This window comes from Amblyomma mixtum, chromosome 10 (genome assembly GCF_055824585.1).
Source record: "Amblyomma mixtum isolate Tamu chromosome 10, ASM5582458v1, whole genome shotgun sequence".
Lineage (NCBI taxonomy): Eukaryota > Metazoa > Arthropoda > Arachnida > Ixodida > Ixodidae > Amblyomma > Amblyomma mixtum.
Genome location: NC_143021.1, coordinates 186,735,979 through 186,808,067, shown reverse-complemented (window position 1 = coordinate 186,808,067; position 72,089 = coordinate 186,735,979). Strand labels below are relative to the sequence as shown.

The window sequence follows — 72,089 nt, the reverse complement described above, 5'->3', positions numbered from 1 at the left end:
GTGCTTTATTGTTACCACTTCTATTTTTCTGCTAATATTAACCTGCAGTCGAACCCGGATATACGTCGAACCCGCATATTTCGAATTATTGGCTATATCGAAGACAAAGATTATCCTCTTGAAAATACTACGTAAAAGTATTGGAGAGTTCCGTAGTATATCGAACTCCAGTTTCGCTGGCCATTCGATATTTCGAACGCCACACCGGGCCCCTGGAAGGTGTGCTTTCCCCCAAAGACAATCGCATCTTCAGTCGCACAACGTTCAGCACAGAGACGAGCGACGACGTTTGCAAGCCATGCCTCCTCAGGGAAGAGAGAAAACCGGTCAAACTGCTCATAAGTGAGGGCAGCGCCTCCTTACTGGTGAGGCAGATAAGAAAACTGGAAAGAGCCAGGCAGTATTTGCAACCGCAGCACCCCACGACTGTCTCAACTACCACTAACGGTGCATTTCCACTGAGTTTTCTCTCTCTCTCTCTCTCTCTCTCTTTTATTTCCTTTTGGTTCTTTGTCGTTCCTTCGCTGACTACTACTACTCCTTGACTCCACCGATGCCAGTCGACTACATCGGCCAGTGAGAAGCTGTCGCATTTTTCTTGTGCGTGTCCTTGTTTTCAATACGGCAGTTGTAGCGTGCTTGACTGCTGTCATCTAGTTAGCTTACAGAAATAAAAAAGAGAAAGAATCTGGACTTCGCTACAAGGCTTGACATAACCTGATGCATCGAGAATGCTGAAAAAGTGGTCCGTGGCACATGCAGTTGGCATTCAGCGGAGCACTCTAAGCACGCTGTTGAAAACAGCGTACAGATTTCAATACAGAAATACAATTACAGATTTCGAAATACAGATTTCAGCTTCTGTATTGGAGTTACTGTATTCCAAGCTTGGAATCCAATGTGAATGTATTGAACGCTTTCACAGGCTTGGCACGCAAAGAACTGAAAAGACGAGACCTGTAATCTTTAAACTGCTAGGCTTTAGAACCAAGCTTTCCATCCTTAAAAACGCTAGAAAACAAAGGATCTGATACGCACATTAGTGAAGACTTTTCTGCGCGTGCACGGCACATTCGAAAGGCTGTCTGGGACAACTCGGTTGATATCCGCAAAGAAGCAGATAAGTATAGGTTGCAATACGATTCCTTGATAGTCGACAGTGTTCGTTACACTTGGCATGATGTTTCCAAAAGGCTTGTAAAAGCTGCGCGTGCTGCAGTGCCTAGGGACACAGAGTGACTCGTTGATAAGCAGAAAGGTAGAAATGAGCACAAAGAAAAGCAGAAACTGACTCTTTTGAACTTAAATGCTAGAAGCTTGCTTAATAAGATTGAAGATTTCAATTGGCTTGTAGAGTGTTACACTCCGTCAGTTACTTGCGGAACAGAAACATGGTTGGACAACTCTATATCAGATGTAGAATTTTTGCCTCCAGATTACTCGGTTACCAGAAACGACAGGAAGTTTGCTAGAGGAGGGGGCGTAGCTCTGTTCATTAGAAAAGGCATTGAAATTACAGGCAGGCATTACAGGTGATTTCAATGCTCCTTTTATCAATTGGACGTTGTTAATTTCCACAGGTCGTGAGAAGGCTGTTTGTGAATCCCTAATTAATATGGCTATATCATTTGATTTAACACAAGTCGTTGAATGTCCAACTCGAGTAAACTCTGTTCTTGACCTTGTTTTTCTTAATGAACAGTTGCTACAGTACGGATTTCAGTGTGATGTAGTCGACGGACTGTCACATCACAAGTGTGTTTTCATGCAATTCGATGATGTGGTTTGTGAGCCCCATAAGCCGAATTTCAATATTGTTAAAGATTTTACCCGTGCTAACGACCATGCTATTACTGCACTGCTAGCGTCGTCTTTCGGAGATTTCGTGACAGGCAGTGAAACGTGTGGTGTTGATGCTTTGTTAGAGCAGTTTTATAATTTAGTACATAGCTGTGTGCTTCATTTCGTCCCCACAAAATGTGTGAAACATAACCCGAAGCATCCGTGGTACTCAAGAGACATAATTCATCTCATAAGACGCATCAAGCGCTTGCGAAAGCGTAGCCGGTCAAGAAACGAAAGCCGCGATTCACTACTACTTTCACTCAAGTCGGAGCTAAAGACAAAAATGACACAAGCTAAACACTTTTACTTCAACACAACACTGTCAACCTTCATGAAAAAGAACCGATCGAAATTTTGGAAAACAATATTACCCTCTTCCCATGACTCTGTATCCTTCATTATCAACGAGCAGCATTGCACTGATCCCGCAACCATTTCTGAAGCCTTCAATCGCTACTTTCACTCTGTCTTTCATCTTGATGATGGTACCAATCCTCCTATCGTTCATAGCTCGGAACCCCAGTTACCCAACCTCAAAGTAAGTTTTGCTGGGGTTCACAATATGTTAGTAAAAATTGACACAACTAAAAGTGCGGGACCAGACGCCATACCTAACATATTTTTAAAGAGGTACTCGGAATGGAGTGCCCGTTACCTTATAGTGATTTTCAACAAATCACTGGACACATCCTCCGTTCCGCAGGCTTGGAAAATTGCCAATGTCATCCCGGTGTTTAAATCTGGCGATAAACAACAAATTAGTAATTACCGACCAATCTCCCTAATTTCAACTTGCTGCAAGCTTCTTGAGCACATTATTCACAAGCACTTTGTTCAGTTCTTAACTTGTCATAATCTACTGTCACACTGTCAGCACGGTTTTCGATCTGGTTTTTCCACTGTCACTCAGCTCATTGAATGTACTCATGACATCGCTTCCGCTTTAAATAACCGTGATCAAATCGATGCAATATTTATAGATTACTCCAAAGCATTTGACATGGTCTCCCATGATCAGCTCCTTCGTAAACTACGCACCATGTTTAACGGCAATAAGTTACTGGACTGGATAACCGACTACTTATACTTAAGATCCCAGTTCGTCACTTTCAACCATGCACAGTCATCGTCAGCCTCTGTAACTTCAGGTGTGCCCCAAGGATCGGTGCTTGGGCCTCTACTCTTTATAATTTTTATTAATGATGTAGCTAATGTTACTAATGACACCGCAGTGAAGGTACGCTTATATGCCTATGACTGTGTGCTTTACCGCAACGTTGCTAACGCCGATGATCAGCAGGAACTAAACAAAGTGTTTTCATTGTTTTGTGCATGGAGTAATGCATGGAAAATGAAAATTAATTTCACTAAAGCAGTTGCAATGAAATTTGGTAACAAAAAGAATCCGCTGCATTTCCCTTACAGTAATAACGGTAACTGCTTGACCCATGTCAACGAGTTCAGATACCTGGGCGTTATATTTTCCCATAACTTAAAATGAAATGCTCACATAAATAACATATCTGAGAAAGCACTTCGCAAACTTGGCTATCTCAAACGAACTTTAAAAAATGCCACGAAGGAATGTAAATCAACTGCATACAAATCACTAGCTCGACCCATCCTGGAGTACGCCTAACTTGTCTGGTCCCCTCATTACGCGCGCGACATTGACCCTTTAGAATAAGTTAAAAAAAAACAATACGATTCATCTTTGGCCGGTACGATCACAGGTTTTCACCTTCTTCCCACATGCACAGCTTATCTTTACAAATTTTGGAACATACGCGCACACGTGAACGCATCATTATGCTGCACAAGATCGTTCACACGTCATCTGGCATTCAGGCACCCTTCACATTAGTGTCCTCAAGCGCACGTGCGACCCGACCGCACCACCCATTAAACATTGTTCCCTTCAAACGACATATAGATTGTTTTAAATTTTCTTTTTTCACTCTAACTGTTGAAATTTGTAATGGATTGGAGGGCTCAATTCGTTTATTGCCAATTGAAGAGTTTGTTGTTCAGTTGCTTGACAACTGACCTGTTGATCTGTTTTTTAATACTTCTGTGTTATCGATTTCTATGCTACCCATATTATTTGTTTTTACTAATGTGTCTACCCACTCCTGCTATGTCTCTCCTCAGAGACAGCACTATTTGTAAATAAATAAATAAATAAAAACAAGCAGGACATCACGCTCAAAGTAGGTTAGCAAAGTCGCTTGGGAGCATGTCGTTTACACCCTGCTTCTTTAGACAAAGTTAAGGATCCATGATTCTCGAAGTCCGAGTGAAAAACATCCCCGTGGATGGCCCCATGTTAATACAATACAATAAAATACAATTTATTCAGCACTTTTTCGTACACGTAAGTCTGCTGGTCAGCCTAAGCACAAAGCGCTTGTTGGCTGACCTGGCAGTAGGTGGATACATCTTCAGTAAATTTTCTATCCAAAGAAGTGATTAGATAGCAGGATTCTGTCCCACTCGTCACAAAAAAAGAGAAAAATTAAAACAAAAAGAAAATGCCAGCATTACATGATCAGTACATATATATGAGGGCCAGACACATGAGGTATGCAGATAGGAACGACTCACACCTGCAAAGCCATAAAAAATATTATTCTTGCATTGTTGCTAAGCACCACTTTCTAATGCTTTTCACCATTGTTTTCCTTTGTTCAATATTGTACAGGTCGTTGTTAAGTGCGTTAAATAGCGCAGGGACATAATATTTTCTAGTTTTTTTTCGTAGTTTGTGAAAACTCTTGGCTTAATGTATCTTTCTGTTTTCCTAAGAGTGACTTCTTTGTGTACAGGAACTTTGAAATCACTTGCGAAATAGTGCCCCGTATGTACCGAAAACCGAAACATGTCGCTTACCTTGAGTATGCCTAGTTTGGAGTACTTCTCTTTTGTGGAGGCCGTGTGTAAGTCTGTGCCGTAACTAATACTATTTACTATTCTTTTTATTAGTGTATCGATCTTCTGCGTTTTGTATTCTGAGCATGTTCCATATAAAGTGACTCCATAGCGTAATACAGACTCCACTAATGCTTCATATATTGTAATTCTTAAATTAAGAGGACATTTACCCCGCAGGTTGTAAATTAAAGCCGCCGTATTTCGTAACTTTTTTCTCAAGTGCTCAATATGGTTATTCCAAGTCAAGTGTTCGTCCAAAAAAGGGTCTAAATATTTAACCTCTGACTCGGGTTTTAGTGGCACACATTTACAACAGTTACAAGTGCCACAAGTAGAAGAGCGCAGGTATAAAGGTCGACTGATGGTAACCAGCTTATGTAGATTTCTGAAACACAAAAATTTTGTTTTCTGAGGGTTGACGAAAATACAATTTTTACCAAACCAGTCCATGATTTTATGTATGTCTTCTTTCGAGGCTGATTGGCGAGGCTGATTGTGTAATCATTTTTCATTCAAATAAGTTTTTGCATTATTTCCTGTATCTCACTTTCTGCTCTTTACTGATGCCAACATCTTTATAATTTTTGCATCTGCTGCCCAATACTTATTTTTACAGTTGTTCTCACAGGAGGTCCCGTCCACAGTCTCTGACTTTGGGACCTCCTTCTGTATTCCAGTGTTTTTTTCTTCTTGTACCATAAACATGCAATAAACAAACCTTGAAACCTTAAAAAAAAACCTTAAAAAAACGAAAAGATCCTTTCTAGAAATTCATTGTATCAAGAATTATCGCGGTATCATCTGCATATTGATAAATTTTTGAAGTCAGTGGTAAACTGCCCAGGTCAGTAACATATGTGTTAAAAGTTATTGGTCCCAAGGTGCTCCCTTGCGGTACATCGCATCTTATTATTTTTTTTTTGCTATTATACTCATTGTCAATTAGAACATACTGTAATCGATTGGAAAATTAATTGATAAAAAACCTGTTGAATTGACCTCGAAAATGTAAGGTATTTAGCTTGCTTATCATAAGGGCATGATCTACGGTATCAAATGCTTTGGTGAGATCCATGAAGGGACCTAAAGCGACACGATTCTTTTCGACCACAGCATGAGCATAATCTGAAAATTCTTCCAGGAGTACTGTAGTGCTTTTGCTTTTTGTGAAACCAAACTGGGCTGGGTTATGCAGAGGAAATCTTTCACAAAAGGACTGCATCATACAAGCGATATGTTTTTCCATTATTTGTGCTAAACAGCGCAAAACTCCCATCGGTCTGTAGTTCGTGTAGTCGTCTTTTTTACCGCTTTTGTAAACAGGCCTTATGATCGATATCAATCAGGTGATAGAGAAATGCGCAGAATATAACCAACCCTTATATATAGCCTTCATTGATAACGAGAAAGCATTTGACTCGGTGGAAACCTCAGCTGTCATGCAGGCATTGCGGAATCAGGGTGTAGAAGAGTGTTATGTGAAAATATTGGAAGATATTTATAACGACTGCACAGCTACTATAGTTCTCCATAAAGTCAGCAATAAAATTCCAATACGGAAAGGGGTCAGGCAGGGAGACACGATCTCGCCAATGCTCTTCACTGCCTGCTTACAGGAGGTATTCCGGGGACTGGAATGGGAACAGTTGGGGATAAGAGTTAATGGAGAATACCTGAGTAATTTGCGATTCGCTGATGACATTGCCTTGCTAAGCCACTCAGGACAAGAACTGCAAAGCATGATCAATCAGTTAGACAGGCAGAGCAGAACGGTGGGGCTAAGAATTAACATGCAGAAAACCAAAGTAATGTTCAACAGCCTAGCAAGGGAACAGCAGTTCGCAATTGGTAGCGAGGTGCTAGAAGTAGTAAGAGAATATGTCTACTTCGGGCAGGTAGTGACCGCAGATCCGGATCATGAGAGGGAAATAACTAGAAGAATAAGAATGGGGTGGAGCGCATATGGTATGTTCTCTCAGATCATGAATGGTAGCTTACCAATATCCCTGAAGAGAAAAGTATACAACAGCTGTATCCTACCGGTACTCACCTATGGGGCAGAAACGTGGAGGCTAACAAAGAGGGTTCAGCTTAAGTTAAGAACAACGCAGCGAGCTATGGAAAGGAAAATGATAGGTGTAACGTTAAGAGATCGGAAGAGGGCGGAGTGGGTGAGGGAACAAACGCGGGTTAATGACATCTTAGTTGAAATCAAGAGGAAGAAATGGGCTTGGGCAGGGCATGTAATGCGAAGGCAAGATAACCGCTGGTCCTTAAGGGTAACCGAGTGGATTCCAAGAGAAAGCAAACGTAGCAGGGGACGGCAGAAAGTTAGGTGGGCGGATGAGATTAAGAAGTTTGCAGGGATACAGTGGCGGCAAGTGACAAAGGACAGGGTTAATTGGAGAGACATGGGAGAGGCCTTTGCCCTGCAGTGGGTGTAGTCAGGCTGATGATGATGATGATGATCGATATTTTCAGCTCTTGGGGTTTGAGGCCGATTTCAAATATGCCGTTTAATATCTTTCGCATCAAATCTTTCAGCTTATTGAAATGGAAATATAAGTCACGAAATCGTACTTGATCTATCCCCGGTGGTTTTCTAAGCTTCATCTGCCTCATGATTTTTTCAAAGATCTGTTTCATATATTGGCGGTAGAAAGGCTGTGTGTGCGCATGCGCGTACTGCGTTGTATTCGTCAGAGTTGCGACCATTTCGTTCTCTTAGCTTTTCCGCGGCTCGTACGCACGTATCGTTGAGCTTTTCACACATCACCTGCGTGCTTTGGTTGGGAAAGTTCTTTTTGCTTGTATCCCCAATGCTTACCTGTTTTTTTCGTACCATTAGCTCATTTGCTGTGTTCCATGTCTTCCTCCCGTCGTGCTTGCAAACTGCGAATTGATGTAAGAAGTACTGCCTTCTAGCCTGTCGTATTTTTGCTGTGACAAGATTTCGTAATATACGAAACTCTCGCCTTTTATCAACATCTTCTGGTTGTTTTCTGCATCTTTGCCAAGCCTGGTCTTTTAAGTAGCAGAGATTCATTATTTCATAAGTCATCCATTTATGGTGCGGCTTTCTTTGCCGCAGGGTGACAGAAATAGACGCACGATGATAAATACCTTGAAATATGTCAACTAGCTGCTTGAAGGCTTTTAAATGGTCAAGATCTAACAGAGATCTAAAATTAGTATTCTTGATTATTTCATCAACTTTTTTATTAACTAAAAGAGTCTGTTTGCGCGGCTTCCCACACCATCGTTATTTTTTTCTGAGAATATCACGGCTGCTATGATCTAATGGTCAGCTACATGTGGTGGGCACTCTTCCGGAAGGAAGTCTGAAACAGTCTCGGGCTTCCTGATGAGGAATGGGTCGTCCACCTCCAGGTGAGAAAGGCACTTCTGCAAGACGGCACTTCTGCAGCAGCCCATCGATAAATCTACTATCAAAGGAACTTGCGTATCTTAATCAGTGACGTGCCTTTTTTTAGTCAAGTTGTGTGGTTGTGCGGCATCTTTCTCTCATGCTTATTTTGTGTTTTTACTCGTGCCATTTCATTTATATGCTGCCTCACCTGTAGCAATAAACCATTTGGTTGTTAGTCAGCGCTGGTGTTTTGTCCTTCTCTTGTGCCTCGTCTTTGATTGCGCTGTTTTTCCAATTCGTACAACTGAAAATTCTCTACTTGGTGGATCGCCAACATCAGAACAGGGCGCACATGCGCGAGAGCACCACAAACGCTATCAAAACAGCAAACACAAAATTGATTAAGCGAGCGAAGATTGCATGTGGCAACCTATGTCCCATTCATGAAACTGCACTTTTTTGCCGTGAACCTAACAGAGCTGTCGCTGATGCATTCAGTTCCTAACTGCTTGATTTTAAAAGCTTCTAAGATTTCACGTTCTATCTGTGTTTTGCCGCGGCCGATGATTTTGACATTATGGAATAGAGGGGTGCTGTCTTTGCAGTGGTTGCAATGTCTTGGCAGATTTGCTGTGTTGTCTGGCTGCAGCCAAGTGCGGTGCTGCCTCATACGGTCGTTGACGAATTGACCTGTTTGAATTGAAATTTTTTTTCACATAGCTAGATGTTTGCAGCATGAAATTCCATTCTGAAAGGTGAAATCCAGTTGGTGAGTACCTTGGTGCTGTGCTTCTGCTTAGATAGATAGATAGATAGATAGATAGATAGATAGATAGATAGATAGATAGATAGATAGATAGATAGATAGATAGATAGATAGATAGATAGATAGATAGATAGATAGATAGATAGATAGATAGATAGATAGATAGATAGATAGATAGATAGATAGATAGATAGATAGATAGATAGATAGATAGATAGATAGATAGATAGATAGATAGATAGATAGATAGATAGATAGATAGATAGATAGATAGATAGATAGATAGATAGATAGATAGATAGATAGATAGATAGATAGATAGATAGATAGATAGATAGATAGATAGATAGATAGATAGATAGATAGATAGATAGATAGATAGATAGATAGATAGATAGATAGATAGATAGATAGATAGATAGATAGATAGATAGATAGATAGATAGATAGATAGATAGATAGATAGATAGATAGATAGATAGATAGATAGATAGATAGATAGATAGATAGATAGATAGATAGATAGATAGATAGATAGATAGATAGATAGATAGATAGATAGATAGATAGATAGATAGATAGATAGATAGATAGATAGATAGATAGATAGATAGATAGATAGATAGATAGATAGATAGATAGATAGATAGATAGATAGATAGATAGATAGATAGATAGATAGATAGATAGATAGATAGATAGATAGATAGATAGATAGATAGATAGATAGATAGATAGATAGATAGATAGATAGATAGATAGATAGATAGATAGATAGATAGATAGATAGATAGATAGATAGATAGATAGATAGATAGATAGATAGATAGATAGATAGATAGATAGATAGATAGATAGATAGATAGATAGATAGATAGATAGATAGATAGATAGATAGATAGATAGATAGATAGATAGATAGATAGATAGATAGATAGATAGATAGATAGATAGATAGATAGATAGATAGATAGATAGATAGATAGATAGATAGATAGATAGATAGATAGATAGATAGATAGATAGATAGATAGATAGATAGATAGATAGATAGATAGATAGATAGATAGATAGATAGATAGATAGATAGATAGATAGATAGATAGATAGATAGATAGATAGATAGATAGATAGATAGATAGATAGATAGATAGATAGATAGATAGATAGATAGATAGATAGATAGATAGATAGATAGATAGATAGATAGATAGATAGATAGATAGATAGATAGATAGATAGATAGATAGATAGATAGATAGATAGATAGATAGATAGATAGATAGATAGATAGATAGATAGATAGATAGATAGATAGATAGATAGATAGATAGATAGATAGATAGATAGATAGATAGATAGATAGATAGATAGATAGATAGATAGATAGATAGATAGATAGATAGATAGATAGATAGATAGATAGATAGATAGATAGATAGATAGATAGATAGATAGATAGATAGATAGATAGATAGATAGATAGATAGATAGATAGATAGATAGATAGATAGATAGATAGATAGATAGATAGATAGATAGATAGATAGATAGATAGATAGATAGATAGATAGATAGATAGATAGATAGATAGATAGATAGATAGATAGATAGATAGATAGATAGATAGATAGATAGATAGATAGATAGATAGATAGATAGATAGATAGATAGATAGATAGATAGATAGATAGATAGATAGATAGATAGATAGATAGATAGATAGATAGATAGATAGATAGATAGATAGATAGATAGATAGATAGATAGATAGATTTTATTTTAAATGTGCCTCCACAGCCAATTGGCCTAAACGAGTGTACACTAAGTCAATACAAACACCATGACGTGAACAGACATAATACAGAAAAAGGATCACAAATACGATGATATAATAGTAGAGAAAAACAAGCATAATGAAATGAACAATGAAAACAGCAAATTAGGCAAATATTTACATGTCATAAAAAGTTGAATTCTGTTATTTGCAAACGAGTCATTGGTGAAATAGCATGCATGTCAGGATTAAATCTATTACAGCATATGGTGGTTTTTCCCTGAGGTAAACCAAATTGCACTGACATCAATAACTGTTCACAGTCAAGAGAGCCGAGCACAACTTCATGTAGAAAATGCATGGCACGCGTGAGTCACCTGTCATAAAGAGCAGACATACCAAGGTCTGCTAGAAGGAAGTCGTAGTCGTATAAACGACGGCGCTCAATATATCTATCACAAAGAATGCGTACAATCGTCTGCTGAACATTTTCAATTTCATTGCTAGAGGTAACAGAGACACTATTCCAAGCTACTGATGCAAACTCGACACATGGTCTCACGAGAGCACAGTAGCCAAATTATGTTTTTGATCGGAATAAGAGTGTGTATCTGAAAATTTGAGCAAAAATTGAGTAGCATTTCGGTATTCTTGCACGAAATACCGCTGTTAAAATTGGTTATTAATGATGTGTCTGACTAGTACACTTCTCTGCTGAATGTAGTAAGCATGGCTTGCGACCTGAGTGCCTCCGATGTATTAAAAAAATGGCCAGGTTACTGCATGACGCGTGGAGCAACTCAGGGTAGCACATTCAGGCTTCATGGAGTGGTGAATGAAGGCAGTAATTACTTTAAGAATAGAAAACACAGGACCAGGAAGCTGACAGAACACACTGACACTCTGTGCATGAGGGTCATTATGGAGTTGCCTGTCATGTCGTGCAAGACGGAGGTCGCACAGACAGATGTTAAACATGAGTCGATGCAGATACCTTCTCTCATTACGTAGTACTCACTGCAGAACTCAACAAGCAAGAAGCAAAGGTAACAGCTGAGCATGGCCAGACTCTAGTGCTTTGCTCCGCAGGCAATCTGGAAGCGCACTTCTTAGAAATCTTTTATGCTTTCCCTCGACATATTCATCATCGCTGCATGTGTCGAGGAAAAGTACATACCCTTGATGTCAAGTGACAGTGCACTCACAGGGCCCAGAAACAGCTCACTGAGGTATTCTGATACATCTACAGGGCACATTATGAGAAATTCTTAGGCTTCAGAACACTCAGACCTTGCAGAAATTGATTTAAAGTTTGTTGCCACATGGACCTCTTCGTAATGATAACCCTAAAAGGCGAGCCTTCATTTACTGTCACAAAAAAGGCCTAGGATATGGGTCCTTTTTGCTCCTTCATTAGTACCAAAATGCTTGCGAGCGAGATCTTTCGCAGATATGGAATGATTTCACGAAATGGAAAAGAGAAGACTGAAGATGTGCGATGCAATGCAGTAACAGCGCCGTCGCGGTGGCTTAGTGCTTACGCCGCTCGGCTGCTGACCCGAAAGACGGTGGTTCGATCGGCGGCCGAATTTCGATGTAGGCGAAATTCTAGAGGCCCGTGTGCTGTGCGATATCAGTGCACGTTAAAGAACCCCAGGTGGTCGAAATTTCCGGAGCCCTTCACTGCGGTGTCCCTCATAGCCTGAGTTGCTTTGGGACGTTAAACCCCAATAACCAGACCAAGCCAAGCAATACCAGTAACAAACGCATCACGTCTGTGGAAGAAGCTGAAATATTCTTGCCTTCATCCGTTTTCTACATCAGACACATGAGGACACTTCGTCTTTCTGAGCCATCATTTTGAAAAGGTTAACATGCCAGCGGCCTTCGGTTAAATTTCTGCCCTTTCTGGAAACTTGCGCATCTCTTCGTCGTGAGGCACACTGCAGAGATATTTGAATACCTTAGTAAGCTGCAACCGGCACCTGTGACTGCATTTTCACTGACATCACAGATTAGTACATTTTCTTGCACATGCTGAGATCATGGAAACTGTGACTGAAAGCATAAGGTTTGGGGGAAGTATGCTTCCTGATTGCTTGTGGGTAGTGCCGGGTAACCACCAATCCAATGGGTACAAGCCTTCCCCTCGCCTGGTGCTCGTCTAGTTTAGGGTGAAATGCCCGCCAAATGATTCGTTGGCCCCACCTTGAGATGAAGAAAATACCTTTTGCCACGGTGCTTTTGGCCTCAGATGCCCTCGCAGCATAAGAAGTCAGAATCATCATCATGCTTGTGGGCAAGTGTCCGGCCTTTTTCAGATGTTACCAATGTTCCTTGCTCGTTAAGTTGTGCATTGAGTACTATGTAATGAAAGGCATCTGCATCGAATTATATTTGGCACCCACCCTTAGCTACTTTCTATTTGCACAAAATGGTAGACAACCGCAGACTTTCATGCACACAGTGGTGTCCGAGTAAGCGCATTTTGTCTGCTTCTTCCTAGCCCTGTGGTTTATACTGTTCACTATTATGAGAAATGAATTTTAGGCAATGATTCATATTGGTTTTGTTCTCAGTAAATGGCTTTTGCAAGCTTCTACGAAAGCAGATTGTTCAATAGCGGATGGTTCAAATGTATTTGTGAAATTTATAATTGGTGTTGTGAGGCTACTAAATGAGGATTTTTTTATGCTTTTCAGATGAATCCGACAGCAACGTTTAGAGGAACAATGTGTGCAGTTTGTCATGAAAATAAAACGTATATACTTGTACCTACCCAAACACTTCCCACTCTTTCATTCTAAGCTGCATTCTTTGTACGCATGTAATACGTAATATGCATGAAAGTCTTGTACATAATACTTAGTTCCTCGGCCTCTGGACTGCGATATCTGCAGTGAACGTTCTGGGCAGAAGCTATACAGAGACGCATGTGCATGTACTACTGAAAGTACTATCGAGAGCAAAAATAACAGACCCCTGCCAGCGCGTGCCGATCCGCGCCAAACTGTATGCGAGCGCCGCCTGCCGAAGCACTCCAGATGCTGAGACGAGCCCAGTGGCACGCAATGCGTAGCGCTCCTCGAGATGGGCGCGCGCCACTGTGCTGGTCTCGGAACTAGGAGCACTTAGTCAGGGGGCGCTCGCATACAGTTTGGCGCGGATCGGCATGCGCTGGCAGGGGTTTGTTATCTTTGCTCTCGATAGTACATAATTACAATGCAGATTATTTCCGTTCTAGATCAGATGACTTCCAAGTGAACGGAGGAAGTATGCATACACATTACGGGACGGAATAAGAACACAACACAAACATTCGTTGCGAAAAAACGATTTCGTTCTCGTGCATAGCATAGCGTAACTTTCCATCACCAAGAATGTGACAGTCGTCAGACGGAGTCGCTGTAGCTGATGTTGCGGAAAACCCTCCGGCAACGCATTACCAGCGGGTTTCTCTGTACTGTACAGCATTTTTTTTACAGTGCAGAAAAGGAACCTCCTTTTGCTGCAGGCTGACCGACGGTGATGCGGCACGCGCGTCTCCTACTTTTTTAATCAAGTAAGCTGCTATCATCTCCCGGTATACCATGTCACTGTGCCTGAACAAGAGACTTGTCCTATCTAGGTGAGGAAACCAGTCTGCAACCCCTGCAATGCAAGCAGAGGTTGGAGCACACAGAACCTTTCAATGATCTACGATGTTCCGCCAGACGCTCATTGATACAACGACCGGTCTGGCCGATGTAATTCTTGCCATATGAAAGTGGAACGCCATATACAACCATTTGGCAGCCGGGGTTGCGGCAGTGAACAAGCCCTGACCATTCTGTACTCCTCACGCAGGTCCGTTTCACCTTTCAAGAAGCCGTCCACTGCAGCACTCACGTGTGACGATCACAGTGACACAGCATCAAGAAAAAACATCTTTCACCGATAACCAAATCAGCCGACAGCGCCACCGACGTTCAACGTGCCCTCCCGCCCCCCAGAACGACTACTACATAAGGATCGACACCGCACAAGATCGACCATTTGGCAGCCGGGGTTGCGGCAGTGAACAAGCCCTGACCATTCTGTACTCCTCACGCAGGTCCGTTTCACCTTTCAAGAAGCCGTCCACTGCAGCACTCACGTGTGACGATCACAGTGACACAGCATCAAGAAAAAACATCTTTCACCGATAACCAAATCAGCCGACAGCGCCACCGACGTTCAACGTGCCCTCCCGCCCCCCAGAACGACTACTACATAAGGATCGACACCGCACAAGATCGACCATTTGGCAGCCGGGGTTGCGGCAGTGAACAAGCCCTGACCATTCTGTACTCCTCACGCAGGTTAGTTAGTTTCATTGATTTCCACGTGTACTTTTTTTGCCGCAACCACTGCTGCCCATACCAGTCCTTTCTCTGTCACAATGCCCACCAATGCAGAATTGGCAAAAGATGTTGAAGAGCTGAAAAAAGAAGTGTCCGAATTGCGAGACAGCCTTGCTATGTTCAATGAACTCTACGAGGCAATGAAAATCAAGCAAGCTGACTTGACAAAAGAGAATAAGGAACTTGCTCGTTGCAATAAGCAGTTATCACAGCGATTGTCTGAACAGGAGCAATATTCCAGGATAAATAACGTTGAGGTTAAGGGAGTTCCTTCGACTCAGGGTGAGAGCTGCGTCGCAATTCTGGAAGAAATTGGCTCGAAAATAGGTTGTTCAGTTTCTAGCACTGACATTGAAGTTGCGCATCGAGTTCCTGCGAAAACCGACACCAACATCATAGCACGATTTTTTTCCCGCGTCAAGAAGGCAGAATTTATTTCCAAAGCAAGAAAAGCACGCATCTCCATGAGCTCCATCGGATTTAAGGTCCATGCTGACAATGACAAGCCCATCTACGTGAACGATCACCTAACCCCAGAGAACAAACGTCTTCTTGGCAAAGCACTGGCTCTGAAAAAAGAAAAAAACTGGGAGTTTGTGTGGGTAGACAATGGCCGTATCAAGGCAAGGGAGACCAAGGATAGCGACGTCTACCGTATCTCTGGAGTTGATGATCTTTCAGTCTTCACGTAAAAGGAGCACCACATATCAATAATCATCATGCACTTCTCACTAGACCACTTTAAAAGCCTCCTCCTTAATTCAGCTGATACCCATAAGTCTATTATTCATTTTAATTCTCGCAGTTTACCAAGGCATTACGATGACTTAGTAAACTTTTTAACGCTCGTTGATCACGCCTTTTCAATCATTTGTCTTTCTGAGACATGGCTGTCATCTGACGATGATAGGCTGTTTGCTCTTCCTGGCTATCACAATGAATACTATCACAGGTCAGCTGATCGACACGGAGGATCTGCTATCTTTATTTCTAACGCTATATCATACAAACGCCGTCACGACATCACGTTTCAAACAGAAAAGTGCGAATCAGTATGGTTAGAATTTGACAAAGCAATTTTTGCTTCACACAGAAACACTGTCATTGGTAGTATCTATCGCTCACCATCCGCGTCTTACGAGCACTTTTGCCACGAACTAGAAGTCATCCTCCAAATTCTAAATCGTGAAAACAAGAACATTGTAATCGTAGGTGACATTAATATTGACATAACTGACATTTCTGACAGCTCTTGTTCTGTATACACAAACTGCTTTCTCGGCCATGGTTTGGAGTCATTACTGGCGTCACCAACGCGCATTGCTCATCGAGGCTCTAGCACCCTCATTGATCATATATTATCTAATGTAATTACGCCTCAAATCGCAGGAGTCATCAACTTTGATATCACGGACCATTATCCCACTTTCCTGTTAATTGAATGCCCTAATAACACGCCCCCCAGAAAACGCTATAAGCAAACATTTGATAGAAACCGGTTTGTTGCGATAGTGGCTGAGACTAACTGGGATAGCATACTACAAGAAACATGCGCCAATAAAGCGTTCAGTAAATTTTCTGCGAAGCTCAAAGAAATAATTAGCTCATGCACATCGGTAACTCCCATCACTCATTGGTATTCAGTTCCCCGGAATCCATGGATAACCAAAAGCCTTCTAAGCTGTATAAATAAAAAAAATAACCTTCTCAAAAAGGTTAGAAAGCAGCCATTTAACATGCGCCTAAAACAGCGCTATCAAAAATACTCAGATACTCTCTCCGCAGCACTTAAACGCTCCAAACAAGATTACTACCAAAATGAAATACTTAGAAATGGAAATGACACTCGTAAGAATTGGGTAACAATTAAGGAATTTCTGAATATAGCTGAAAACAAAACGAGCATAACGAAAGTCTCTGACGGTGAGTGTACTTTAACTGATCAAACTGACATTGCTAATGCATTTAATTCCTTCTTCTCGCGCCGCGGTTCCCCGCCTCCAAGTAGTTACTGTGGCCCTCGTCGATGCCCTCACTCTTTTTACTTGCGCCCTACTTCACCAGACGAAGTCTTCCAAATAATTTCTAGCCTAAAAAATACCGCTCCTGGGATCGATGAAATTCCTTCTTTCAAAGTAAAGCTGGTGGGTCGTGAGCTGTCTAATGTTCTTAGTCACATTATTAATTTAGTATTTAGGACTGGTGTTTTTCCAACTGAACTTAAAAAAGGTAAGGTGACGCCGATATTCAAGAAAGGCGACAAAGAATGCCTAAGTAACTACCGTCCAATAACTATATTGCCTTTCTTTAGTAAAATAATAGAAAAGTTAATTGTTAATCGCATAATGAACTACCTCATTAAATTCCAGCTGTTAGCAGATCAGCAATTTGGATTCCGGCCTAATTACTCCACAGAACTAGCTTTAATCGAATTCACAGACAGTATTAAGCAATATATTGATAATGGGTGGTTTGCCGGTGCTGTTTTCTTAGATTTCACCAAAGCATTTGACACAATTAACCACACTATACTGTACACTAAATTAGAATCTCTAGGCATCTGTGGGCCTGCTTTAGCTCTTTTACGCAGTTATCTCACTAACCGTATACAAGTTGTCCAGCTACAAGAAACATTGTCTTCCCCTTTAACTATTAATTTAGGAGTGCCACAAGGTTCCATTTTAGGTCCGCTTCTTTTTCTCATTTTCATCAATGACTTACCTTTGTACTTAATTAACACAAGATGTATACTTTACGCGGATGATACGACATTATTCACTCAGGATAGCAATTTCACAAGCCTAATAAACAAATTAAACATGGACTTACAGAATATTGTTTTATGGTGTGAAAATAACTTACTACAACTTAATCCTACAAAAACCACTTTCATGATATTCCGCTCTCATCAAAAGCATGTCATCCCGAGCCCAGCCATTTATCTGGGACATCATATTATCACTGCCTCCGAATCCGTTACATTTCTCGGCATCACGCTTGACTGTCATCTAAAATTTCATCTACACACCAAATCTATCAGTAAAAAAATTTCATTTGGAATAAGGGTGTTAATAAAAACTAGACTTTTCTTTCAACGCCATGTTCTCTTATCCCTGTACTATGCTTTCATTAACAGTCACCTTAATTATTGCCTATCATCATGGGGTAATACCTATTCATGCCATATGTCATGTATTTCTCATCTTCAAAATCAAGCGCTTCGAATTTTATCTTTCAGCCCATACACAGCCACTGCTTCACCTCTTTACTCTGACCTAAACATTCTGCCATTGAAATGCCTCCTTAATCTTAGGTTAGGTCTTCTAATCTACCGCGCTCGCAATAATAACAATCAACTTCTCTGTTTTTCCGTATCTTTCCTTTCTAATAGCAATAACACTAGATTCTCTGAACAAAATAATATGCTTCTACCAAAAGTGAACACAAATTATGGAAAACAAACTGCTTTTTTCTCCGCCATCAAAACCTGGAATTCATTACCACTAGCAATCAAATCCGCACGTTCGCAGCCCGCTTTCTACACTTTACTAAAAAAACATCTCCTATCAACCCATTCAGCTTCATGCCATGCTTAAGGTTGCCTTCATCTTATTTTATGTTCCCCACTCTGACAGCAAACGGTCATATTGTTAATCTTCTGGAACCTCTTTTTTTTTTCTTTCTCCGCCTGTGTATTATATCTGCATTTATTCAATGCCCATTGTTATCTGATGTCTTTTTGTGTTCTTTCTATTGCTCTTATGTTTTGCTATTTTATGCCTTTTTTGTTAAATTATGCCCGCTAACTATTGTATAACTTATTCATTGCCGCAAATTACACTAATAGGTTTTAACTTGATTGTATACTTTTATAGCTCCTCTGCCAAACTTATGCACTTTCCTCATGTATTCCTGATGGGAGGTCCCCCAGACAGTTTTCACTTTGGGACCTCCTACTGTACTAACTTTTTTATGAAACTTACAACTCATTTGTATTTCGTTTTAATAAACCTTCAAACCTTAAACCTTAAACCAAACAACACCTGTGTCACAATCTGTGAGCCTATTTCTGTGGGCTATCGCATATTTACCCTTCCCGCGGACACCACCATACTAAAGCTTTTTGCGCACAGCACTGCACCCACCAGCGAGCTTATTCTTCGCAATGTAAACAACGTTCACCCCGTACCTCGCCCCATCTTTCTTTAGGCGATGTGAAATGCCGTGGACGTAGGGAATTCCTACCAATCGTTTTTTCGTCGCATCCTCTTTCAGGATGACCTCGGGCCTACCAGTCCTGGCCAAGATCCTTTCAGTGACACTAGCCAGAGTCTGATCAGGAAAACCTGCTTCCATAAGCCGGCGCATTTGTGCCAGGAAGCTTGTTTCAACCTTGTGGAATCAAGATTTTGAGAAGGAGGCTTTTAGCTAGAACTAGCAGTGCCGGCCTTTACCAATTTCGAATGAGATGGCCTTTACCAATTTCGAATGAGCAGAACTGTGTTTGAGGAGGGGCTTTTCCGTCCTTGGGCGATACTCCCAGCACAATCTACTCGCATGACAACCAATCCTCAGGTCTAGGAACTGGATGGAGCCTGACTGCGGTAATTCAAATGTGAACTTCAGACCGTCGCCCCTTTCTTTGAATATCTTGACGACGTCCGGGATAACCCTGGGGGAGCTATCTTTTAGGAGGATCAAAAAATCATCAACATACCGGAAGACTCTTTCAGCAAGATCAGCAAGATCTTGATCTAGTTTAACGTACATTTGACTTAGGAATATGCCGCTCAAAACCGGTGCGACACGGGATCCAATGCAGACGCCAGACCTCTGCAGGTACACTTTCCCGCCCCACCCGACGAAGGTCGAGTCGAGGTAAAACGATAAGAGCTTTAGGAAACTTTCTACTGAAATACCACATTCCGCCATAAACACAACCTCGTCATTATCCTCGATGATGCAATGCTTTACATACTTCATAAGGTGAGCATGGGGTAAAGAGTAAAATAAATCTTCGACGTCTATGCTGAAGGCGAAATGCCTCTTTTCCTCCACCTGTGACAAGAGCTTTACAACATCTGTAGAGTTCCTCACCAAAAATGGGTCGGACAACCTGAGCGAACCCAGATGACGCTGTAGAAATCCGGAAACAGCATGCTGCCAGGTGTCCCGCTCCGAAACAATCGCCCTGAAGGGAACGTCCGGCTTATGGGTCTTGGCTGTGAAAAACAGGTCCAGAACGGAACCTTTGCTATTGCTGACCGTAGCACACAGACGATCCAGATTCATCTCTTCCAGGAGGACCTTGGCCTGGTTTTTGACGGAAGCAGGCCTCAGAGCCACTTAGCAATTGCCTCTCCTGCCTTCCTGCTGAAAACCCCTTCTCGCGCTAGGAGAAAGAACCCCTCCTGGTCAGAAAGGACAGGCCTCAAGCCCTCAGCCGCCAAGCAGTCTACCAGCTCTTTCATTCTTCCTGGAGTTCTCGTTTTTATTTTACGAGAACTTCTTGCTGGACTAGTTGGTAATTCATTGTCCATTGTCCTTTTCAGGTCCATTACAATTGCGGAGCACTCGTTGACGCACCTTGATTTCTCAGCGTCAGGAACAACCCAGGAGACCTAGTGCGAGAGCGCTAACAGCTCGAGTGGCCTCAAGGCAGGTTCAAAGCAGAATTTTGGTCCCAGTTCTAGAGTTCGTCGGTGGCGATCGTCAATCAGCCTGTTTTCCAGGACGGTAATCTTCCCCGTGGTCGCTGAGGCATTTTTCCTTGTTGGTAGCGTAGAACCAATAGTGTTCCACGGGAACTCCGTTAGGCTGTCTGCTGTCCTGGACCAATCCTCGTACAACCAGAGCTGCTGCAGCTCATTCACACCACGCCTGCAGTGAACGCGAAGGCAGAGCTTGTAGAAGCGTACCTGTCTCCACCACTCCGACTGTAGAATACGGCAGAAACGTCTTGAGTGACCAGGGGATGGCTGCAGCCACCCACACACAGCTTGGATGCCAGAAGGGCAGAGCTGTTGCTTAATATGCCAAGATGCCGTCCTTGCTCTACACACGCACACTGCTCTGAGTGCCGTCAAAACTGCTCGGTTGTGACAGTTAAAAGTTACACAAGAAAAAGAGCCCATTGAACAAGAAATGTAGTTAATAAGTACAGAAAGTTAGGCTAGTTGATGTGGATTCATACTTAACCGCGCAAAAATCGAGGACCAAAGCGAACGAGGAGACACAACACAAGCGCAGACTATCAACTCAATTCTTATTCACGGAAAGGAAGCTTTTATAGGCGTTAGAAAATACAAAAGCGACACACAACCACCATTTCCACGCGTGCAAAAGAAACCTATGACAAATCATTCCTGCTTTAAATAAGAACACAACAACAGGATAACAAATGCAATCGCATCAGGCCAACCTCCCGTACTGTCTACTCGCACTCAAGAAACTGCTCAGAAAAGGAACCTCCATTTCCTGCAGGCTGACCGACGGTGATGCGGCACACGCGTCTCCTTTTTTGATAAAGTAAGCTTGCGCAGTTTCTTGAGTGCGGTTGTTGTGTTTTTATTTCAAGCAGGAATGATTTGTCACAGGTTTCTTTTGCACGCGTGGAAATGGTTGCTGCGTTTCACTTTTGTATTTTATAACGCCTTTAAAAGCTTCCCTTTCGTGAATAAAAAATTCAATTGATAGTCTGCGCTTGTGTTTTGTCTCCTCGTTCGCTTTGTTCATCGTTTTTTGCGCTGCTAAGTATGCATTGTTAGAGTTCTCCGCAAAAGAATCACTCGTCGCTTGAAGTCAGCGGTGTAGCTCTGTCGACGTGACATCGTCGCTCAAGCGCACAACCGCGAATGCGATTGCAAAACGCCGACGCAGAGAGAAACAACAAAGACACTCGAGAAAGGCAAATACTAGCGCCAAAAAACACGCACACAGCTGAAGAACGACAAGCGCACACTTCATCTCACTTTAATCTCTGAAAAGCAAGCCAATATAGAGAAATCTAGGCATGTGAAGAAATTAACCTCATGTGCAGTCAACAGAACCATTCAAGATATGAAATCTCAGCTTTGAAAAGGTTTACAGATGTATCGCTGACACAACTTTTGCCTCTTTTTTTTTATGTGGTACGCCTCCAAAACCTCCCGTGCTTTACAATCACCGCTCCTGCCCAGAACGCCAAAATATACTGCTTCCTAAGCTGTCTACCACGATAAGATGATAATGAGGACCTGCGTCACGAATATAGGTCGATAACTAATTATGGGAAACAATTCTGAAAAAAAAAAAGATAGACCTATACGCGAGTAGATACGGTAGTAATGCCCTATTTATATCCCTGAGTGATTCTGTGCCACTTCATTATCATTCTCCTCGTTCATTTCTTTCTCTGTCAGTGGGCTCGCGAGCGAAGCGTCTTCCAGAGAAAGCAGCTCGCACATTCTCCGATTTTAATAATGGCCTTTCACGAACAGCACTCCAAAGACCCCAGTGTGACGTCTCTAGAGGACAGGTGCACACCGGTAAGCGCACGGAAGCGCCACCGTAAATGCGCCAGATAGAAAAATGCAACAGATACCCTGGCAAGGCAGGGCCATGACGTGGGCCTCTGACGCACTTCACGGCTCCCACTTAAAGCGGAGGAGGCTCCTGCGGGTGAGGGAAAACGCCCCGGAAAGGGCCTGGCGGAGAGAACTGCGGCGAAGTCGCTTGCATGCGAATGCTGTAACCCAGCTGAATCTTTAAAGAAAATTTTCGCTGCCAGTGTTTGATCACCGCTGTGTAGCGAATTTTCGGTGAGAGGATGGTAAGGGGTATTTAGATTTGTGGCTTAAATTCTATAGGGAGGAACCCATTTTCGTCAAATATTTCGAATCACGTTTCTGAAAAGATTTTTTCAATGTGAAGTACATTCATTCGCCCAAACATCGAAACGGGTTCGGGTAACTGCAGAAAATAATATTCATCGAAGCGAACATATTAGCGTCCGTTCTATTTAAGTGATAGAAGTTGCAAATTTTTTATAGCCGAGCTGGTTTTCACCCAGTCTTGATATGCGTAATTTCGTTGAAACACAAAATTTTAACTCCCTTAGTGGACTGATTTTGCGACAAGGCGTAGGAGCTGCCTAACGAATATTTAGTGAGCTGACTTCGTTTGACGTTATTAGAACGTGAGCTTTAATGAAACCGAATTCCTAACTCTTTGCAATTGCTTTCATCCGAACCAACCATGATTTATTTCCTGAAGAATTAATTCATGAGAACGCGTTTCGTTCAAAACAGAAAGCGCCGGTGGCGCTGCTCAAGACAGCGAGGGATGCTACATATAAAATTAAGTAAGGGGGTGCTCGTAGAAGAGTCTTTGGAGGGAGCACTGTCGAATAGAACTGTGGAGCGAGAGCATACTAAAAGAAAAAAATGGAGGGCGCACTCATGGTTCATGATGTTTAACGTCCCATAGCGACTCAGGCTTTGAGGGGCACCGTAGTGTAGGGCTCCGGAAAATTTTCAAACGCCTGGGGTTTTTTAACGGGCACTGACATTCCACCACTGAGCCAGCGCGGCGGCAGGGGACACCCAAGTTACGCCTTAATGGTACGACGCGACAGATAATGGGTATATATTCTCATATATGGAGAATTGGTCATTCCCACCTTCACATTCATAGATCTCCGGAAGTCTTCATACCACTCCTGGAGCAGTAGTGGAGCGGTCAAGCGATGCGCTACTGCCCTGCGATGGCTCCTCGACGCTATCGCCTTAAAGTGCAGTGCAAACTTAACCAGGGAAGAAATTATACATCGCTTAACAGTTGTCTGGAGAAGGCAGCCAATCGTTAACTGTAAGTGGACCGCAGCGGTGGCCTAATGGTCTGAGAATCCGCATTCCACGAGGGAGGTGCTGGAGGCTCGGCCCCTCAGTGCTGCTGGGTACAAACTGGCTTTACAGTGGGTAAAAACTTTGCCCAGTCCTGGTTCTCGGCTTTTCTGGGGGAAAATGCGTGGCATGAGCGTCTTAGATCAAACCGAGGACCAAATAAACGATTTCTTTGTGAAAAGGAAATGGCAATACGACGCAATTAGAATTGCTGACAGCAGAGGGCCGCGCATAACAATTATATTTGAGGCCACCTGCGCCGTTCCCTCTGCCTACACCAGACTGCACCGAGAGTCGACGACGAGCTGCAGCATTTCACTCTAGCTCACAGGTGTCGGGCGGTGAAGCGTAGCTTCGACGAATTTCTTCAGTAGTGATGTGGTCGTCCATGTGCTATTGGTCGGTGTACTAAACCGTCGCACATTCCGTGAACGCAGTGGTAAGAGAGTATTATCCTCCCTAATAGAAATCAGGATTGGAGTTTTATGCCCTTTTTATTTTTATCGTCCATTGCATGAATTCGTCAGTAAAACCGCGCAGCCTAATGAAGCGCAGTGCTGACACAGCAAGCCAAGAATTCCTCCAATGTGATTACAAGCCCCATTATATGTCGGTTTTCAGAAAATTTGCACGTGTCATGCTACAGAGCCGTGCATCAGGTCAACGTGGCCGAGGGACAACGTTTGCCATTTTTGTTGACGGGAACGCATGCATGTGAGAATCCAGTGCTCGAGCTGTTCAATCTTCTTCTGGGAAACTGCAGAAAAGCATTGGACAGTACCTACTCTGCCATCGTTCTGCTCCTCTGCCATCGTTCTGCATTTGTGTGCCCCCGCACATAGTCACACTCCTTTCCTAATGTACTCGTGAAAATCCACGACCTTGGTGGAAAATTCTGCCTCCCATGTGCGCGAGTCCGTGAAGAAAAAAAGGTGTAATTTGAGCACGGACCGATGTGTGCTACACGTCACGAAGAAACGCACAAAATGCGCAAAGAAAGCAAACAAATACGCGACAAGTGAAGTAGAAGCTCCTTCCAAAACACTGCTCAAGCAAGTTGCAGTGCCAAACTCCCCCAGTTTTGTTTATTATTTTCTCGGGCGCCAGCTTGCGTGCGTGTTGGGCGAGGCGAGTCAAGGGTGCTTTCAAAATAGCGTCGAGGCGACGGCCTCGCCCTTGGGCCAGTCTCTCTGGGTCGACATCTCGGCACGGCCCGATGTTCGTGCAGAGGCGGGGACAGCCGAGTTGCATGGTCTGTGCGGAACGGAAAGAAATGATTCAGGCACTTATTTTTGTTTTCCACGTAGGAGTTGCGCATAAAAATGGAACATACGTTGTAATAATACTCTGCGACAAGAACAAAGCAGCCATGCGAAATTCGGTCAGATGAACAGCTGTTCATCTGTTTCCTGTTTCCTGCGCTTCAGCCACGCACTGAAGCGCGAAATTATTAATCACACGTCCTTCCTTCATGAACTCTCCAACATTGAAGTAAGCTATAAAGTACACAACACAAGAAACGTCGATCAGTCGCACATTAAAACATACAGAACAACATATGGCTGTCAAACACTTGAAAACATATTACCGCGTCTACTAAATGCTCTTTGTGTCAATGACATTGACCTAAAAACCACCTCACACAGAAAGCTTTTAGAATATTTTTATTTACAGATACTGCATTGAATCTGTGAACCGAATTCACTGTATTGCACTCTTCATTGCTTTGTTTGTCATTTTGTTTTTCTTGCGGGAAGTACCTGTCGCGTTTTTTTTTGCAATATTGTATTTAGTTTGAAAGTGTGCCACGGTTTTGTTGCCAAAGTTCGCAGCTGGGTGTCCATGGTCAAGTCAAGCGGTCCAAGAGGCCGCTTTTACTATGGGCACCCTGTCACCATGTATATTGTGATGGTAAATAAATAAATAAATAAATAAATAAATACATAAATAAATAAATAAATAAAATAAAGTTTTGTATGCATAACATGATTGAAACTCTGCTATTTGTGGAAGTTGCGCCAAAATCAATGGTCGGTGCAAGTTTATGTGGCGAAAATGATGCGTCCTTTCAAGTTTTTGCCCCTAATCTTACGAGCAGCGACGCAAAAGTGCAGACACTGTAAATAAAGGCTTCTCTTCATTCTGGACTCTGGTTCTACAGAAAGCCAAAATGTGTGCCGTGACGTTTCGTGCAATTCCTTGAGTGAGGCGTCAAGAAGCCTTCACTTTCTTAAGCAGAATCGCACAAGGCCGAAGCCGAGACCTGGGAACCCTATTTATAAGCGCTGTTCCCACAGAACGGACGGCAACTCAAACTTGGTGCGTACCTCCGCGTCACTCATTCTAGAGTCAAGAGCCCTTTGTCCCAAAGAAAGACGTGTTGCTTGCGTAAAATTTCATTCGACCTGCACGGCTGCGCGGAACTGGCTTTGCTGCCTTTCTAAACTACCTACTGCGCTTCATCCTAGCAGTAATGCAAAATTCCCCGAAGGATGACTGAAAACGTTGGTGAACGCCGCTATTATTGTGCCATGCGAATTTTGTTCTTGCGAGCTGGTTTCGAGACGGCATTTCTAGTTAGGCAAAAGGAAAATGCACGGAAAAAGCTTAGCGCAAAAAAAGACAAGAACTGTGAAAAGGGACACACAGTGCAATAGCTTCCAAAAATGATTTATTAGTCAGTAAGCAGCTCATCCGATGGGCAACGACCACGAGCAAAATCGTCCGTTATCTGATCGCGCTTTCTGTTCGCCTAGCGCGAGCGCTCCGTCCCGCGGCACTGCTCGCTCACCGTCTTCTTCTACATGGCACTAAACCAGTGGTTCTGACCTGAGCACTATCGTCTCTTGCGCGCCCGCAGCTGGACTAGCGCGAGCGCTCCGTCCAGCGGCACTGCCAGCTCACTACTGTCGTCTTCTACGTAACAAAAATCCATGCTTTCGCAGAGATTCTCCGCATTTTTTTGCACAAAGTAGCATTTTTTTTTGTTTTTTTTGCCATCGTATCACAGTTGCCCCATCAGTACATTGCGCTAGCTAAGCATATCACCCACATACGTAAGTTTCTTGAGCAACAGCGCGACACAAGGGCTACTTACACAGTCATATTCCAAAAGTGCAATGCATTCAGCCTCAATTATTTCACGTTTTAGCCGGCTTTTGTGCACTTTTAGCACCACACATTTTCTGAGAAGTGCACTGACAAACGCGGCAGTCAGCTGACAGACCTTTCCCACAAATGTTCTTCACGTCATGCCCATGCTTAAGACACCTGTCTTTCTGCATCTGCGCGCATTTTCTTACATGTTGCCTTGCAGGAAAGGGGTATCTGATACAAGACGTTTTCAATGCGATTAACAAATTTTTCGCCATGTTTCTTTGCACACCAGACAGCTTTTTTTTTACTTTTGTCACATTTTTCTTGAACAGTTTACTCAAGTGCTGCTGTGGCGCTCTGCTGTACAAAGAAACATGGCCAAAATTTCGTTAATTGCTTTAAAAGCATCTTTCCTGTGGCAAGCAATGTGTAGGATGAACGGGGAAATGCCTGAAAGATGGGCTTCGTGAGCATGGGCTTGACGTAAAGAACATGTGCGGAAAACGTATGCGAGCGCACTGTCGTGCTTGTCAATGCAAACCGCTTCTCAAAAAATGTGTGGTTTTAAAAGTGCACGAAAACCGGTTAACACATGAAAAAACTGAGGCTGAATGCATTGCACTTTTCAAAAATGACAGTGTAAGTAGCGCATCTGTTGCGCTGTTGCCAAAGGAGCTAGCGTATCTGGGTGATATGCTTTGCTAGCGCAGAGCACCGATGGTGCAACTATGATACGGTGGTAACAAAAAAACATCCTTCTTTTGTGCAAGAAACTATTGTTGGAAGTTAGCGCTCTGTGTGTACGTCTTTCTCATTCCCTGTCTTTTTTTTTTGCCCTACGTTCATTCCCTTGATTCATAAACCAAAAAACTCAAGCATCTAACCTTCTAAAAAAATAGTTCGAAAATGCTGAACAGGATCGTCATTAGGGTTTTCGAATAAGAAGAAAACACATGCGTGTGCTCTCCATCGCGTGTGCGCTATAAGAACATAAAAAGCGCTAAAAGACACGCTATTGAAGTGGCCATAACTCTGATCTTTATTTAGAGAAGAAAATCCGAAGGTGCGTACAGGAATTGATTCAGGACGTTGCAGCAAAAGCCTATGTTAGGCACAACGTTCATGTCATGCAGTGTGAACTTTAAATAGCAAATTATTAGCTTAATAAATATAAGGTTGATGCCCATTCGCTGATGGGCATCTACAATTCTGCCGTGGTGATGATTCCGCGTGGAGAAGACAGTCCCGACGGTGCCGCTGATTAGCCCAGCTGCAGCAACGCCCAATCACCTACAGTAGGGCCCTGCTCACTCTCCCCCATTCGCCATTTGTTTTACTGCAGTCGTTATATTCGCAATTGTGCTGACTTCAACCAATTTTTCGATGACGGCTGCCAGCGTGGCGCCGATCAATTTTAGGGCCAACATTTAAACCTTCACCTTCGTCTCTTTCGTTCAGACTCGCCCTTTGCGCCGCATGGTTACTCCATTCTGCGCCGCTTATTGACGCATGAATTCCATTCTATGGCTGGCTGCGTTTTGACCTTCCCTTGTCCGTTCCTGGCTCTCTGGTAACCCGTGTCTGTTCATTTTTTACTTATGTCCTACCGGAGCACACCTGCGCAAAGGTCAGTCTACTCCTGCTCCCCACCTGAGCGGGTGCCAAGCACCTTGAAGCGGACCAACCTTCCTTATACAACTAACCCCGTAATGCACGAGCTTTAGTGGAAACACCTCTCACTGGTGCAGATCTAAGCTGACCTGGACCGCAGAGGAGCATAGCCTAGAAAAATGCATGCGCCTGTGTAAAGAAGATATGTAAAGAGATGTGTAAAGGAATAACCTGCAGCATTTCACGCATTACGACAGCGAAACTTTAATGCATGCAGGAATGCATTTAACGACTGCATATTTTCCTCTCCTAGTCAAGAAATTTTTCTTGCATCCTTGCAACAATCTACAGAACTTGAGAAAAAAAAACTACGAAAAGTATAGGAATGAGAGGGATTCGAACTCACGCCTCATAAATGCTAATCGGTGACTCTCACCCTCCCACTATGTACAGAAGGGTGCCGATGTCACCTTTTCGCGCAGTTATGTGAGCACTTCCATACACCCTTAAAGCGCGGGGGAGTGGCGGTCTCGGCCTCAAAGGGAATGAATGTCCTCGACTCAGCGTGGCAAGCTCAGCAAGAAACCGGCTACCAAGTAACGAGGGGGTGGTCGTTTGGTGCCCAGGATCTGCCGGTCGCAAGCCAGAGAATGCATCGCAGCCAAAGATTTACAAACAAAACGAAGTTTTTAAAGCAAAGAGACAATACAGAGGATTTCCAATCACTCGTACAAACATACAGATTCACAATACAATGCAACTCATGCAAATTAACACTCGAGAGAGACTACAATGCAACAAAAAGCCTTGCACCTCAACTGCGCTAATAGACACAATTTGTTCACCGGGCATTGCGACAGTCCGACGACCGCAGGATCACTATGCAACCGTCCCGAAGACAGGCGCGCGCTGTCTCGCCGGTCTGTTGCTGGACGAGTGGTGTTGACCTTGCGTGCGCGCTTCTCCCAAGCTTAAACGGCGGCTCAGGCTAGGAGACAGCGCTCAACGCCCTTCACTGATAAGTACGCTCCGCATCTGTTCGTTCCTCGCGCCAAGGCAGGCGCGCACATACACACAGTATTCACTATACAATTTCCTTCTCATTCTCGCGCCGGGTGTGCGTTCCCATCAGCCGATGATGATACTACTGCGTTTTTTTCTGTTTGTCTGAACCACCTGCGGTTCAGCGGGCTTTGTACATTTTATTTGAAAGTGTTTGTCATGGTTCTCACCAGCTGCTCTCCCTCTTTGCATTGCTCCTAAGGCTTTCTTTTTTGGCGGAGTGTGCCATTGCTGTGCTCGACTGCCTCCCTCAGTAACTTGACGATTACATTCGCTACTGTATAGATTTGTGTAGAACTCTCCGGCTAATTCAACTATCTTATCCATATTGCTAATGGCATTGCCCTGTTTGTCTTTTAGCGCATACATCTCGTTTTTACCTATGGCCAGTTTTCTCCACACTGATTTTAGGCTACCACCGTTCCGTAGAGAATGCTCGATTTTCTGCGTGTTAAACTTTCTTATGTCGGCTCCCTTGCGCTTATTTATTAACTTCGATAGCTCTGCTAGTTCTATCCTGTCTGTGGAGTTAGACGTCCTCATGGTTTGGCGTTTATTAATCAGATCTTTAGGTTTGGTTTGGTTTATGGGGTTTAACGTCCCAAAGCGACTGAGGCTAGAGAGACGCCGTAGTGAAGGGCTCCGGAAATTTCGACCACCTGGGGTTCTTTAACGTGCACTGACATCGCACAGTACACGGGCCTCTAGAATTTCTCCTCCAAAGAAATTCCAGCCGCCGCGGCCGGGATCGAACCCGCGTCTTTCGGGTCAGCAGCCGAGCATCATAACCGCTGAGCCACCGCGGCGGCATAATCAGATCTTTAGTCTCCTGAGATAGCTTGCTCGTATCCTGTCGAACCATACTACCACCTACTTCTGCGGCGCACTCTGTAACGATAGCTGTAAGATTATCATTCATTGCTTCAACACTACGGTCGTCTTCTTCAGTTAAAGCGAAAAATCTGTTTTGCAGCGACATTCTAAATTCCTCTACCTTTCCTCTTAATGCTAACTCGTTAATAGCTTTTCGCTTCACCAGTTTCCTCCGTTCCCTCTTCAAATCTAAGCTAACACGAGACCTTACCATTCTGTGGTCGCTGCAACGGACCTTACCGAGGACCTCCACATCCTCTACGATGCCAGGGTGTGCACACAGTATGAAGTCTATTTCATTTTTAGTCTCACCATTGGGGCTCTTCACACGTCCACTTCCTGTTTGCTCGTTTGCAGAAGAAGGTATTCATAATCCGTAAATTATTTCTATCTGCGAACTCTACTAATAACTCTCCCCTACTGTTCCTAGAACCTATGCCATAGTCACCTACCGCCTTGTCTCCAGCCTGCTTTTTACCCACCTTTCTTTTTCTTTTCTTTTTTATTTTTTGCTTAGACGTTTGCCTAAGAAGGGGCGGAGGCTAAAGGCACAATGTTGCCTGACAGGGCCTCAGCCCCCTACAGCATGACGAACAAACATACAAATTACAAACTATAAAAGTCCGGCGGGCCGGTACAAAATAGTATCGTTGATAAGGAAGAAAAAAAAACAAAATCAAGGAAAAGTAGGCCAAAAGTAAGAGTTATACAGAGCAAAATACACACGGAAGAAAATACATACAGAGGAAAATACATACACAATCAGCAAAAAAAGACAGAAGCACTTGACAAAAATTTGCATCATAAATGTACGATGAGTATATGAATAAGAAACAAAGACGAAGACATACATGAAACACTACATCAAATAACAAAGTTCTACTTAAGGCTTATTCTAGCCTACTGAAAAACAAAACATTATGTACATATAAGCACAAAAAAGAGTACAGAGATGCGAACACAGAATCAGTAACTGTGAAGAAAAAAAGAAAAAAATAGACTACAACATGCTTGCATCAGAAATTTTAGCTATTGCTATAGGTGACATTGCTACAGAGAAGAGCTCCCTTACATTCGTTTTTGAAAGTAGAGAAGGGTTTACTGTAATTAATATTTATATCTCTTCTATTGAGAATTCTGATAACTTGAAAAGACAGAGCTTTACGGCCATAATTTGCATTAAAGTCGCCCATCAGTACAGTGTACTGTGATTTTACTTTGGTCATTGCCGATTCACATCCTCATAGAAGCTTTCAACTATCTAGTCATCATGGCTTGATGTAGGCGGGTAGGCCTGCACTACCTTCAGCTTGTACCTCTTATTAAGCCTAATTACGATAGCTGCCACTCTCTCGTTAATACTGTAAAACTCTTCGATGTTGCCAGCTATATCTTGATTACTGAGGAATCCCACACCTAGTTCTCGCCTACCTGCTAATCCACGATAGCACAGTACATGCCCGCGCCCTTTAGTACTGTATATGCCTCATATGTCCTCCTAACCTCACTAAGCCCTATGACATCCCATTTAATACCGGCTAATTCCTCCAATAGCACTGCCAAGCTAGCCTCACTTGATAAGGTTCAGTTTTCAATGGCGGCCTGTCCGGAGCCAGAGATTCTTAGCACCCTCCGCTGCGTCACACATCTGACCGCCGCCTAGGTCAGTTGCTCCGCAGCCGCTGCGGACTGAGGGCCGAGGGTTAATTGGTTTGTTCATAGAAGGTTGTGGCCAAGTACTACCCCAGGGTGGCCAAATCCTGTTCTGGTGAGGAAGTGCGTTGTCGGTTCTGGTCACCGAAGTCAGGCCGCACTCCAAGCTTGGTTATGTAATTCCATCGACACGCGGAGTTTTTTTTTTAATCCGGTGGAGAATTGCGTGGCACCGGGATTAGAACCCCGGTCCTCTTGCACGCGAGGCGGACGCTCTACGTCTACGCCATCGCTGCATGGCTGAGGATCAGATAACAGCAGATTTGTTGAAGGACGGAGGAGAGATTGTACTACAAAAACTAGCCACCCTGTATACGCAATTCATTGTGACCTCGAGAGTACCAGAAGCTTGGAAGAACGGTAACATTATCTTAATTCATAAGAAAGGAGACCTCAAGGACTTGAAGAATTACAGACTAATCAGCTTATTGTCCGTTGCTTACAAGGTATTTACTAAGGTAATCGCTAATAGAGTCAGGACAACCACGGACTTTAGTTAACCAAATGATCAGGCAGGCTTTCGTAAAGGATACTCGACAACAGACCACATTCACTTTATCAATCAGGTGATAGAGAAATGCGCACAATATAAACAACCCCTCTATGTAGCCTTCATTGATTACGAGAAAGCATTTGACTCAGTGGAAACCTCAGCTCTCATCCAGGCATTGCAGAATCAGGGTGTATAAGAGTGTTATGTGAAAATATTGGAATATATTTATAACGATTGCACAGCTACTATAGTTCTCCGTAAAGTCAGCAATAAAATTCCAATACGGAAAGGTGTCAGGCAGAGCGACACGATCTCGCCAATGCTCTTCACTGCCTGCTTACAGGAGGTATCCCGGGGATTGGAATGGGAACAGTTGGGGATAAGAGTTAGTGGAGAATACCTCAGTAATTTGAGATTCCCTGATGACATTGCCTTGCTAAGCCACTCAGGACAAGAACTGCAAAGCATGATCAATCAGTTAGACAGGCAGAGCAGAACGGTGGGGCTAAGAATTAACATGTAGAAAACCAAAGTAATGTTCAACAGCCTAGCAAGGGAACAGCAGTTCGCAATTGGTAGCGAGGTGCTAGAAGTAGTAAGAGAATATGTCTACTTCGGGCAGGTAGTGACCGCAGATCCGGATCATGAGAGGGAAATAACTAGAAGAATAAGAATGGGGTGGAGCGCATATGACAGGTTCTCTCAGATCATGAATGGTAGCTTACCAATATCCCGGAAGAGGAAAGTATACAACAGCTGTATCCTACCGGTACTCACCTATGGGGCAGAAACGTGGAGGCTAACAAAGAGGGTTCAGCTTAAGTTAAGAACAACGCAGAGAGCTATGGAAAGGAAAATGATAGGTGCAACCTTAAGGGATTGGAAGAGGGCGGAGTAGGTGAGGGAACAAACGCGGATTAATGACATCTTAGTTGAAATCAAGAGGAAGAAATGGGCTTGGGCCGGGCATGTAATGCGAAGGCAAGATAACCGCTGGTCCTTAAGGGTAACGGAGTGGATTCCAAGAGAAAGCAAACGTAGCAGGGGACGGCAGAAAGTTAGGTGGACGGATGAGATTACGAAGTTTGCGGGGATACAGTGGCGGCAACTGACAAAGGACAGGGTTAATTGGAGAGACATGGGAGAGGCCTTTGCCCTGCAGTGGGTGTAGTCAGGCTTATGATGATGATGTTATGGTTCTTGGTCCCTCGACGCAAAAACACAATTCACATTCATTCATTCATTCATTCATTCAATCATTGCTTCATATATCTTTATTGACAAGAATATTGACAGAATATATTGCTTCATATATCTTTATTGACACGTGCTTTTGTGCGTGTAGTTTGAATGTGCCATTTCTTTTGTGAATATTTTGTATTTGGACCTTTCACTAGCCGAGCTCGCTATGGGTCTAATCATGGTCTGATGAATTAGTTTCGCAAAATAAAATGATGATGATGATGGTGAAAAAAAAAATGGGCTGATGCCTAAGAGGGAGTGGGCTGTTTAAGTGAGGTTTAGTGCGCCGGACTCCTGGGGGCCGTCCAATCTTATTATGTCTGTACGTGGAGGGCAGGGGTGTATCGTGCGCGGAAGCTCGCCGTGCTGGGGCAAGTCCAAATGAGGTGCCGTAAATCGATGTTACTGTTAGCAGTGCAAATGGGGCAGCCGATCCTGGCGCGAGGCCGCTGACTCGGAATGTCCGGTGTGTACGCGGCACCTGCTCCTGCCTTGTAAACGAGAACCTGGGCCTGGCGGGGAAGGCTAGTATGAATTACAGGTGCATTGTCGGGGACGCGTTCCCGCAAAAAACCCCTCCGGTCATGTTTAATGCAGGTAGTGACGGAGTCAGGTACAATGATAGGTGTCGGAAAGCAATAAGGGTGGTCCGAGTTGGACGGGCTTAGGTAGAGGCTGCGCCGGCGGTCTTCCTTTAGCTGCGCGCCAGCGTGCCTCGTGCGCAGTCCACTTTCGGATCCGTTCTGCATGATCTACAGGTGTCGATTGAATGAAATGCTTTCCGAGACATGTGAGGCCTCCTGCAGGTAGTGACAGTGCTCTTTGATGCAGTTTTTCAGAGATATTTTGTTAGAACGAGCGTTGAGCGACTTGATTGCCTCTTCACTGTCACTGTAGCTGTGCACGATAGTACCTGGTTGTGTGCTGCCGAGGTGAAGGGCCTCGGCGATGGCTGTTATGTCCAGTTAGGTGGTTGACCAGTATTTCCACCCACTATGGCTGGTAACGTTTAGTGGAGAACGCTCTTCATAGCAGGCGGTAGCATGCAAACGTTGTGCCAGTGTCTTCGTCCTCGTATTGGGCGGCGTCGGTAAAATGCGTAGACCGTTCTGTTAGTCCTGTGTGGCGAGTAGCTGACGCCGGTGGTGCTCTCTGCAAAGGAGGGAGGGAGGTGCACGCAGATTCAGGGTTGGCCGAACATGCAGCGATTGTATGCATCCACGGATGGTAGCTGAGTGAATCGTTGATGTCCATTGATACGTATGTGTACGGGTAGGCTGGTTATCACCCTCAAGGCAGAGTTATAAACTTAAGGTTGACGTCCACGCCACTGGGCAGTGAATGGACGAGCAGAAAGATTGTGTTTTCATGAGATGGACGCGTCTGAGTTGTGTCAAGGGCCGTTTGTAGTGTGTCCGTTTGTTCTTGGGTCGTACTGCGGTACGTGGTTTTAAGTGTGATATCATTCACATATACTATAAACCATAGGCCATCAAGTTTGGGCAGTTGCAGTGCGATTGTTGGCCATGACAGCGTTAAATAGAGTTGGAGATATGACGGAGCCATGGGGAACGCCGATGTGGTTTGTAAAGTGCTTGGTCGTGCGATTGCCATTAATATGAAATTCATCCCTTACAAAAATCTGTGATGAGTGTCTGATAAAAAGTCAATGATTTCAGACATCATACTCATAAGGTATTTATGATGACTTCTGAGTTGAGTTTGTGATGCAATGGTGATGGAAATTGGCCACCAATTTTCTGATTAAGACGTGATGTGTGTTTTTCTGTAGAGATTCTCATGAATTTATTTTGCAGGCATGGTGAATTCATGATGCATTTCTGATTGGTTTATGATGCATTGAAACCAGTGTCCTGCCCCCCCCCCCCCCCCCACCAGAAAAAAGTCGCGAATTCCATTTTTTACGGGCTCTTTAACATCACATAGAATCCGCTACGGTGAAGCACTCTTACGTGTAATGTAAACATCCACTAGACTATCCTATGTGCTACTTTCGCCGAAACGTGGAACAGCCCAGGACAGTAATCTGCCAATCATTGCTGCAAACAGGTTCCACCAACTCTTTGAAAGGAGCAAGTAACAAGATCAAGAGAAAAGGGCATTATAAACTATGGAAGTGCATTCCACACCGGTACACTCACCTTTCTCTACTTCATAGCGCTGGCTGATGCTTATATAGTGCCAATAAAACGCCCCCTAAGAAGTTCTAGTTAGGAGCTGTCAATAAGTTGAGTTTTGTAGGATAATATTGGCATCATATACGGAATTTCCGGCAGTTACAAATGAAGAGATTTAACTATAAAGTTCTATTAGTTGATGTGCATCATTGCTCCACGAGAAATTTAAAAGAGCGCCTCGGGTGATGCTTGAAAAAGATACTGCTCTGATGTCTTCACGAATCAGAAAAACTACCTTTTTTTTCATCAGGAAAGTTCATGCAGAAACACATCAAGAATTTATGTTGTCACTTTGGTTCCTAAAAGTTAAGGCAAAAATTAGCCAAGCATTTATGACGTCAATCTGGTACAGAAAGTTAATGCAAAAACTCATTAACAATTTATGATGTCGGGCTGATGTGGAAACACAACATATGCGGTCTTTGTGATTAATTTCTGATGACTCACCACGATTATATGATAACGATATCAGAAATTCTAAATCCATTTTTGTAAGGGATAGCTTGAATTATTGAGGAAGCCCTTTACAAAGTTGAATATGCGGGCTCAAAGTCCAGTGTGGACGAGCGCGTTGAGCTCGGCTCGATGGCTGATGGTGTCGAACGTCTTGTGTAGATCGCCAGCTAAATGGTTGTCGCGGCGCCTTTGCATTGTTTGTGTCTTCTGTACAGGTTGCGAAGGCGCAGGTGCCCTGTGTTCTTTGCTTAGGCCGGAATCCAGACTGGAACAAGTGAAAATGATTGAAGGTCTCAAGGCAGTGTGAAAGTCGAGCGGTGACCAAGCGTTCCATCAGCTTGCAGGCGGTGGAGGTGAGAGAAATTAGTCGCAAGTTGGCAAGTTGAATGAGGCCTTTTACAGGTTTGAGAACGGTGAGACTACCGAGTGCGTCAAATGTGGTGGTAAGAAGCCAGTTTGCCAGTGACGGTTTGAGAGGTCTACCAATTTTCCCTTAGTATCTGTGCTGGCGTTCCCGAGCATGCACCAAGCCATCTCTACCGGAAGCCCTGTTTTTCTTGACTTGAGAGAGAGCATATTTCAATTGAAATGTGGTAAAGGGCGCGTTAATGCCAGTCGAGTCGGTCGACGGGACGCGGGCATAGATTTCCAAGCGGGGGGGGGGGGGGGTTACGACTTGCCGTCTTGGAGTTGCTTGAGATGGACGCCATAGTACCGAGGACTGAAAGCTGTGCCATGATTCTTCCTAGCTGTGTTAAAATCATTTCTTGCGCGGTATGCTCAGCTTCATGTGTGCCGACTCGTTTCGTGAGGGCGGCAAGTACTGCAGACACCGTCGTTCTGAGAGGCGGTTAGCATTGCACGCAGTTGAAGCGCATAACGGCACCATGAAGTTGAAGTGAATTGTATAATATACATTATATGGCGCTACAATGACCTGCTTTTATCGCTACAGCACTGGCGGCCTCAACCGCCGGCGGTCCAGCGGTCGTTCTATGTTCCCTTCAAAACTGTTAGCCACGCTCTCTCAGTTCTTCTACTTCAAGTTGAAGCGCTTTTTGTAACGGATATTCGATGTCCCCGCAGTCATCCACTTTTGTCGCTAAAGCAGTGACGACCTAAACCACCGGTGTTTCAGCGACCGTTCTATGTCTAATTCCGAACTGTTCCCCGCACTCCACTAAGCTTACGCTGCACCAAGGCGCCTATGTAAAAAAAGCTCTGTGCATCGCCGAGATAAGTGCTTTGCATATTTGGTTTCAGATGGCCTCGCTAAAAGTTTTAAATAGAAAAAGTACTCGTGGTTTAGCATTGCTAAGCACGAAATATTACGCGAAAGCAAAGTTTTTGCAGGTGGACATCACCGCCACGAGCCGGAAAGCGCGACTGATGTGTCCACTGGAGCAATGCGTCTTTCGTTTCCTGAAATTGAACGGAGTCTGAACCTTGGGCTTGTTTTGAGAAAAAGAAAGGTGCATAATCATTCTGTCACTACAGCCACATAGCTTAAAGCGTGAATATTAGTTAGCTGTGTTCGTTGATGAAGACGACGATGTGCGTTGCAGTTTAACACGAGGCTTGCTCGGCTGCGGCGACAGCCTAGTGCTCTCGCACAGCGGCCTTTGAAACTGATCTGGTCGAGCAGCAGCACGTGGGACTCTCAGTGGTGGATATTGATGTGATTTTTGTTTGTGCCTCTTTTTTCTCTGCTCCCAAGGTGCACATACAAAATTTTGAAAAGCTCTGAACCTCCGGAGTATTGCTTTGGCACTAAAGAGCACCCGTAAAACACGTGCTATTAAGAGAAGGAACGTGAACGCTGGCTCACGACCAAAGTTTTCAGACAGCGTTCGTGTTTCTTATAGTCCTAGTACGCATCCCTACTTTGGTTTCTCTGCGCTCAGATGGGGAGACGGAAGTGCGCAGAGCGGAAGCGCGAGCAGGAGTGCGTGGCAGCGAAAAAGAAAGGAGGGCAGAGCCCAGGCCTTTGGACTTGCACCAAAGGAGCCACCATCACTGCCATGCACAGATAGAAGGGAGCGGAAAGGAAAGGATGGCATACTTGCGTCACGACGAAGTGACGGTGGTGGTAGTATTCGCAGTCTCTGATGGAGTTTCAGGACAATAAGCATGCCTTTCAATAAGATTTCTTGCTTTCGTTCTTCGGTTTTCCAATCATTCTTTCACTCCATGATTCAGTATCCTGCGTACCTTCTTCAAAATCAGCGGTATGACAGTCTACAAATTACTACTGACGGGACGAATGAAGAGCCTGTTGCAGGAAGAGACGCAGAGACCGCACGCAGCATTGCACATTCAGAGGCAATGTCCTCTGTTACGGGGTTGTGTATCTTCTACTGCTCCCCTGTGGGAATGAATCAGGCTCTATTCTGAGGTATATCCTCCTCGGCTGCTGACACGTAGCTGGGAGCAGGTGTTACGTAAGCACACGAACTGTCGTTTTTCTTCGACTGCGCGTGGATTATTTTCTGCGGACGGTCTTTGAGAAATCAATGGATATATTTCAGCGTGAGTCTCTCCAAGCTCCTGAAACGTGCGCCCACTCATGCTACTGCTTCGCGGAACTCGTGTTATTTTAGTGTAGAGAAAGCGCTTGAGGAATTCATCCTCATCGCAAGAACGTCTGAGGCACACTCTGGGTTGGCGGTGTGCACATGCGTACCCCACCCACAACAGTTTACCAGTCGCAGTGGCTTTGGCGTGCTACCGCTGCGCCCACGGTCGCGGTTTGAAATTCCAGCCGCATTTCGATGAAGGCGAGACGCAAAAAAATATTAGCAGAGCAAGCTTTCCGCCTTGGCTTATTAATCAGCCAAAGCTGATTGGAATTAGCGGCGTCGCTTCGGGGCGTTAAACCCCAGATGCGACCACCCCATGTTTTACTGCTTGCATATTCACCCGTAGGTAGTACATGTCGTCACTAATCAGTGCCTTCCTCAGAGCTCCTATAGGGGCGAAGACGCATGTCTTCTGAAAGGTCGATCACGTAGAAAATGCCACTTAAGAATTAACTGGTGAAAAAATTTTAATTGGTAAACACAGATCACGTTGACGTCCTCTTCAGTGGGAAGAACGCATCAGTGCTTTTACTGATTATTTTTTGGCAGTGAACAAGAACATTCATGTTAATGTGATTAGCGAAAGAGCGGTGTTCATATATTCGTAAAATAATTAAACGTTACATCAACCCTGTTTCTACCAGCAGCTCAATGGTTTTTGGAGTGACAGTTCATTCCTTAGCGAACACTGAGAGGCGCAAGCCTGAGAGACTGAGAGCCGCAACTGGTCTCGTTGTCGTTTGGCTAGCAGAGGTTTGTGACTCTAACACGAAGGAAAAGCACACTTGCATCACCAAAATAGCAAACAAGAAATTTGTTAAAGATTTCGCACACTATTCGCGAGCACAGTATTCTAGCCATTTGCGACAAATGCTTAATCATTTCTACCTCACAAAAAATATAAGAAAATGGCATCCTCAAACTGAACAGTTAGCAGATAATGACTTTTTCTACTGTTGGTGATTGTTTGCGCTGGAGGTCGAGTATCGGGTTTTACTCCGAGCTTTGTGTGTGTGTGTGTGTGTGTGTGTGTGTGTGTGTGTGTGTGTGTGTGTGTGTGTGTGTGTGTGTGTGTGTGTGTGTGTGTGTGTGTGTGTGTGTGTGTGTGTGTGTGTGTGCGCGCGTGCGTGAGGTCCATTTTATTTTTTAATTATATAACGATATCCGTGCGCAGTAAATTTTAATTTGTCCCGCCATAATTAGGCGAGCTATTAGCTGACGCAGATTTCTGAAAGGGTCAATTCTAGAGGTGTGCCAACATTTGAAAATATTGAAGAGCGCATTGGATGGGATTCTTTTCGATTAGCTCAGTGAATCAAAAGTGCAAGTTGTAAGTTATTTTAAAACATTCTTATATAGTTTCAAACCCTCGAAAGGTTTTCGATTAATCGGTACTAACTAAGGTTGCAATTCTGTTCGATGACTGTTGTGAGAACGGCGCCCATCCCGAAGTTGGGCGCCATGCTGCCGGAATCTGTAGCAGGGCAGGGAGGTTGAGCCAGTCCGCTCGTGTGGGAGCGTTCATAATGTTTACGCATGGCTACATAATGATATGTTACTTGAGTACATAATGATAATATATCAATTCGCTCTCGCTCTGGCATCTGCTACCTGTTCTGGTTTGCTCATTTGGTAGAGTGACTGCCCGGAACAGGCGATGACCCGGGTTCGAACTCCAGTCCAGGGATAATTTTAGTGCGAAAGCACTAATTCACGATGTCAAGCAAGCTAACGGGTTACTGCGATACTTTACCTTGAGGGTCCCCCTGGGCAAATCATAAATAAATATCGCCGCAACTGGGATTCGAACCTGCGGCGGCGGAAACAAATCAGCTTCGCTGGCCACTGCACGAGAGCACTAGGCTATAGCCGCAGCCGAGTGCGCCTCGTGTTAAACTGCACCACACTCTCGCACTGTGCATTGCACATCGTCTTCTTTATCAACAAATACTGCTGTCAGACTAATACTCGCGCTTTGAGCTGTGTGGCGCTAGTGGCAGAAAATGTGCGCTGCATACGTTAGAGTGGACAACTTTGTGGCAGGAACAGGGCGCTAAAGCGATACGCGTTGGCGTTGACAACATTGCTGCAGAAGCGCGGCACTGCAGCACAGGCCGCTTTGTACATTGAGTAAATTGGCATTGACGATGAAAAAGTTGAAGACGCACATAACTGGCTCCATGGGGACAGTGGACACTTCAACCGCTCTTTCGGATGCGTGGGGGTGGTGTCCACCGGGAAAAAACTTTGCTTTCGGACAATATTTCGTGCTTAGCAATGCTAAACTGCCAGCCAATTTTTTTTCAACTACCAAGTTTCTGTGAAAGCTGTATTTGAGGTATTCCCGTGGCGTCACGCCCGCCATTTTGGCGTTCAACGCCCAACTCCAGCGGTGTAGGCCGGAGGAGTGGGGGATAAGGTTCGCAATTAGACCCGCACCGTATACCTGCCGGCGTGCTGCATGGGCGCCAGAATGGCGGCCACTACGGCTTCGGAGAATAAACACCTCCCATTGCTTTCAGTTCGTTTCAGGGCTCAACCAGTTTTAGCTAAGCCTGCCACTTGCCTAATCTCTGAGGCCATGCCCCTTAGCTAGCGCTCTGCTCGTAAGGTGGAGTGCGGTGCTAGTTACTAGCTCTGAGGCGCTTGAGACACGGCCGCAGTTACCGAAGATCGCCTGGTTCATCGGTGCTCGAAAAGACCACCACCACGATTTGCAACGTGCATGACTACGAAACGGGACTTTTTCTTTGGCATGGAGACAATCATATGTGGGTGGCAATACTGAAACGCTTTCGCTTAAATTTTCACATCGACGAGGGCCGCTACATGCGGCAGTGTGCTTTCACTAAATGAACTCTCGAAATAGGAAGAGATGATTATCCTCCGATCAGTTTTCATAAACAGCTCAGCGCTCTTACGAGCGCATCCCAGACCAGTAGATACAGAATTCCACCATCTACATCCAGCCTATACAAAGGGTAGCTACTCATAAAGGGTAGCGTAAAGCGTAGTTACTCAATTTAAGGACGAAAATGTTTTGCAATACTTTTCAGCGCCCTCTCCAAGAAGAAACTTCGTCTGAAAAAAAAAGGAAAATGACTGAATTCAATGATAGCTTAACAAACCTTTTCAGCACTGTATTCTGGAGAAATCGTTACGGTAGCCTATATCTACACAGTGTCATGTGGCAAGTGCGCACAGTGCAGATAAGGGCTGAAGTTTTCTGCTTTTCACTAAAAAACTCTCACTGTGTCAAGATAATACGTGGAGGCCAGGGTATACCACATAGAGAAAAGGGGAAGGAGATACTGTAAACAACAAAAAAAAGTAGAAATATTGCATGGGTATATGCGCGCATCGACGGAAGGGGGACGTTTTCTTTATGAAACCTGCAAGGGAATGCGCGAAATTAAATACAAAAACCTTTCATTTGCATTGGAAGCATGCACAGCATCCGAACAGAAAGAGAAAAAAAGGACGCATGAGAAGCCTTTTATCACTCTCGCATAGAAAGAAACCTGAATTTTGGAGGGTTAGGGACATTCTCTAGCAGCTAGAGCCGAGGCCGTGTCGAGTAGCCCGCGAGGTGTTCGTGCACCTTGCGCGCTGCTCTAGATACGACAGCGCCAGACTAACTGCACTGTGTTTAACCGAGGCGTGGCTTTGGGAAGGTTTTCTCCAAGTCTTTACCAACTACTGAACTGCAAACTGAGCCACTTTCAAGCAAAAGTTTTTCAGAGTTACGATGAATTTGACAAAAAGTATGCGCTCGCCAAAAGTAGCAAGAACGAGAAAAACGGTGGACGTTTCGGCTTCCATACTGTTGCCTTGAACACAGTGAAGTGAAGGACGCGAAGGTGCATTGCATAGCCAGTTTTCAAAGGGGGAACCTTGCATCTTTTTAACGAGTGTATGTTTATTTTTTTTCAAATCGCACTGAATGTCTCTCGCCAAACTGGATACCTTTGAACCTTGGACATCATAGTTATTCTGTCCATGGAAGATGACATCTACAGCTTTTGTAAAACGTATAGCGCCCGGAGAGGGGGGTTGCTTTTAAGTGTTGCAGTGGGGCTCTTTTAGCATGACTGCATGGCTGCACATTCGGGTCAAATGTGCGACCTCTACTATGGGGGACAAAATTCTCCAGGACGCGGGACAAGCGATTTTGTTTAATAGCTTCCACATTTGTTAGCGATCCTCTGCTATCACAAGCAACGCGAGTCCGACTCTCACCTCGACAAGTGCAGTCTCCGGCCCGCTGCTGATCACAGAGCTATCAGCTTAGCTGTCATCTATCAGCTCAAGGGCCCTTAAAAAGAAAGAAGAATAAAGTGCCCAGGGAGACAAACATTTTTTGCTCTGGATCAGAAGCAATGAATTTGAACTCAAAATGATTTGCTGCTATTATTAGTCTTCAGCATGAGTACGGCCAATATGCAAGATAGCAATACACTGGGGCTTACAAACTGCCATTACTATCGCGCTTTTTTGCTGTTGCTTCTGTGACTTTCGCACTTCACAATTTATAAAGTTCCGCACAAAAACCCGCGACCTGTTTAGAACTGACTGAAAGGCCGGATAGAGCAATGCGATATTTCTCTCCTCATGTGAAAACGTGGAAGGTTTCGGTGGGTGTACTTACTCTCCTGTCTCTCGGGTGTAAGCCAACAACTGCAGTGAGACCAAGGAGAGAAAACTCGGGCTGCACCCGCCGAAGAACGTGCGTCACTGCTTGTGCTGGCTGGCCGTAACGGCGTCGTTAGGTCAGCGGCTATTTCTGGTGCAGTCTACTAATAGATCACAGTTCGCGGCCAAAATAAGAACAAGGAAACGTAATGGCTTCAATGAAACATCCAGTCCTGTGAACTCAGTTCTAGTCCAGAATTGCTGAACATCAATTTTAATTGCGAGGCAACTGTAGTACATTGTAGGGTACTGCTATGGAAATATTCAAGGTAATCGTCCGTTCTTCTGTTGCGCAGCAAAATGTTTTTTTTTTTTTGAAGTTTGTCCATCACTCGTATCGACTAGCTAAGACTGCCATAGAAAGCGAATGGGGAACGCTTGGAAAACGTGTGTAGCAAAAAAAAATGCAAGCCTGCCGAGGGGACATCTGCGGATATCTTGGTCGCTATAGTAGAATCTTACCATACATGAAAAATTTGCGTTGATAAGAGCTTCCTTTTGAAAAACACGCTTGTCCGAAATTTCTGGTTATGTGAAGGCTTCCGAAAGTCGTCTGTGCATGGTCGTGCGCGGAAGCAAAACAAATTTTCCGCTGTCCTCTTAATTCTCCATGAACAGAGGATTAGCGTTCTAGTGATCCCCTTCTTACCTCATGACGTTCGTGTTCCGGCAGAGTGCGAATGTGAGCGGTTACGCTTGCGTCGACAGCGGCACTTGCATCGAGGTCATCTTTCGTTCTGAAAATATTTTCTCAACTGCGCCCACGCGTGCTGAGTGACTGACAGGCTCATTGCAGCTCACTATCACGTCCCGCCCCGCGAACGCCGAGACGCGTCGCGGAAAAAAATGGGGTCGTAAATCTCCGCCCTGGAAACAAAAGCAGGTCGCGTCTCCTTGTCTCATAACTGGCCCTCACGTTTTTCGCACCCATGGCTCGAAGGGGGCTCGTGACTCATGCGCCGGACGACCGCTTTTCTTTCTCGTGGCGCGCACAGAGTGCGTGTGACGTCACAGCGATGACATGGCCCTGACTCCCTTGGCTGCGAGGAGGCTGATTATTCCGTTGTTCGTCACTTTTCGGCGCCGCATCCAAGATGGCCGCCGCAGACGCGCAGCGCTGTCGGCGATGAAGTAACGGCCAAGGAGCTTCTTGCGCATGAAAATAGCAGGAAAGCAATGAAAAGCGCGCAAAAGTTGCGAGGGAGGGCCGGCTTTTTTGGAAGCGACCCGCCGCGGGCCACCTTCCCCGCCTCCTTTCGGCGCCGGTAACGCTATAAATAAAACTGAAACCACCGCGCGCACACGCGAGCCTGCCAAAGCTCTCAGTGGGCGAGCAAGTCTCCGAAAGAAAGCAAGAAAGGGACGGCCAACGAGCCAAGACATATATCGCCTCGCGACGAGCGCAGAACGTGCCGCCAGTGCTCCCGCGCTCAGTCGACTCCAGACGTCCGAGCAGCGAGTTCCCTCCCGCACAGCTTGGAGATGTCGAGCGCCACGACCCAGACCCGCACCGAGGTGAAGAAGGTGCACCGGGTCTTCGAAGGCTCCAGCGCCGCGGATGTGCGGCGCCAGATGGACGACTTCGCCAAGGAGTTCCCGGACTGCATGCGCTACCTGGACGACATGTTCCCCGAGCACAAGCTGCTCGGCTCCAGCGGCGGACCGCCGAGGCCCGAGCGCCAGCAGAGCATTGTCAAGGAAGTCAAAGTGCTGCCCAGCGACGACAAGGACAAGATCTCCGTGGAGCTCGACGTCGAAGGCTTCAAGGCTGACGACATCTCACTGAAGGCCGTCGGCCGCAACATGACCATCCGCGCCTTCAACGAGAAGAGCGAAGGGGACACCACCGTCAGGCGCGAGCTCAAGAGGAACGTGGTGCTGCCCGAGGGCGTCGACGTCGAGAAGATCGCATGCAAGCTGACACCCGAGAACAAGCTCATCGTGCAGATCCCTCTTCCCGTGGAGAAGAGCCAGGGCGTCGAGTACCTTATTCCCGTGCGCTGCGAGATCGAGCGCAGCGTGAGCCGTGACAACTTCGGCGGCGCCAAGCCCGTCGAGCGATGAACGCCAGCGGCGGACGTCGGTCAGCCTCGTCTAGAGAACATTGGCATGCTCCATGGTCGGACTGGTTCACTGCCGGCTATCAGAAAATTTTGCCGCTTGTTTCTTAAAGGGACGTTTCCAGCGAAAGCGTCTACTCTGGTTGATGGTCTCAGTGACCTCACCTCGATAGGTAGTAGAACTCTCTAGACAGCCGCGATCGGCTCTGCACGATCCACGCCGAATAGCGATGGGCGAAGCTCGCGCTGTAGCAATCGCTGTTGCGGCGTCTTGTGGTTTTCTCTTTTGACGTATTATGTTCGTTTATTGTGGCTGCCATCAATTCTTTTGTACGTCGTTGTACACTCGCACCCGTCTGCGAGCAATGAAGTTGTTTATTTACTGCCTGACCAAGTGTGTCTGTTTCTCTGTCCAGGGCAGCCAGCGCCGATGTCACATGCCTCTGTGTGTTCGGTGCTTGCTGCCCTTGGTTGCTTACATCGGGGTTCAACTCTTATATTTAGAAAACGACATACCTACCTTATTAAGTGTGAATTTTTTTAACCGTCAACCGACTTAAAAAACTGTCAGAGATACGTCGGTGCGATCTGCGAACGTACGCTGTACAGCAAGACGCACATTACATTTGTGATAGAGCAATAATTAGACTTTAAAACAGAAATTACGTAGCCAACTTTTTTTTAACCTTCGCAGGCAACGTTATAATGCGAAACTGAAGGCCCTCAACACAGAAGGTGAGACTTGTTTTTAAGCTTTATTTGTCCGCAATGTGGTTTCGAAAATTTAATGTCAAAATTACGCATTTTAAATCTACATGAGTTGGCTTTCCCACGCTGCATATTTATCAACTGGTGTCTCTGCACGGAAAACTGTCGTCGAAATCACGTTAAGTGCTTTTATATGACAAGTGACCCAAAAGACATATGTATTTACGGTATTTTAAATGCGAGCGACACCATTTCTTTAATGTGCAACGCAGACAAGCCAACTCAACCAGATTTCAAACGTGAATTTTTGACGTTCCATATTTCAAACCACACTGCACATAAAGAATATTTATCTCTATTGATAGTCCTCAATATGGCATTATAAACTTGCCCACTAAAGTCAAAAATAAAAAGTTTATTACTTACTTTAGCTCATTATTTAAATGCTGCGCTTTACAACGTACACAATGTCCACCTTGCTACACAGTTGACCTGCGTAGGTCGTGCCGGCGTATCTGTGTTTTTAAAACAAAATATGTAAACGGTTAAAAAAATGGTGCCCTCTTTATATGTCTTTATAGGTGTATATAGAGGTATGTGTTATATTTAGTTCTGGTGTCTAATCTCAAAAAGCCTGTCACAATTTTTTTCCAAAGAGCTGATCTCAGTCAAGTGCGGTAAAAATCAAGTGACGTTTAATGTTAACCTTACCTTCGATTATAAACAACAGTAATGTTTTTGCTACGTTCATTTCTATGATTCATTAACTGTTTCTTGACGATCTTTAGTACTGCGATCTTCTTCCGCGCCTTGCTTGCTTTCGCAGCGTGTGCTATGTCAGAATGAGCTGGGCAGTCCTCGCTCCATGGACCATTCATTTTGCCAGCTGTAAAGGGGGAGCCCCACCGAAAGGAACTATGTGGCTGAGCTGAGCGCGATCCCGCTGACTTTCGGAACATCATTCGGAATTGCACATACTCACAGTGGTGTTTCTTTATCCTATACGAACATCGTGTGTGCTCCCCTTTTGGGACGTATTCGGGAACGCGCCGCACAGAATGAGCCGACTGAAAAGCATCCAGGGAAACATATCTGCACACCCAATGGTTCATCTGAACGCCCAGGTAGGTCTTGATTCATAGCGACAACATAATAAAGGAACACTGTTTGCGCATCGCACCGTAACACAACGTAGAAGACAAGAGCATGCGCAGCCATACTGAAGAGTCCCTTATGAAAGCCGAATTTAAGATATCAAGTTTTCAGTGATAAACTGTTGTAACCATGTTTGAAAAACGAGAAATGAAGACATTCCGCAGCAGTAAGTCTAATTGCAAATGTTTTTGCAGCAAAGTATGCGGCGCCTAATTTTGGCCCTGGCTGTGGCCTGTATGCTGAAGCCAACAAGTCAGGCAGGCCGCCCTGCAACGCCCTCGGAGCACACGTCACGCGCGACGTGTGCGCGACAGAAAGCAGTCTGCAGTATGGAGAGAGCACGTCACTGCCGTGGGATGTGCGGCGGCGCTCGGAAGTCACGTGTTGGCTAGCTCTATGCTGGCACCAGTGAGGGTGCTCCTTCGAGTCAATGCCGTACTGAAAGTGAAGGGACGACAGGCACGAGCTGACTCTTTTCCGAACAGTAAGCGGCCTTTAAATAGTATTTCAGACGGAGTCATTTCTAGCACTACAATCTGCGACTGTGGCATGGAATGAGCTATTTTAAGACTCTATCAGACAATATGGTATGGTTTTGATGTCCCGAAGCGACATATGCGCTATGAAGCAGGGTGTGTTGCTGGGCAAGTTGGTTTGACAGGCGCTATGAAGGGCGCCATAATGGAGGGCTCCGGATTAGTTTACGCCCTGATCAGGGTGCCTCTTCATGCGAGTTGTTTCGTCACGACGAAACTTGTAGCGCTTGAAAACGTGGGCAGACCACCAGACAGCAAACCAGTAGTAGGCTAGTTGTTGTTCTTTAAGGTGCGCTGACAATGCTCAGCACACGCTCGTTTTTTGCATTGCGCCTCCATCAAAACGCTGCCGCCATGGTCGAGATTCGACCCCGCGAAATTGTGACCCACATCCTAACTCCATAGCCACTGAGCCACCACGACAGGTTCTTCAGAAAGTGCTAGGCGCGAAATTGAAGTTCGGGAAAATCTATTAGAGGATAGCAGTATTGGCAGACCACCGCCGGGTGTAGTAAATTTGTAAACTATAATTGCTTCACTGTGTCGCCGCGAGTATCAGTTCAATATTAACAATTCCTGAGTCAATATCATCTATGATAATTCAGAGGAATGTTCAATATGACATAATTACTTTGTTAGAAACTTGAATGTTAAAAAAATAATTCATAAATGTTGCTAACATTAAATTTCTCGAGAGGACGAGGTGCGCGGCTCTAGATATCACACACATTCACATAGAAAATAAAACGCCGCGCAGCAACTATCGAAATACAATATGAGATACCATCTCTTGAAGTAAAAGGCAGTGTCGCGTTATACGCTGACCACCGCATTCACGACTACCAACATTTCTGTACAAAATGGAAGGAGGAGGAAGAGGTAGAAGAGGAAAGGCAGGGAGGTTAAGCGGAAGAATAATCGGTTTGCTACCCTACACGGGGGGAAGGGAGTGAGGGGATAAAAAAAGAAAGAGAAAGGAGAGTAGCAGAAAATTGAAGTCATTCTAAGAAGCCAGTGTTCGTTGAAGTCACAGCCTATCATGCAGGCCAGAAGTTCGCAAGAAGCGGAGCAGTCCCTTGGAGGCCTTCACCGCGGACGAGCGCCGCGGCCAGTGGCCGAGAATCTTCATTTCCGTCAGTGGACGTGGATCTAGACGCTCCAGCTCACGGCTGAGGGACTGCCTTTTGGCGCTGTAGGCAGGGCAGTCACAAAGAATGTGGGATACAGTCTCGTCATACCCGCAGATGGCACATGCAGGGCTGTCAGCCATATCGATTAATAAAGGGTAATGGTTGGTGAAAGCTACACCAAGCCACAGGCGACAGAGCAAAGCTTCTTCAAGTCGTGGTAGGCAGGATGGAAGCCAGAGATTCTGGTCGGGGTCCAAGGATTTTAAACGTGAATTGAAAAATTGGCCGGAATTCCACGCGGCAATCCTGATGTCCCGCGTAAGTGCGCGAAGGCTGCCCGCTGCGTCTGATCTCGAAATGGGGATCGACACAAAATCGCTGTCGTGGTGAGCAGTTCGCGGTGATTGCCTGCTATGCCGCTGTGCCCCGGTAGCCATTGGTAGATAATGTCATGTGCTGTATTGATGGCAGAGTGATGTAGTTGTCGAATTTCCGCGACCAGTTGTTCATGGGCTCCACGGCGAAGAGCAGCTTGTAAGCCTTGGAGGGCAGCTTTTGAGTCGGTGAAAATATACCACTGCTGAGGGCGCTGCTGATTCGTTAAAACAGATGCTTGGGCAAGTTGGTAACTCATTTTCACCGGAACAGCGCGCACTAAGACACAGACAAGAAGGGACAAAACGAAAGAAATACTGGAAGACTTCGAATGCACACAGAAGGGTAACAATAGCTAGAGATTTGATATTAACACAGGCGTTCGAGGGAACAGTGAGCACTAGAATTTGGCGTCGTCCCACGGCTTCAAAAATCATGTACTACTTGTTGCGACAAGGATAACACCTACGTCCTTTCTCCTAACCGAGCATGTAGAGGCTGATGAAAGATCAGAGTCCATTGGTGACCACAATCCCATCTTCACATCCCTTGACCTCGCTCCTCGTTTGGGTAACACTACCGCCGGCAGTGAACTGAAATGTTATTACCAAAAAACGAGAGCGTTGCTTCAGAAAAAGAACGTTCTGGAAATGTATGACGACGAAGTGGATGCAGCTTAAGAAAAGCTTCTCGACGCTAAAATTAGGCTGAGTTAGTATAAACCCATTACTCATAAAACAGCGTATTTTACTCTTCCCATCTATCCCCGGATGGCTGATTCAATACTAGGAGTAACTAAAATCAAAAGATTAGCTCTGGCATTACAATTCGAAGCAAAATACAAAAAAAAAATCTTTAATACAAAAAACCATACACAATAGTTCGAAACCTTTCATTCCTATTAATCCATAAGAACAAAAAGCAGTACTACAGCAAACTTATCTCCAAAGAAAAATGGGATTCTAAAGTGATATGGCGTGTAATCAGCTCTTTTAGAACATGATTCACCCAACACACCGTTTTACAGTTTTTAAGCACTTATCACGCAGACCTGACTGAAACATTTTGCGACTTTATTCAAATAGGCAGCAAGTTTTTGTCTCCCTCTAGTGTTTCATACTGTACAACTCTGCCACAAACACTAGCTATACGTTTGTATTCAAAGAACCTGCCGCACAGCATTTAACTGGCGACACTCGCCAAATGAAAGCAAATAAGGCCGTGGCTTATGATGAAATATTGCCAAACTCACTAAAGGGAAACATTGATGCTCTATGTCACGTCTCAGAAACGTATCTTCAATCATTCTTAACAGGGGTTTACCTCGAACAGTTGAAAATTGGGAGGGTAACACCTGCAACAAAGCGGATGATCCGAATGCTATGTTATCATACATGAAAACTCTTTTATTTATTTATATTTATTTATTTATTTATTTATTTATTTATTTATTTATACAAATACCGCACAGGTTCCACACTTGGAACATTGTGTGAGGGGAGGGGTTACAATATTTAGCAGACAAAAGATGGTACAAAGTGGAAAGAACAAAAGTAAACAATATTAAATACATTGGACTGCAAACAATTATTACACCGTACTTGAAAAAAAAACCGTAATATATTGACACAGAGGAAAAACAGCAAACAAATAGCGGCACTGCATGGATTTAACAACACATACGAACACAATTTATGTACAATATCATGGATGCATGAAGGTGGTCAATTCGTTTTTGAAGATTAATGGGTCACGTATGGTAGCAATGCAATCCGGAAGGCCATTCCAACACTTGATAGCACGTGGCAAAGCAGAAGAATTAAACGCGAGTGTTCGGCCGAATAGACGTTGGAAGCTAAGGTTATTATGTAGGCGACGTGAAGTGCGCATTGGGCGTGTAAGTGGCAGTGTGGACGCGTGACGACTGTAAATTAGTTTCTGTAGTAAGCAAAGAAGTGCGATATCCCTACGTGTCTGTAAACTTGTTAGCGATAAAGATAACTTGATGCTTGTTACGCTTGAATGACGGTTGTAGTCGTGAGAAATAAAACGCGCTGCGCGGTTCTGAATTGCTTCGAGTGAATGAATTAAATAAGCCTGATGTGGTGACCAGGTGGCTGATGCATATTCTAGTTGGGGACGAACAAATGTTAAGTATGCTAGCTTGCGGGTAGAAACAGGTGCGCTATGAAGATTTCTTTTCAGGTAGCCAAGCGTGCGCGATGCTTTGGCAGTTATGCATTGAATATGTTCCGCCCAAGAAAGATTAGAAGTCAGATAAACGCCAAGGTATTTATAGGAAGACGTGCGGGATAGTGTGACACTGTTAAGGGAATAAGTGAAGAGCGAGTTTGAATGCTTCCGGCTAACTGTCATGATTTTACATTTGTCAGTGTTAAGTGTCATTTGCCATGATGTGCACCAGTTAGTTACACATTCAAGGTCCTGCTGAAGAATTGCATGGTCAGTGGTTGAGCGGATTTGGCGATAAATTATACAGTCATCGGCGAACAGTCGAACTGATGATATAAGATGCGATGGCAGGTCATGTATGAAAATTGAAAATAATAAGGGACCGAGAACACTTCCCTGAGGGACGCCAGAAGTGACGTCACTAAGGGGTGATGAAAAGTTGTTTGTTACCGTGAACTGCTTACGAAAAGATATGAAGTTCCGGATCCAGGAGACAGTTAGCGAGTCTAAATTAAGCGACGATATTTTAGCTATAAGGCGACAATGGGCAACACGGTCAAACGCTCTGGAAAAGTCAATGAATATGCAGTCAGTCTGGTAGTTTTCATCCATGTTCTTGAATAAATCACTGGTAAGTTCAATTAGTTGTGTATCACAGGAAAACCCTTTTCTGAATCCGTCCTGGCGTGGGAAAAAGAAATCATTGTTCTCGAGATGGCGCGTTAGAAGTTAGTAGCTAAGAGAATACCAGAATTTATTAACAGATAGGAGGTATTTACGCCCAGTCAGCATTGCTTCCGTAATTATATCATTCTGTGGCTGTAGTAGTACTTTCAGCGGTAGTAATAGATAATAGTGCATTTAACAATGACAAAACTAGATTAGGCATGATCCTAGACCGAAAACCTTTTGACTCAGCAGATAGTAACATATTATTAACATTAGAACAATGCGGTTTCTGTGGGCTCATGATTGCTTTCTTAATAAGCTATTTACTAATCGTACTCAAAATGTGAAGATAATGCTTAGAAGATAAGGGCTACGAGTCTCCACTAAAAAAAGTTAAAATTGTAGTGGCACAGGGTTCGGTTCTTGGCCCCCCATTTTCGTATTTTGTTAGATATTTATAAGGGACTACTCTAATTCCCTTCAGTGCGCACAGCCAGTTCTATACGCCAGTGACAGAGGTCGCATTGTAACATATCTCTTAAGTAAAAGAAGCCTAGATTGTTACAAATACCGAGGTGCAGAACACAATGAAATCGTTTATAGACAACAAGCTGTTACTTAACATTAGGAACATTAGGAAAAATAGGTTTCCAGTTTTCACCTCTGACAGGCCACAGGTGCTTAAACAATGTGCACTAGAGGTAGGAGGAATACCTTTTGGTCAATATTTGGTAGATACAAGTATTTAGAATTAACTTTAGGTGAATCTATTAGACTCCTCCCTTATAAACACTGCGCAAGAAATAAACCTTCACCTGCACTACATTATTTACGCACGAAAGCATTTCTTTCAGTTAGTTCATTGTCATGTAACATGCTGCATTCAGTCATGGGGCTCCACTAATAATATCAGCATCGGTACCTTGGCATTCGTCATCAGAACCACTTAACGAACACCTTAGCATCATGCCTTTTCATTTTACTCGCAATTACAAGACTGCACTGTTCGTGAACAGCATTGGGTGGAAGACTTTGGCAATACGAAGAAAAGTCTGCAGGCTGAAGTTCTTGCACAGCATTTACAATGATTGTGCCGGTATTAATAAGAGCACTTATCTAATGCAGCCATATTACATTTCGGATAGACTAGACAACACGAAAAATATTAAGAGTTTTCATTGCCGCATTAATTCATTTCAGTATTCGTTTTTCTCTTACACAATTCTGGACTGGAATAAGCTGTCATGTGGTTTGTGCACCTGATTCACAAAGTGCTGTTTAAATGATGATGTGATCTATTTCTTCCACGTCTCGTGCGTTTACCAGCCCTGTGCTGATGTGTTATCACTCATACTACTTGTGAACTCATTTAGCCTTCTTTTAGTGTGTTTTAAGCAAACAAGGGAAGGGGGATGAGGGGCTCGTTATAAATATGAGAGAAGCCAACAGCCACTGAAACCAAGGAGCACAGGGGATTTTTTTTTTTATTTTTTTTGTGGTGTTGCTCAAGTAAGAACATTACTGAATATGTTTTCGCTTAAAGCTAATTGATTAGAAAAGCAGAAGAAAAAACAACCACATGCCGCCGGTGTGTTTTGTTATCCTTGCTGACATGTTTCCCAATATCTTCTTTGCATGTGTTATTGTAGGTAGGAATATCCCCCCTACAATAATGCCTCATGGGCGCCGTAGGTACTTGCAATAAATAAATAAATAAGTGCACCTCATAATTCTTGTATCTTGCTACATCCTTCGTGTAACACTAGACACAGTAATAACCGTAATCTCTATCTACGTATAGCACAGAATTGTACAGACGTAAACAGTAGCATTATTCATCGCTAAAGTGTGCAGTGTGTCGTTTTACTGAGCATTAAGCACCTCTCCAACATTGCAACCGCTATAAAATGACACTTATTATAACAGCAAGCGCCCCACACTTTACTACATAAATGCTCAAATGTTGCAACCATAGTCAACTGCCTGCACGAAATATTGCTTTTTTGCCGTGGATCCGTGACTAGCCATCGGCTTACAGTCCCGTTGCTAACATCAACTTTAATTTTATGTATCTTTTCTGCGCAAAGATAAACTAAGAATGAAAAGACGCCGCATGTAGGGCAGTCGAGAAACATATCTGCCAGTTCCCTTTCTGGCTTTAGTCACGCAGCTACGTTCGGTGGCAACTGCACATTGTACGGCAATACTAGCTGGCAGTTTTTATAACTGAAAACTTGTTTAGCCTCATTTCACTCCACATTTTTTTTCATCAACAGTAAAAAAAACAATTAATGGACTTTAACATGCCATAACAACCACCAGGATATGGGTGAGGCCCTAATAATAAACTCCGGCTTCATTGTCATAACATGAGATAGTTAATTAGAGCAAAAATGTGAGTAAACGACTGCTGTACTGTATCCCTGTATGAATTTTCAACCCCCGCGTGAATAAATCCCGCGAACCCCGTCTGCAGAGCAGGAAACTCTACCCACCGAACAACCACGGGTGATGTCATGAACATTGTAAGTTAAATCTTAAGCTGAGAAAAATGAGAGGTCTGATGTATAAAGCAGGTATAAACACGGAATTCATTTCGAAGCTTTGATGACTACCACTTCGATCATTTTTGTTCTGGTTTCCATGGGATCTCATGATAACTAGCAAACCCTGATGACAACTGGCAGAGTGTTTATCGTGAATAACACATTTCAAGGCAGTTTTCCAACCGGCACCCATCGATTCAAAAGGTGTTCGTGCATTCGAAGGCATTTGCTACATTTCCAAGGGGTTAAGAAATTTTGCAAAGATCAAAACGGGCAACAGTTCAGCAAACATGAAAAAAAGAGCAGTCATATGCAGAACAAACTAAATATTGCGACGATGTGTGACCTGCCCTTACACGTCGACATCTCGCGCCTGCCTTCTTCACAAGCTAAAAAAAGCCGTTTGTTCGTGTGTTGAAAAAGAATAAATTAACAAACAGCAGTTGACACATTGGTGACAGCGATGTGCGTGCGCACGGGCATGCGTGCGTGTGTAAAAACACTTTTCATTCTGACGTGGAATCCTATCTGAAAGCTTCTGTTTAGGTACTGAGAATCTAGCCAAATCGCATGTCCATTCCACAGGGAGTAGGTGAAAGGGTAACAAACGACACAACAAACCAGAAAGGTTGCGAAGAAGGCAGGAAATCTAGGAGTTGCGAAGGCAAACTAAAGGCACAGCTTGGCTGTCGAAACGCCTAGTTTACAGCGGGTCGTAGAACGAAATAGCGACGGGTTCTGCCTGAATGCACTGTTTTCAGTGCCGTGTTGGTGCCCCCGTGCGTTAATAGTCTGCGCATAATAAAAACTGCATAATATCCTGATTTAGGAAGGGCGTCTCACTTTTTCCGTGCACTGCCACATCGGACAAAAGGTGACATTTGAAATTTTTTATTAGCATACTTTACTGTGTTCCACTTTAGCTAGGCGTTTCATATCTAGTGAGCGGAATACTAGGACCGTATCAAATAATTCAGCTATACTTCTTTGTTCATGCTTACGAACAACAAATGTAAGGGGATGATTTGAAAATTTGCGTCGCGTTTCGTTCCGCTCTCCCCAATGTATTGTATGGTGTGTGATGTGTAACGTCCCGAAGCGACAGATGGGCTATGGGAGACGCCGTAGTGGAGGCTCCCGATTAATTTCGACAAGTTCTCTAATAAGCGCCCTTATCGCGCGGACATCGACTGTATCGAAATACGACCGGGGCTCTCGAGATTCGTCCTCGGCTCAGCAGTGGAGAGCTATACCGAATGAACACTGCGACGGTCCACACTCTGCGTGGATTAGAGCGCATAGAACTGAAATCGGAGGTGAGAACACTATGATCATTCCAGTAGCAGACGCAACGCACCAGGCGGAAATGTCGTTTGCGGTCGGTGCTTGAAAGCAGCGGGACACCTATTGGCTGCTCATCAGCTGCGCTCTGCTCTGCTGCCTTTATTTCTCTTCCCCTAACGGAACGTAAAGCACCGAATATATATCAGATTAACATATTCGCTTCTGCTTTCCCTTCTGTATTCTCTCGTACGTGACGCGTATTTTGCTGACTGAAGTGAGCTTGAAATTGGCCGCTTAGTCATCGCAGCGTTGGGCTGCCGCTTTCAGCCTTATTTTGGGCAAACTATTAAGGAAAGGGCATCCTATAAAACACACGTAAAACCGCCAGTATCTGTGGCGGTGATGCACTTTGGCCCATTTCTGTGGCTGCAAGTGCTTGAACTGAACTCGCAGTATTGTTTGCAGTATACTCAATACCGCTGACGCCAAGCGAGCAGCGGCCTTCCATTTCGTCTCCCATGCAAGGTGGAGGAAACGGCGAAATCCGCACAGACTACGTTAATTCACTTCCCGAGGTGATGAAATGGAGCAATTCAATGGACCTATGAGTACGTCACGCGCGCATTGCCGACGCAGCGTGTGAGTCAGCTCCTCGCGCAACCCACATGATTGCATGAAACGCGTCAAGAAACGGGAAATCTGCGCCGCGAAGGCAAACGAATGCAATGCGAAAGGCTGACGCCAAGTTCTCGGAATGAGTCACTTGAAGACCATTATTTACTTGGAGTGACCTCTTGATTTTCATTGTCCCAGTTACTATTATTAAAAACAGCAGGAAATGGTAAGATAATCCTCAGGCAGCGGCTGAACGATTATAACCGTGCGCTAGGCCCCACTCGTTCGCTACCTCCCTGCTGGCCTATCTCGGCACCTTGTCAGGACCGCAGCTCGTAAACGAACCTCGCGACAGCTGGTATCCATTCCACGAACGCGGAGTTTGGCTCAAGTGACGTCGACAAGCCCAACACTTTCCACCGCGTTTAACCTACCAGGCAAAGGAGGGCGCCACCGGCGTCATCGGGAGGACGGTTGTAATCTTGCCAGATGCCACTCGTCAGACCGCTTTGAGAAGTGGCGCTTTCTAAACTTAGACCCCGTGTTCGTAGCCTGTGACGTAGCTCGAGGAAGAGGAAAAGAGGGCGGCTGGCTCTTCGCCTTCGTTTCGCAGTAGACAGAGCTCTGGACGCCGGCGCGCCAGATCTCACCGCGGTTTGCCCGCGTGCCGAGGGAGCCTAGCTCGTCCATAAATACCCCGAGGGGGGTGTCGCTCCGCAATGGACAGGTCGCCCTGGTCCCGAAGAGAAGCGCCGGAGTCTCCGATGGCGCGCAGCGAGATCGTCATCCCAATCCACTCCCTGCAGAGTGTCCCACAGGAGTCGTACCGGACCGAGGTGCGGCGTCATGTGCAACAAGTCCTGGAGCGGGCAGCGGCGAGGCCCGAGCACGACCTGCGTCGCGAGCTGAGTTCCATGTTCAACCGTTTTCCCATGAGGTCGCGGCTTCTGTACGGCTTCGACGACTTCGATGACTTCTTCCGCGACATCGTTCCGGCGCCCACGTTCCCGTCGTTCGAGAAAGCCTTCCGCGAGGTGAAAACCACAGTGGACGAGCACAACAAGCTCCTGATGGAAGTTGACGTGCACGAGTACGAGCCGGAGGAGATTACGGTCAAGGCCATCGACGGCCGCCTCCTGGTGCACTGCAAGCGGCAGCGCGCCGGCTGCACAAAGGAGACCCACCGCGAGATCTCGCTGCCGGACGGCGTGGACGTTGAGAGCATCACCTCCAACCTGACCGCAGACGGCAGGCTCAAGATCTGCGCTCTTCTACCGGGAGCTTACGGCTCCCAGGCGCAGCCCGTGCAGCACGCCACGGCCGAGCCCGAAGGAGACCAGAAGGCCGAGGCGTACCTGTATGTCAATGACTACTGAGCGACACGATGAGGAAAGCGGCTGACTCGGATCGGATTTCAGTTCGAGCGAACCTCGCACTGAAACCCGAGCTGAGCTCGGCACACCCCACTCCACATTTTCTGTGCGGCGCTTGCGGTGTAGGCACTGACCGTGCTGTTGCGCGCCTCGTTCTCTGTACCAACTGCAGGCAGCGAGCCTCTTTCAGGAATTTGCCACTTAATATCTGATGCTTTCACAGTAGTCAACTACAGCACTACAATGGTGCACTTGATCTAGCGAGAGCAGAAAACACTCATTAAGCTGTTTGCGAGCTACTGAAGAAAGAAGGGAAACTTATCCTTAAAGAAGCTCGTGTCCTGTATGTTGTTCTCCAAACACTGAAGTCTGCGCCGGTTTCTGGATTATAACTAACTCGAGAGAGTGCCGTGCTCGTTAAAGCAATTCAGATTTGGTCAGCAGAGCGAACATGCCCCGGATGTGGAATGTACGCATCTGACAAATGAGCTGTTGTTAGCAAACGCTCCTACGGGTTGAGCGACAAAAGTCGCAAAACTATCAGCATATGTAGTCGTCAATGAAATTTAGGTTATGTGATGCAAAGGTGAGCTGGCAGTGGGGCCTTGTCTGTTTGCTGCGTGTAGTGAACTCAGGGTCTTGTTACTGATGCTGTGTTTAGAGCGCCTGGCAGAAAAAGAACGAAATGGAAAATTTATATTCTTTAGGTCGTCCGTGATCACGTAATTTTCTTTTCATAATTCTTGAATGCACACAACTGTTACAGCACAGCATGAAAAATGTCTAGACTACGGAAACATCTCAAACCTTTTTTCGCAAACGGCATCACTAGTAGAGGTAACCTTGCTTCCTAATACGCGCTGCCCACGGGTTGTGTGACCTTGCCTGCATTTTCACTCTTCCTGATCTTGTTACAAGCAGTGGCATGAGTTACGGAAGCTCTGCGAGTGATATACAGGTCAGGCAACGAAATGACATTGATGTCTACGCAGCTACGTTTCAAGTCTGTTTCAAACTGCTACATCGTGAAAACTCAGTCGTAACTGGCATTCCTCCAATACTTGTGAAGTATCTCTATTTTTGTTGGCTTTTTCAGAGGCACTTTTAGCTTAAAGCCATTGTGAAGGTAAACTGCGACATTGATGTCAAGACATCGCTGCACAGTATAAGAATGCGCTTTTGGAATGAGCTTTCCCTTTCTTAGATCATTACCAGACGTTTTTCTGTCAGGGAGAGAAACGTAGATTTATAAGTGCGCATGATATTTTCCGAGCTGCTTGTATTGAAGCCTAGCACTGAAAAGAATTGTGAATGGTTCACACTACGATAGCAACTATGAAGTTGTTGATACCTGTTTTCTGTATTTTCGTTTTAACGTAGCTTAGCTTATATTCATGTGGTGGGATCGGCACAGCTTTTTTTTTAATGTGCTATCGTTTTTCTTTGTTACACCCAGTGATTGAAATGTTTAGCGCGGTCTCGTTTCCGCGCCTGTTTCCCTTTATTTGTGTAATATATGCCAAAAATTTAGGCCGTGCTTTGTAAGAGGCGAATGCTTAGGCTCTTTCTGCTGTACAATAAGCGTCACTTGAAGCCGTTATCTTCATTTTTCTGCCCACATCCCTTTTTGTACAAAAATATAAATGTTTACAGAATAAATAAACTTCTTCTCATGTTCACGAAAACTTCTTTTACACTTTAGTGCCGGAAAAAACCAGCGTAAAACCGGGAGCCTCACAGAGGCTCCCGGTTCTGACGCGAGTGCTGCGTTTGGTTTGGTTTGGCGTATATGGGGTTTCACGTCCCAAAGCGACTCCGGCTATGAGGGACGCCGTAGTGAAGGGCTCCGGAAATTTCGACCACCTGGGATTCTTTAACGTGCACTGACATCGCAGAGTACACGGGCCTCTGGAATTTCGCCTCCATCGAAATTCAACAGCCGCGGTCGGGATCGAACCCGCGTTTTTCGGGCCAGCAGCCAAGCACCATAACCACTGAGCCCCCGCGGCTGCCGCGAGTGCTGCGTGTTAAGCCCAAGTGCTCAAAATAATCTAAATGGCTGCGCTTCGATTAGAGTTAAAATTGATGCATCAGAGGGCTAGTTTTTGCCTTGTAAGATATATTTCCATGTCGATTCTTTAAAATGACCCCAAATGGAATGTGACACTGAGTTTAGATAGCGGTAATTAGATGCCATGTTTCTGCCTTTTTTTGACGAGAGCGACTGGCACATTGACTACTGTGTGTCCACATTTCACACCAAAATATGTAATAGTCTTGTATGAGTTAATTAGCAGAAGCAATTTAGGGTGTCAACGGCCGCCATGTAAAAGATTTTTGTTGCTGAACACCATTACCAGGCACTCCTAAGCACGACTGAGGTGTCAACTGAGGCAGAGAGCTGGTTATGCGCCTTTTCTTTCCACGAAACCGACGGAGGGTTTGGACTGAAAATAGGACAAAACTGGGAACTGGAGCATTTGCTTCGTGCAAGCGGGCCCTGGGGTCCGTAAAGTGTATCGGGAACGCGATCGAATCGAGGATCTCAAGCGGAAGAAGCCAGAGTATGCGCGTGAGTGTACAGACGGCAAAACAGGCCTGTGAGAAGCCCAACCGAGCGGCCACCTGTGAAACGTCAAAATGTGCCTGCCACTACAAGCTTCTAGGCTACTAATGCCAATGAGCTTTCAGTGAAGAATGCGCTAATTCAGCAAGCTTAGATCCAATAATTTATCTTTTGAATTGACTGCACTGGCAGGCGGGTCGAGCTTTTCATGATTACAGTAAGTGTTTCGTGGAAGTACTATAGATGACGGTACGTCGGTATTCATGGATTTACTACGAAGATTCGCACATTAACGTCATGCCTAGGGACAGAAGTGGCCTGATGTTGTGAGCCCCAACAAAACTAAACGGACTAGACAACGCGCCTTCTTCGCTCCTGCTGTTCAAATGCACGCTCATATTGGTGGAAATTTCCGGAGCCCTTCACCACGGCGTACCTCATAGCCTGAGTCACTTTGGGACGTTAAACCCCATAAACCAAACCTAACCATATTGCCCATAACCACACAAAGAGACAGTAGCAGAGGAAGCGAATAGCACTCAGCGTTAGTGTTTTCTCAGCTGACTTCTGCTTTCCATCAGGCTGCCGCCTGTGCCCACTTTCAAGAAAGAAACTTTCAAAGCGTGCACAAGCAAGAACAAGGGAAACTAGTGTGAAGGAGCCGCTCACACGAACATACTAATAACGACTTACACGTAATAAACCGATAAAATTAAACCTAAAATGACCGGTAATGCGCCGCCCTAAGCATGCGGCTGCTGGTGTCTGGTAATTTTTATTTTCATTTTTGTAGTTGCAGTGGCACTTCTGGCGAACCCGGAGGACACATCTAGCAGTGAATAGCACTCACGAACCTGTATGCCAAGACGGCCTGAATAATGACCCAGTCGAGTCGACTGGGTCATTATTCGCAATGCGCGAAACGCAATTCTACTAACGTCAAAGGAACAGTCAAAAAGTGGACTCTCTCTGCGGGTTAAGGGCTAGTAGCTGCGTTTTCAAACTCCACCCTTTCCTGCTGCTGGCAACACGCACAGACCTAACATTTTGTGTTTTTCTGCAGCAACGTGCTCACCAAATCTGTTCACGATTTTTTCATGAGCTGGTGCAAAAGCGTATGTCGGATTTTCTTGAAGGCGGCTGTTCTTCAAGCCAGGGCTTCTTAGTAAAGGTGGTTAAGCCTCATGCAAAGGTTGCAATAACACGTTCGGCAAACTCTGCTCCTTCCAAACACGGCTCTCGCATTCGGATTGATGGCAACTAGCATCTCTCCACTAAAAGGGGAAATGCTAGTTGGCGAACTATGCATATGAATGCACTTGACCGCCATGTATTTGCGATGTGCATTCTTAAGTGATGAGCGCCCAATGACTCTCTTCGAATTAAACGGTTGTTGTTAAAACTAAATATGACAGGGCCCTCAAAACCAACCATAGTGTGGTGTCCAGTGGATTTTGGGGCCTTTCTTTTCGCGCTGCCTTTTAAGGAAAAATAAACTTGTTCCAGTGGAACCTGTATACAGACGCTTGGCTCGTTGAGCTGCGGCAGGCTTCTGCCAGTACACAGATAATTAGACACAGCCAAGACCGCTGTGGCGCAGACAGATGAGAACACAAGTAACAATGCTGCATGAGAGGCGCAAGCATACCATGTCATTATCGTGCTCCATTTCTACCAGTCAGCAGATTTACCGACTTACACAGCTTCATATCAAATACACGGCTCTGATATCAGCAACTTGTGCGATGAGGATGAGAACCATTGAGAGATGTGGTATATCGTTACGTAGAGATATCGCGGAAGGAACGCTGCGTTTTTAAGTGATATCTGTAGGAAAACATACAGAAACAGGCGAGTAGCACACTCTGAAAGCCTTTCTTTGAAAGCTTGCTTGCTGCAAAAGAACTCACAATGGGCGTGGTAAAGTGCGAAACAGCCCGTGAGCCTGCGCGATTTCACCAAGATTCGACCGTTAACGACTGTACGTCGCCTATCGTGTCATGGCGGACGCCTACTCTCCGCGGTCATCAGAAAAGGCTTTCAGAGCAACTTGTGGGCCTGTCCTTTTCTTAATGCCGTTTGTGCACAGCCCCAAAACAACTATCAGGCACAGTGACGGATCTATCGGTAGGCACGAGAGCCATCGCTTGCTCTAAGCCAGCCGCCGTGCAGCAATGCAGGAAAGGGAAGAGGCACAATGTCAAGGTGGTCGTGCTCGCCTGAAAAGAATTAAGTAGGTAGACCTGCATCCCAGCATTTAGCGACTGCGCCCGAGAAGAAGAGAATTCTTCCGGCATTTTTAACACATGTCGAAGACATTGCGTTTACCTTCCATTTAACGGATCTGTCCACAGAACGCCAAAATCTACCTTTTCAGCTAAGAATGCCGCATATATATATATTTGGCGTGGAACACAGAAAAGTAAAACGTGTATTTGCATCAGTTGGTTTGTGCTAAGGAAAGTAAAACTGCCCGAAAAAGACATGGACAAAATCGCGACACGTAGCAATGCAACCGCGAGCGCATACATTGCGAGAGTGGAAGCTGGGGCGAGTTGGGGACGGTTCACTTGACACATAGCGCTAAAGAGACACGGACACAGGGAGACAAACAGGACGGGCGCTATATATATTCCGCATATATTGCTTTCCTCACGGTCTCATTTGTTCATACAGTTTTGGTATTCCTGAGCTTTTGGCGCAGTTTTTCTTTCCTTGAATGCGGCACCTTCTGCAGGTGAATCGCAGCATGTCACACATCTACATATAATTCTTGAAACTCGTAAATTGCGGCCTGCATTGACCAGCGTAAGTTGCAGATGCCCGCTCCTGAATGCCGTGCATTCGCACCTCTAACGATGTATCCTAAAAATTGCCGCTGTTGTGTTGTGGCGGAGTACAAGCGCTGCCAGGCGGAATACACACTGCTCGCTGTATGCCGCAGTAAGATGTCTTTGACGAATCCAGTGGGCACGCACTAATATCTGCCGCTTGGAGCGAACTTAGGAAACGGAACGGCCTCATTATTTCCCACAGATTTGTTTTCATCATCTAATACACTCAGGACGCTCCTCGGTGTCTACCCTTATTTGCAACACAAAGACGATTCCGGTGAAAATTTTCTTCGGGAATGGAATTCAATCAAAGTTTCTTGAGAGTGGATGCTTAGAAGAAAAGGTGTAGCGCGTTCTACCAGAACTCGTGGATGGTCATCAGGCCCTTTGTTGCTATTAGCTTCACGCAGCGTGCTCGACTACCGCCTCCCCTTTTGGTGTGCGGCGACCATCCTGACCACCGCCGAGTCCCAAATAGGAGATGGCGTCGCGGGCGACTGCACAACACTGACCACATTTATTGCAATTGCACCGGCGCGGCAGTCGACGGAGCGCCGGCGTTGTGCGCAGCCGCCCCTTTTGTTTAGAATGTACCGGCGCTACAGTTACTTCAAGTACGGCGTCTCGATGTATTGCTCGTTACCAACGCAGTGATGCATCAAGGCTCAAAGTGCTGCTCCGTTGAGTCCCTTGTCTTTTCCTACTAGGCAGCGCGTTCACTCTGTTTCGCTTCATTCATGAGGCACCTGTCGTTGTTTGAAGCGTCGTGACGATGGAACTTGAAGTGACGTTGCGGAACTGGCCGTGGTGGCTCAGTGACTACAGCGCTCGGCTCCTGAAACTCATGACGAGGAATGAATTCTCGAGCGAAGATAATCGTACGCGTGGCGCACCAGCAGCACACTACCGGTAAGGGAGAACAGTATAGTGACACAGTTGGAGCTCAGCGAGCAAGGTTAAATATTTCAAGAGTTTTATTACGAAACGAGCCAAATCCACCTGAACGCTTACTGAGAAAAACGGGAGCCGTAGTGCTCTATTATGCGATATGTTTTACATGTTCGAACAACTCTACATCATTCATGAGAAATTATGGAAATAATTTATAGTCGATATCAGCGTGTAAGCATCGCATATGATTCTTTTCGATGTGAAACTCTGGATTTGACAAAGTTCTGCTCAGACACTCACGAGTGGATCTGGCTTATTTTGGTCTGTACAGCAGCACGATCTGGTTCATTTTTTTTATTCCAGACAGGATTTCTAGGTGTTAGTGGGCGCCTTTGACTCCGATACCTGCAAAAGAAAGATGTATGGATTAACTTCTTATTACAGGAAGTTTTTAGTCTCTTCCCCTTTCTGAATTTGACTCATTTAGAAAAAAAACTCGTTTGATTTTGTCGTATGCGGGCGCCGGGCTTTTGAAACTGGTGTCGGAGAAACGGAGGGCATACATATGCTTCATAATAAATTTGTGATTTAAGTTGTAGCGTTTAGCACCTAAGCTTGTGGCTTGTGGCGAGACGAAGGATAAGTTCGAAAACGACATTTTAATGATGAATAACTAGCCCAACAACAAGTTCTTCTAAAACGACACACTTGGCAGATAAGGAGAAGCCGCAAAGCAGTACGTTTGAGGCACATGCAATAGAATGCATTGAAGTCTGCGGGGTAACATAACACAGAATTGAATGATATATGGTAGATTAAAAATGTACCGTTGCAATTAGTGTATATGAAAGGTTTAGTTCAAAACAACCCTTGCAAATTATCATTCATGAGGTTTATGGGCGTCTAAACGCCTAGTGTGTTTTCTTTAACATTCGTAGTGTTGTCGCCAAGCGTGGTGATTTGTGTACTCTCGTCGACACTTGCAGGGCAGACACTGTGGTCCTCGCCGAATCACGGCTGAATTCTTAGATATCGAATGACGAAATACTGAACTGCTAAAACAATTACACTACATATGGATGTGACCGTGGCGACAGAACAGGAGGAGGTGTTCTGATAGCGATCGCAGACGATCCCCATTCTTCACTTGTGCCAATTTCTTCTCTAGAAATCGTATACGCCTGTGTGCGCATTAATCACCAAGATACAATCTTCTGCGGAAGCTATCAACCCGGCGGATGTTTCGTCGTCATTTTGTAGCGACCTTCATAATGTGGTAGAACGAATTTTGGTTCGATTTCCGTCTTCCCCAGTTATTTAGTTGGCAATTTCAGCATGTCAAAAATAAATTGGTCTGTTGCAATGCTCTCCCCTCTGGATTCGTTACAATTGGCTTCATAAATTTGTGTGCAGACTGCAAAGCTTTGTGCGCAGACTGCAAAGCTAATTACCCAGACAACCCGTACCACACATACTGCACCAACAGTGTTGATCTTTTTGTAACTACGTTTCCCGAGCTAGTTCATTGACATTTCTGCCGAACCTAAGATACCACTCCTTCATTCAGTTGGAGCTGGAAGGTATTAACACTCCGAAGCAACCTAATCCCAAATATATCAAATATTGCTCGAAAGCATAATTTTCATCGGTTACTCGAAACTCTTTTAGTTGAGTACATGCCACATTTTTCTAACCGTACTGTAGAAGCGAAGTGGAGCTTGTTTAAAGAAAATATTCACCTTCTCGTTAAAAGTACATACCAAATCGGCTCGTCATATCATGCAAGCATCGTTCTCCATGGTTCACTGCCTCTGTTCTAACCTGGAGCGCTCACATCGCGCATATAATATCCACTGCTGACCGAATGCTTTGCTACTTACGGCGCAACTTTTCCAAAGCACCTTCCTCTTTAAAATTATTCCTTTATAAAACTCTAATACGGCCCAAGCTCGAGTACGCCGCGTCAATTAGAGATTCAGGTCACACAAACCTAACACAGGCATTGGAAATGGTTCAGAATAATTGTACTCGCTTCATCCTTTCTAACTATACCAGAACAGCAAACATCACTGCCATGAAATCCAGCCTTAACTTACCATCCTTGTCACCACGTGGCAAAATTTTTCGCCTGTGCCTTTTTCACAAGTTATTCTATCACCCGAAGCTTCGTGCCGAACTTATCTCACCACCTCAGTACGTATCGCCGAGACTAGACCACATTCACAAGGTTGGCATCCCTTTCTGCAGATCAAAAACTTTTTTCCACTCATTCGTACCACGCATATCGAATGAGTGCAATCACGTTCCTTCTTTGACGGCCACCATCACCGATCATCATTTATTCAAGAACGTTATAGCTAACATTGTTTAACTAGGATACATTTTGTAGTGCGTTATTTTTTTTTGCTCTCTCCTGAACGCCTTAGCTAATAATGTATGTCTAAGAATCATGTTTGTACCTTGCCTGTTTCATTAACTCCAGTTTGCAAAATTGATTTCATTTTTTTGTAACCACTCCCCTCTAAAAGCCGCAGTGTCCCCGAGGGAATAATAAATAAATAAATAAATTAATTAAAAATAAATGAAACCTCTTTTAAGTAAAAAACGACTTTATTCCAAAGCCAAAATTAGCAGTTGTTCTGCTCATTAGGATTGATATCGTGCCATAGCTTCTGATTATCGGAAAGCATTCAAAGACTCAAAGCAAATTTTTTACACATCACGCTCCCATCATTGTTGATTTATAACCTGGAAAAAATATTGGATTATTACTGCTGGCTCCAAACTTAAGCAATAGCTCATAATGGTAACAGCGGCGCAGCAATACCTTCATCACAGTGTCCTCAAGTGCTCAATGACGCCTCCTCTAAAGCTTTTTACAGCGGTCATATTTCCCTCCAGTCTTTTCGGTCAGAAAAATATATTGATCACTGATGCATCAAATTGGTTTTGAAAGCCTTGGTACACAAAGTCTAATTAGTAATCTCAAGGTTTCTTCGTCTTCGGGAACCGGCGCTATAAATGCTAAATTTATAAATAATAAGCGTTTGTTGTTCCATTTATTTGTGCCCACAGTTTTCGCAGTCATTGGATTGAGGACAGCTGTCCGGGGACTGGAAGGTGGGTAAGGTGATGCCAATATTCAAGTCTGGTGATGCTTATTGTTCCCTTAATTAGAGACCCATATCGTTACCTAGTGTCCCGTGCTGAACAAAATGTTTGAACATGTCACACATTCTAATCTGGTTAAATTCCTCAAAAATCATTCGTTTTATTTTCCTCCTCAGCATGGCATTCGTACTCATTTTCACGTAAGACGCGACTCATTTCTTTCATCCATGACTTATCTGATGCATTAGGCAAGAGGCTTTTCATTGAGTGCATATTCTGGGATTTTCAGAAAGCATTTGATTTTGTTAATCACCAACTATTTTTTTAACGTCAGCAAACTCAACACTGACCCGAACATTCTTTGATGGATCGAGAGTTTTTTCGTAACAGAACTCAATTCGTCACTGCAGATAACGCTTATTTGTCACCGTGTTCTCTATCACAGGCGCGCCTCAAGGTTCGGTACTGGGGCCATTAATGTTCCTTATTTATATTCATGATCTGACAAACTATTTACTCCACAATCAGGCTTTTCGCTGGCGATTGTGTTATTTACCGAGTAATGAATTCCGTTTGACACTAATCAATACTTGAATGTGACCTAAATAAGGTATGTAGTTAGTGTAACACTTAGCTGATGAGGCTTTATACTAACAAGTGCAAGCTTATGAGTGTTCCACGCCAGTCTGATAATGTGAATCTTAGTGCCTACCGTATCTTAGGTTCTGTACTTGAACAAGTAACAACGTATACATATTTAGAGGGTGCATATAACTGCTCACCTTCTATGGCAGCCCTATCTCTATTATATTTTTAACAATGCCAACTGCACGCTTGTTTTCTATAGCTTCTATTTCTTTGAAGCTCTTGCTCTACAAACCTCTATTGCGATCGAAAATAGAATACGCGTGCTTTGTGCGGAAGCCGGGACTCGAAACTCTTACTAATCAATGAGAATCAGAAGAGAATCGTCGCGGCCGATTATTATTGTGTGACTTTTCCCGCGCTGCGAGCGTAATTGCAATGAAAAGTACTCTGAGCTTTCGTAACCTTTCCCTTCGTAGAAACTCCTGGCAATTGCTACTTTTGGCGAGATTTACTACGACAGTCAATGGTTAAAAGCGGATCTTCTTTAGGAACCATCATTCATCTCACCTCGCACAGATCATCGCCATAACGTATGTATCTCATAGTGCTAGACCAATGCATATGTTAACTAATTTATACCGAGACGGCTAGCGACTGGAACCACCTGCCCTCCTTGCTTGCCGACATTTCTCACATGTGTTCATATAAAACTGCCGCTGAGAACTATGTGTTTGACTAGTCTGCCTTGTTACTTAATCTGATCTTGTATTGTGTGTAAACTCGCGCTTTTTCTTTGCTGAACTAATGTAATAAATAAATATACTCAATTAATCGCTGAAATATGCTGAAACAGAGAACTAGTTCAAAAGGTTCTTAATTTCTTGACCAGGTTTTGAGAGAGCGGAGCAGTGAAGTCCAGTAGAACTTTCGCATGAAAGCTAGGCGTTCGGTCAGCTAACCAAAAAAGCGTTCACGAAGCTCAGAGACCTTGCACATTACCGCAGTCGGACTCCCCCCCACACGAAACGACACAATCGTCATGGGAAGCATTAGAAACATTAGAGTTAGGACCCGCCTCGTGCCTGTTGAAAGTGCCGGCTGCTCAACGGTTTTCCAGCGTTCACAAGGTCTCCCCTTGCCTGGTGCTCGGTTTCTGTTGTATGAAATGCTCGTACAATTGGGTCCCTGGCCCTCATCTCGTGTAGACCAAAAGGCAGCTACGCATAGCTCTTTTCTCCGCAAACCTGACCTTGAGCTACGAAATCAAATTTTCAGCAAAGGAGCTAACCCTGATTCGTGTTGCTTAAAAGCAGTGTCCCCGTTAATATTGTTTACCTGGGTAATTGATACTGTTTTCACCTTCTTGTAAAACCAAGCAGCTTCTGCACTTCAGGATTTTTTTTAAACGGTCACATTCACGCAACAACACAACAGAACGTCTCCAACGTTAATATTTATTTTATCTTTTCTTAGAACAAAGACGACTGCTTTTCTAGCTTTGGATTTTCAGGCCTCAATGGTGAGGATGCACACTCGTGCTGGCGTCTTTTGGAAGCGCCCAGAAGCGGAGCTCTTTTTGCACCTCTGCCCCTCGAAATCTCTCGAGGGCTGAGAAGGGAAGTCCTGCCCACCCTCCAGGAGATTTCGTTGCTGTGGAGTTCTTTCGAGCCGCGCTGCTGGGCCCTGAGACTAACCCGGTTGACTGGGAACTGATAGAGAGGCCGAGGTTTCAAAGAAAAAAACTCGCTGGTTTTCATGGCCATCATTGTATCAGCTTACAGCCGCATGCTTACGCTTTTATGACCGGTTTGAACTACACAGGTTACCTCATGCTGGTTGTAGAAAATAAACTCGTCCCTAGCTCAGGCCGACAAGAACGATCGAGAGAAATACACAGAGACCGTGTATATACAAACATGTCTCGCTGAGTAGCGGCCGCCTTGTAAAGCTGCTAGGTACGGCCAGGAGCGCTATGGCTAGCCAGAAAAAATGACTAAGTTACGAAAGACGTCCATAAAAGACGAGGCCCAAACAGTCATTCTTCAGCGCCAGTTTGTGTTCAGACCAATGAGCTTTGAGGAAATGCCATATATTATTTTTTTTTGCTGCGGGTGCATGGCTTTTCTTAGAAGCATCAGAGGCTACAGTTATTTCTTCTTATTTAAAGGGCCGTTGAAATAAGGCAACGCTCTTTGGTTCGCTTCCATCCATGTTTCCTGCCGCCGCGGTGGCTCAGTAGTTATGGTGCTCAGCTGCTGGCCCGAAGGACGTGGGCTCGATACTGGCCGCAGGGGTTACATTTCGATGGAGGCGAAATACTAGAGTCCCGTGTGCTGTGCAATGGACAGCCGGCCAAATGTTTAGCTGGCGTGCGTGACGGCCGCGTTTTCCGTGCTGTTGGAGCTCATGACGGCGCAAACTTGCTAAGATATCAAATCTAAGCACAGGCTCACTAAGCCCTTGCTTAATAGTGAGCTTTCCCCAAGCTTGTTTCGTCGCATAGCGGAGGAGCGCAGAAAAAGCGTCCATCGCGCACGCCAGCTAAAGATTTGGCCGGCTGTACAGCCTTTGTGAGAAGTTTAGAGCCATGGGGGTTTGCTTCTGGGCCACATTGCTTTGCTCGTAATGCGTCCTCAGCGTCCTAAATCTCCTGAAGGTAAGACGATTTTTGGTCCTGCTCCCTCCGATGCGTAGGACTTCCATGAGTGCAACAGGAGCGCCACAGTAGTGCTTAGAAGCAAACCCCCTGGGCTCTAAACTTTTCACAAAGGCTGTGCGTGCACATTGAACTCCAGGTGGTCTAAATTATCCAGAGCCCTCCACTCCGGCGTCACTAATAGCCTGAGCAGCTCTAGGAAGTTGTGTCGTTTTGTGGGGGGTTTAATGGCACATAGGCAGCTAACGCCATCATGCGCCATGCACAAGGTATAGGAAATGTTTTCTGCGGGATTTAATAAAAATGTGGAAAGTGATCGGTGGTGCAGAGGGCCTAAAAAGTTTAACTACCTAGTACTAACAGAGAAGAAAACATTTAGGAATGGCCAATGGTAAAAGCTTTGAAAAAGGTCCTGTAGCCTCAGCGGCCATGCTTGGCTGGGCAAGGATGTCGGGGCTCCCAACCAATCAAATAAAAACCTGAGCCTTTTATGCGTAGCATATTGCCATCACTCAGTTCAGCCCTTGGGCGCGGCCGGGCAGCCACCAAACCACGTGACGTGACGTCACGTGGTTTGGTGACGTCACGTAACGTGTTGACGTGGCGTTACCAAACCACTTAAAAAAAAGAAAAAAAGAAAAACAGAAAAAGGAAAAGAAAAACAAAAAAGAACGGCTGAGCATGGTGGCGGTTGCCACCGCCCCGTTTCAAAGGGGGCGCTCCTATCCATCCATCCATCCATCCATCCATCCATACGTCACGGAGGAAAAGCTGCTGAGAAAATCGAGTGCCGCCAAGCAATACCTCGTGCAAAAAGACCGCGCAATATGC

General features: G+C 44.7%; 2 protein-coding genes and 1 long non-coding RNA gene across 3 annotated transcripts; 2 read left to right on the top strand and 1 right to left on the bottom strand.

Moving 5' to 3' along the window:
• Positions 1-24,634: 24,634 nt before the first annotated feature.
• On the bottom strand, positions 24,635-43,973 carry LOC149327968 (uncharacterized). The gene is made up of 3 exons (XR_016286178.1): positions 43,925-43,973; positions 43,516-43,591; positions 24,635-25,207 (listed from the first exon to the last, which is right to left on the bottom strand). It is a non-coding gene; the product is annotated as an uncharacterized LOC149327968 (long non-coding RNA).
• Positions 43,974-45,262: 1,289 nt separating this feature from the next.
• Positions 45,263-46,418, top strand: LOC149327967 (heat shock protein 30-like). Its single transcript, XM_089564144.1, has one exon. It carries the CDS (start codon positions 45,451-45,453, stop codon positions 46,030-46,032), a length of 582 nt encoding a protein of 193 aa, XP_089420270.1. The 5' UTR covers positions 45,263-45,450; the 3' UTR covers positions 46,033-46,418.
• An 11,389-nt stretch (positions 46,419-57,807) lies between these two features.
• LOC149327966 (uncharacterized) lies at positions 57,808-60,287 on the top strand. Its single transcript, XM_089563990.1, has one exon. It carries the CDS (start codon positions 57,959-57,961, stop codon positions 58,613-58,615), a length of 657 nt encoding a protein of 218 aa, XP_089420116.1. The 5' UTR covers positions 57,808-57,958; the 3' UTR covers positions 58,616-60,287.
• Positions 60,288-72,089: the final 11,802 nt, after the last annotated feature.

Excerpts from the sequence above, each read along its gene's own strand:
- LOC149327966 (XM_089563990.1), top strand. The coding sequence starts at position 57,959 with ATGGACAGGTCGCCCTGGTCCCGAAGAGAAGCGCCGGAGTCTCCGATG.
- LOC149327967 (XM_089564144.1), top strand. The coding sequence starts at position 45,451 with ATGTCGAGCGCCACGACCCAGACCCGCACCGAGGTGAAGAAGGTGCAC.